This window comes from Manduca sexta, chromosome 11 (genome assembly GCF_014839805.1).
Source record: "Manduca sexta isolate Smith_Timp_Sample1 chromosome 11, JHU_Msex_v1.0, whole genome shotgun sequence".
In the NCBI taxonomy this organism is placed as follows: Eukaryota; Metazoa; Arthropoda; class Insecta; order Lepidoptera; family Sphingidae; genus Manduca; species Manduca sexta.
Genome location: NC_051125.1, coordinates 942119 through 1003066, shown reverse-complemented (window position 1 = coordinate 1003066; position 60948 = coordinate 942119). Strand labels below are relative to the sequence as shown.

At 34.7% G+C, this 60948-nt stretch overlaps 3 protein-coding genes across 6 annotated transcripts; all 3 read left to right on the top strand.

Annotated features, from left to right (window-relative positions):
• Nucleotides 1–396: 396 nt before the first annotated feature.
• On the top strand, nt 397–5016 carry LOC115447201. 2 transcript variants are annotated; one of them, XM_037437523.1, is made up of 5 exons: nt 397–498; nt 1882–1967; nt 2223–2408; nt 3511–3661; nt 4158–5016. In XM_037437523.1, the coding sequence occupies exons 2-5, from the start codon at nt 1887–1889 to the stop codon at nt 4241–4243; spliced, it is 504 nt and encodes a 167-aa protein (XP_037293420.1). In that variant the 5' UTR covers nt 397–498; nt 1882–1886; the 3' UTR covers nt 4244–5016. The 2 variants fall into 2 exon arrangements, with proteins under 2 accessions (XP_037293420.1, XP_030030045.2); XM_030174185.2 differs by having other exon boundaries at nt 399–498; nt 1887–1967.
• Nucleotides 5017–5965: 949 nt separating this feature from the next.
• On the top strand, nt 5966–22141 carry LOC115447202. 2 transcript variants are annotated; one of them, XM_030174189.2, is made up of 5 exons: nt 5966–6253; nt 15461–15563; nt 19948–20082; nt 20699–20840; nt 21692–22141. In XM_030174189.2, the coding sequence occupies exons 2-5, from the start codon at nt 15468–15470 to the stop codon at nt 21748–21750; spliced, it is 432 nt and encodes a 143-aa protein (XP_030030049.1). In that variant the 5' UTR covers nt 5966–6253; nt 15461–15467; the 3' UTR covers nt 21751–22141. The 2 variants fall into 2 exon arrangements, with proteins under 2 accessions (XP_030030049.1, XP_030030046.1); XM_030174186.2 differs by lacking the exon at nt 5966–6253 and adding an exon at nt 13265–13480.
• A 21915-nt stretch (nt 22142–44056) lies between these two features.
• LOC115447211 lies at nt 44057–56576 on the top strand. 2 transcript variants are annotated; one of them, XM_037437599.1, is made up of 5 exons: nt 44057–44733; nt 48630–48717; nt 53921–54073; nt 54787–54946; nt 55980–56576. In XM_037437599.1, the coding sequence occupies exons 1-5, from the start codon at nt 44726–44728 to the stop codon at nt 56063–56065; spliced, it is 495 nt and encodes a 164-aa protein (XP_037293496.1). In that variant the 5' UTR covers nt 44057–44725; the 3' UTR covers nt 56066–56576. The 2 variants fall into 2 exon arrangements, with proteins under 2 accessions (XP_037293496.1, XP_037293497.1); XM_037437600.1 differs by lacking the exon at nt 44057–44733 and adding an exon at nt 44742–44917.
• Nucleotides 56577–60948: the final 4372 nt, after the last annotated feature.

Sequence of the window (60948 nt, the reverse complement as noted above, 5' to 3'; positions counted from 1 at the left end):
CCAGTGTAACTACTAGATATAATGAAATTTAAAATGTCCTGTCTCAGGATCGTAAGCGCAGTGGAATACCAAGCAATACTTGATAATTCAAGGTGTTTCTATTATTTAAATGCGGTCGTATCGCTTACCATCAGGCGAACGGCAAGCTCATCTAATGATTCAAAACAACAACAAAAAAAATACATTCGTTATTATGTCATCCATATTACAGTTCATAACTTATATCAGGTATAAACACAGCCTTCGAAATCCCACGGTTCAAGATGTGAATATAACTCACAGCTTTTTTTATAACCCATTACTAAGACATATGATAAAATTGACTATACATTGTGCAACTCCTGGGCCTGTTATTTTAGATTTTAATATGGACGCGTAGTAGCGTAATTCCCAGAATAGGAGCCCCGATAAAGTTCACATGTTAACATGCGCCCGCGTCGATTATTTATCCAAATATCGCCTTCACAAGAAGTCCTCTTGCAGCGCTGAATATTAATTGTAAGTTATTTCTAGTTTGTTTTTGCCATTTAAAAAGTGATAAATTATATAAATATTATCGTAGTAGTGAAGTTAATTAAACAATATTTATTTATAGTTATAACAAATAATGTAAGTAGAAATATCTGAGACAAAAATAAGAGTGGTAAGTTTAATTAATTTTCGGAGTGAATTTTTAAACTTACGGGACTTTAAAAATATATTGTCCTTAAATTTAATAATTTATCAAATTAATCCAATTTCTTAACTGTCAACTGATAAGCGTCTGCCGGCAGCCCTTTGGGTGCACTTTAATAGACATAAAATAAAGTCTATATTTGTTAAGCAATTTCTAACAGCCGAACCATCAAAGGGGTATACTTAGTAACATTTAAAAAAAATATTTAAACCTTATTCGAATATTTTGTTTTTTTCTTTCATGTGTATAAAGGTACCTACTCACTATCAGTAATTATTAACTACAGGTCACTGTACAATTCTTGGGTGAAACTGATAATATTTTATCTAACTTCTTTCAATTTACATTGTTTATAATAAAACTAGGAATATAGGCCGTTTTTTATACGACGATAAATATTAAGTACTGTAAAGTATATCGTAAAAGAAACCACAGTTTTTTACATTACAATATTAATTATTAGCATAAGGAAAACAAATTCGCTTTGTATAACCTCAAAATGTATAAATCATTGTGGTTTTCCAACGATAACATAAATAGAATCAATAACAAATAAATGAAATTAAAAGCAATGAGAGTTTAAGATTAAAAGGAGGTAGTTTTGATATTGGTTTCGGCACGCATCTATAAGCCGAAGTTACATGACAATGCATTATATTACGATTATTTTAACCGACTTCAAAAAAAGGAGGAGGTTATCAATTCGACGTAAATTTTTTTATTGAATGTTTCTTAGAAATCAACGCAGAAACTGCTGAACGGATTCAGATGAAATTTGTCACCTGTATAGTCCAAGTCCTGGAGTAGCAAATAGCATTAGAATATATACCTATCTTGGCAATTCCTCCCGTAGGATTTTCTTTTCTGATCTTTTGAATACAAGGCACTTTTTTATTTTCTTTTTTTTAACATGATGTACGTTTGTAAGGCTGACAAGGGTCAGCTTATACAAACATACCGGACTTCCGAGTACTCACTCGGAAGTCCGGTATGTTGCCTGAAGCACTCGCTTCAGGCACTTGTAACCCTTGAACTTGGCACTGACGTATACATGACGCTGTGGATTTGTAGTGTTTTACGTACTTTTATAGAGGGAAAGACTCTACACGCAGAGGAAGCCGCGAGCAATACCTAGTTATGATTTTACCGCTTATTAGATGACCAACATGCTATGTTTGTGCTATATGAAGTTTTTTTTTTCAAAGATAAGATGTCAAAGTGCCTGTGTTCCCGTTGCTTCTTCTGCATTGGTCTTCGGGCCGGCTGTGCGATTATAGGAACTATTTTAGTGGTAAGTTAAATTTTCTCAGGACTGTTACTTAGCAGAAAAACCCAATATCACTGCCCGACCCGAGATTCGAATATCCCCAAATGGGGCATAAATCCCAGACTCTGGACTGATACTGAGCAGAAAAACTAAATATCACTGCCCGACCTGAGATTCGAACTCGTGACCTCAGAAGGCTGATCGTACTACCCACGCAATAAAACTCGGCTTCAGGCAGTCTCGCACCTCAACGTCTAACAATTTCATATTATTTTCCAGATATTTAAAATGGTGGAGTGCTTTTGTAGTACAATAGTTGCTATTGATTTGTACACGGCAGCTATGAAAGACAAGAGTCGGCATAACATTGAAGGTGGTGGGGAGAGGCTGGGAGCCTTTGCCGTCGCTGCCTTCCACTGGATCACCATGTTGGTCGTATGCGCCTTACTGGAGGGGTTGCGAAAGGTACGTTGCATTTTATAACCAACTGCGTATGATTTATGATTGAAATTTCACCGAACGACGGGGACTGATCCCCCCCGTGACCATGAAGGCTGCAAAGTCTTCGAAACGTCGGGAGAAAAGTAAAATATTAAAACCGCGATAAAATCTGTAAAATAGTTTAATTTAAATGTCTAACATTCGCGTAAACATAAGAAATCATTATGAAATTTCAAATAACACAGAAGTGGACAGACGACCTCTTAAAAGTCGCAAGGTCGCTGGATGCGGGCCGCTGACTATAGGTCGATCTGGACATATTGGGGGAGGCCCATGTTCAGCAGTGGACATCCAGCGGCTGATGATGACTTGACGATGAACACCTTATGTAAAGAGTTATACTTTTGTATACAATAAAGTATAACTCTTTACATACGGTGCATATTTCTAACCTTTTCAAGTTACGTACGGATAGTTTATCAGTGCGCTTTAACGAAAAAGGAAAACACCGTATGGAAACTTATATAACAAAACATTCTGCATAAAGATTTCGAGGGTATAGGAAGTCAGCAAACCAGCACTTGGCCAGCGTGGGGGATTAAGACCTAAACTCTCTAGTACAGTCTGCCCAGAAGGAAGAGAAGATTCAGTATAACAATAAAGTACTAGTAGGATAAGAAGTAATATAAAGATTTATATGAAAACTATTTTACGGATTTTATCGCGGCTATTTACATTATTATTTTATCTCAAAGACATTAAACAGTATCCCCCTTATTCAAAGACGTTATTTATCTAAGGACGGAGAATTGCTGTGATAACAAGGCTGTTTCTCAGTGCTGACGGCATGGCAGTCTTCACAGTGCGCAGACATAGAGCCGTTGTGATTGCCTAATATTGAGATACAACTTTAATCTAGTTGGCTGTCAGATAAACAAAGCTGAGAAACAGACTTGTTATCACAGCAATGCTCCGTCCTTAGATAAATAACGTCTATGAATAAGGGGGTATATGTATAATCTTAGAACTCTTCGTTTTATCTCGAAGTTTCGAAGACTGCAGCCTACTCCGCCCCTGAGTAATATAAAATAAGATTTATATCTAAATCATAGCATTAAATTTTCAGAGAGATTCAAAACGCGTGTTCGGCTTCAACATATGTTCAATAGTAGCTTATGCTTTGTACATACCAATCTTCATATTCGTGGTGGCTAAGAATGGTGGAGACTACACACAGCACGATTGGGTCATTACAGGCTTGAGAGTGGGAGTCATTGGTGAGTTTTTTTATTGCAATTAATGATGATATGAGTTTGCCGCTCGCCTGATGGTAAGCGATACGACCTCCCATAAACGGTTAGACATGGTCGCCATAAGCCATCGAGCGTAGGCAAATTGATCAAACTGCCGCCTAAACGTGCAGCAAGTTTTAACAAAACCACTGCATTCAGTATAATATAGACGAGTTTTATGAAGCTGTCCAAATTTTCTGCGTTGTCAATTTTATTATGTATATGTTAGTGATCACGAACGATTGCAAGTCGGGACAAGCGAAGTAACTAAGTGTAGTAGAGTACCAATATATAAGATCTACACGTGCTTGCAACATGGCTAACTAAGCAATCGGTAGCATGGACGACAAATATCTTGCCATGTTGGTATTGGCCTTTATTTGGCAATGCTCGGCCAACATGTATTGCCAGCTTGAAATGATAATAGATATACAATGTGTTATGCGACAATTGCTAAAAGATAATTTCTCCTTGTTTTCAGCCTGGTATGCCTACACAATACTTATAGCAAGAAGTTATCACCACGAGCTGACAAATAAAGGATCTAACAGAAATCCTCACGTTTAACTATGAAACATTTGAATAATCAAATTGCTATTAAAAGCAAAGAGGTCGCAACTCAATATACTTCTTGCACATTATAATTTAAATAGCTCGTAATGAAGCGCAACCTCGTTGATGGTTTCCACTAGGTGTTCAACATGATGTCCATTCCCCTCTCGAGGCCTGAGCTCTTACAAAATAATATACAATACATCGCATTACGAAGGTAATAATTAGCTCAATGGATGAAGACGCGAAGCATTCTGTGAACTTTACTCTTATTTATAAAGCATTGTTAGCAACGTTGAACGCAGAGGGAAGGTTTCGATCGTTCCGATAAGTCGTGGTCGTGGTCGGTCGTGTACCTAATTTTAATTATGTTTGGGACACAATCATCCAGTCCTGGATTTGTAAATAGGCCGTATAAGCCGCGGCCTATGGGCGGGAGCCTTTTAGGGGCGGCAGATTTCAGAAGACGTTCACTCGATTTAATTAATCATTCGTTTATTTAACTTTAGTTCTTCCATAATACATAATAAGTATTTTAGAAACCTACATAGATACATAAAGCTACCTACATTGAGCAGCGGAAATAAAGTGGCCTACTCTCATAAAATATATAAATCCGGCACTGCACTCATTATGCGCTCTTATTTATCGCGTTTCATTTCACTAATTTGTGACCATCCGATTAATTAAGGTTGTTTGCGTTCGACGTTAATTGTTGTATTCATTATAAGGATAAGTATTAGTAAGAATTTTGTAAGATCAAATAAAAGTTAATTTTATAAATTGTATTATTCGTTTCTATAAAATAGTGGAAATATGTGGTAAGGTTTCTTCGAACATTTTATCCAGATCGATTGTCTCATTGGGCAATTTACTAGATATTTGGGTAAAAATTAATGTATTATCAGCGCACGCAAAAGAAACAAGAGAGCTCATGTGGCCTTTGCATTCAAAGTATGTAGGTGAATATATAAAAGTTCCGCATTACCTTCCCCTCAGACCGCCCATTTATAATGTATTGTTGCGTATCTAGATACTCATATCAATCATATCAGAGAAATATATAGATATATTTCTATTATATGTGTATCCATTGCTCCTATTACATCAAGGGTCGAAATACGCACTGCAGAAAGTGCGTGCATCAGTTGCGCCTCTGCCTTCCTCTTCGAGGATAAAAAGCGTCACTGTGTAGGTGTGTATGTAGGTATATATATTATTTTTGCATATAACAATAACGAAGTGGCCATATAATACAATTCCTAATGACTTACTTTTGCAAACATCTCAAAATAGCTACAATGAATGTAAAACTCCCCCTGATTTCCCTCTGGATTTATCCACATTTGACGTACCTAAAAACCCGGCAAAATTAAGTTATTACAAAATAACCCGCCATTACAAAGAATATCTAATATTAGGTCGTGTTTAGACTAACAAATTCTCGGAGTAATATATTGCGCAAGAACTTCCAGACTTTGCACTTTCACTAGCGACATTATTTTGTTAAAAATACAAATGCAACGTGCATCAAGTCCTGCGAGCTTCAAAATTGGAAGAGGTCAGCTTGTCGCGATTTTTTACACGGTAAAAATTGCTTGAAGAAATTGACTTCTGTTAGTTTTTGCTAATATTAACAACGATTTACATTGAATTGATTCAGACTGCATCGAAGGTCAAGGCAGTAAGCATTACTGAGGGCAAAGACTTATCCCGTGGCTAACTTCACGTTTATATATAAACGTACGGGACAGCAGACGCCGCGCTAGCGTCGACATATCATAACAATCTTAGCATAAAAATTATTTCCACTGAGAAAACGTCCGTTCATTCAACCAACAAAAATACTTTCTGTTGTATTGAATTTTAAATTATTTACATGAACTGTGATTCGGAATTTTCTTATTGTGCCGAACTGAGTATCTTATTTTACATTCGCAACGAAGTTGGTTGTGGTGCGCTTATTGTTGGTTGTGGTCAACTCTAACGAGTTTTAAATGCAGTAAGAACGTGGTTTAAACATAGGTAAGCTGAATTATGCTATAAATATTCTATCTTTTTATGGCGATTTTTATTTTGCAAATATTGCACTATTGGACTCGCTTCCTGCAAAAGGAGTAAGAATTTTCTTCCTAGTCGGCCTAAAACGAATGATAACCTAGATTTTATGATGTATCTTCGTTTATGGAGAATGGTAAGTAAGTTTTCTCGCGACGTATTTTATTTTAAAAAACCGGTAAAGTAGAGAAAGTGTCATGACTTACCTATAGTAAGTATGAACAATATTCTATCAAGAAACATTGAAGTCCATTTCTATTCTCGCAAATCGTGTAAAGTAAGTATATAGAAACTTTATGGGAACATTGGTTCGACTATCGTAAAAATATCAGTAGGTACTTTCTCATAACAATAAATAAGTTCTATGACTTAAACTGAAAAATCAATGAAGCACAGAGAAAATGTGTGTTTTGCATGCAAAAACACCTTAACACGTTCACTGCGCTGTGAGGTCTTATTGACCCATGTTTAACTTACATCCCGTGCGGCGAATTAAATAGCTCTTGTTCACCTGGTGCGGAAGGCATAACTTTAAGAATTCTTATTGAAAGAAAAAGACAAATGGACTAAGCTATTTCTAACTTCAATAGGAACACTTTAGAATATTAAATACAATCATGGGTCAATATGACCTCTCCGCACCTAACGATAAATATTTCTCTCCAGTGCGGCGTGTGGTCAGTATGACCCCACCCTCTGCACCCCACACCCGCACTGGATGGTGCGCCCGCGCCATTAGTGATGCGCTGTGCAATGTAGGGGAGGCCGTCACGTCGCTCTCTAAACTAAGTGAAAAAAAAAACGTAAAAATATTGAAGCATTAGCTATGCTATGCTACGCTACTCTACATTATGAGTTTGAGTTTGACTATAATAATATTCACTACTGACCTTGGTTTTGCAGCTGAAACTAAAACCGTTTTATAGCATGTGCATGTGGGGCTATGTACTATGCATGTTCTGTTATTTACAGCTGTCAATAAAAAACGAGGTACGAACAATCACATCCATGAGAAAGACGACAAGAGAAGAAGATGTACTGGTTGTTACAATAATCTAAGATTAACGCTTTCTAGTATTGAAGCCGGTAAAAAGGTGAAGAAAGTTCCTACTATTTGCAGACAATACAACATACGTTTATGTTTACCGTGTTTTAATATAGAGCATAAAAATAATACCTTTTATAAAATACAGTTATTAATTGTAAATTAGTATTTTATTTCAATACCTACCGCAGAAGTATTTTAGTGTTTCCCATCACTAGTATTTCGATAGCTTCAGTGCGTTGTGGGGTCAATATGACACCACAAATTGTACCCTCTGTTTAGGACAAACTAAAGATGCGAGCTAAAGGCGCTGCTAGTTGTAAGTTGCCAGGATGTCGAACTAGCATTCCTGAATGCAAAAAACTCGGTACTGTGCACCTAACAGTAATAAAAAATATTTATATCCAGAAGTTTAGGAGAGGTTAATTTGACCTCACGACGCACTGAAAATAAGTCCTGTTTGGGTCAGAACTGCCCCATAACGCACTAGTTTAAAGTTTACATAAAATGTGTTCGCAGTGAACGTGTTAACTGCAAAACAATTTTTTATTTGGTCTACATACGTATAATATAATATACAAAGTCATTAAACAGTATAGTTTTATTTATTTATTTATATACCGGTCATCAGGACCAAATTTGTGCTCTAAAAATTATAACATATTGGTAATAAGTCGTTGGCTTATTAAAATGTCCGTAAGATGTCACAGCGTCCTTAGAAATTAATACAAAAATAATATGTTTACAGAAAATATACTAATATTCTCATTAAAAACATGCAAATTACGATTGGGGTTCTGGTATTTCAAGGTAGATTGAGTAACCATCCCATGAGCGCAAAATTTTTGTATGACAATCTTGTCAATGTACGCTCTATATAATCTTAGAACTATTGGGGAGGTATGATACAACGGCCGCTTCAAACACCTCTTTAAAATACATAATAAATTTAACATAAAATCACCATGTTTAGGCCTCCTTTCACAACTACTGAGTAGATGCTACTCATTACATACAAAAGTCGCTCTTTCTACAGACATAAACGTTAATAAATTGCGTATTATCTTTACCAGCTATTTAATATGATAATTTTCAAATAAATTTTACTTCACACTTATGGACAGATCCTTATTGTCATTTTATATAAGAAGAAGCTATACAAAAGATCAATACTTACCTATCAAAAAGCTGTGTATCCGTTCTTTATCTTTGTTGTCAATGCAATATTGTATTTATTATACAGTGTCATTTTGACATCGCGTTAATAAATGAAACCACATACTTATTTACTTGGAAATAACACTTTACAATAAGCTACTTGAGCAGTAAATGTTAAATAAATAGTTTGAGTTTCGAACAAAATAAATAATAATAAAAAAATAATTTTAATTTTACGCGCCCAATGCTACTACTAAGCTAAGAGAATCCGTCGCAGCGGCAACATCATACTTTCAGTCAGAAATATACTCTCGCACACGCCATATTTACACTACTAAATGATAAAAAAAATCAGAAAACTAAAACCATGATTTTTGGTAAAATATTAGTTATTAATGGATGATTTTTAGCCCAATGTTAGATAAGATGATGAGCATGTATTGCTGTCTCACTATATACAGATAGTATGTACATCAACAATTATTTTGCAAACATGTTTGGGTTTCCCCGCGTGTAACTGCCAATACATTTGTGTCAGTGATAAAGGCAAAGCTCTTGCACTAAGTACGTCATCTTTAAAAATAGATGTTGCTTTCATTTACCAATAATTTTCGGATTTTGTGAATTCATAAACAATAGCAATGGTATTTGTCCGTTTTGATTACAAATTGCTGCGTGGAAGTAATCAAATACATACTTACTAGGCATTTTGAGATTTATCTTCCAGTAATGACTGCCTCGGTGGCGTAGTTGTATTGCATGTCCGGTACAATAGCGCTCTGAGGTCCTGGCTTCGAACCCCGGGTCGGGCAAAGTGATATTTGGGTTTTTTCTGCTCAGCATTAGCCCGGAGTCTGGAATTTGTGCCCGATATGGCGATAGGCTCGCCCCCTATCACATCATGGGACGGAACATACTTGGCGAAAAGTGGGTGCCCTGGATGCGCCTCTGCGTACCCCTTCGGAGATAAATGCGTGAAGTTATGTATGTTATTATGTATGTATCTTCCAGTAATGACAATAGCATATCATATACTCGTACATACATTTTATTTCTGTACATCTCTATATCAATTTTAATTATGTTAAACTACCTGTGCCCGCGACTTCGCCCGCGTGGCAATCACTGTGTCACAAAGGTTATCCTGCGTAAATTCCGACCCACGTTTATTTACAATCACGCGACCTCTTCAACAGTTATCGTTATATTGCAGTCAATTTACATAAAATCGTTATGCACTATTAACCTAAACCTTCTTCAAGAAATGCACCATCTTTTAGTAAAAACCGTACAAAAATCAGTTCAGTAGCTTTTGAAAAAATCAAGCACATACAGACAGACAATTTTTGGGGACTTTGTTTTATATATAATAAATGTCAAAATGTGGTTTAAAAGAGGTACAACATTTTCTCTTCACGTAACAATATATATAATTTTAAGTTCCATTCGATTTGTGAATTTTGAGTGATAAACAGGAAATAGGGCGATGCCGATGTCAAATATGCGAACCTTGACAACTTCCGCTTGAAACAACTGGATAAGAATTTTGGTTCATAGTTTAAACCTCTGTGAAACCTAGTTCTGAGAATCAAAAATTCGACAAAGAATAAATTTAAATTTTTAGGACGAATATCATATGAATTAACTTAATATAGGCTACTAATTACCCTCGAAGAGTGTCTCCGTGAGTTTATTCTGCAAAGACTTACGCAAACGGAGCCACGAATAAGGCTAGTAATAATTCCAAATAACAGAACAAACTTTCAATAATAATAATATCAGCCCTGTATTAAGTATACTTGCCCACTGCTGAGCACGGGCCTCCTCTACTACTGAGAGGGATTAGGCCTTAGTCCACCGCGCTGGCCTAGTGCGGATTGGTAGACTTCACACACCTTCGAAATTCCTACAGAGAACTTCTCAGATGTGCAGGTTTCCTCACGATGTTTTCCTTCATCGTTAAAGCGAACGATAGATTCACAAAGAATACACACATGATTTTAGAAAAGTCAGAGGTGTGTGCCCTTGGGATTTGAACCTGCGGTCATTCGTCTCGGCAGTCCGTTCCACACCCAACTAGGCTATCGCCGCTAACAAACTTTAGGACTTGGCTATTCTAAAACTTGCTGTAATAAGTAATCAATTGTATCCCATTTGTAACACCTATCGATTTTAAATGGCCCCGCATGAGGAAAATCTTGAGTTAACTCATAAATCTGGTTTATAAGACGGAATTTAAATCGTTTTATTTATAAGCCCACGCGTATAATAAATGGTGAAGACAGACGTAGTATACTAAGTCTTAGTTCCCAAAATTTTGCCTGTCTTTCTGCGTATTCGGATACAGAATTTTATTCTATTTAAGGTGGAGAGTACTAGAAGTCCAAATATCTCGTCACCTTTCCAATCGTTGTTCCTTTTCTTGAACGCTGGCAACGCATCCCTGACTCTCTTAGTCTTGTATGTATTTATGGAATTACCTAATGTCTTGACATATTTAGTCGTATGCAGATGTATGCTATAATTTAATAATAACTCACCCGATATGCCTTAACTTTTACCTTCGTTCCTTTGCCTATATGTGCAAACTAGGGATAATTACATAAAATAACCATTAAACCTGTTAAAAAGAAGGAAAATTGTGGATTACTCTCATGAATTGTTGATGCGGTAAATCCATACAAATAAATCACCATCAATATTGCATGGGATTTTCACAAACGCATCCACTCGATATACTTTGTGAGTCTTAGTCGTTTATATGTTGGTTAAAAGTTTTATTTAAAGAATTATTCAAATATAAGAAATGTATAGAAAATAATTGCCAGAGATTTTCAAATAAGGTTGAGCCTTATTCAGAGTCATTTGGATATTGCATTACTAATTGAAACTACATACTTATCTTCTTGAAAATAACTCTTTATAAAGTCACTACCTCCGATAAAAGTGTAAGTTACGAACAAAATAAATCATTAAAAATATTATAATTTAACACGCCCTAATTCTAGTACTGTAAAAGATTTCTTTGCATCGAAAGCATGAGACTTTCAGTCACACTTATATTCACGCACACGTCATATTAGCGCTAAACTACAAAATGATAAAAAATCTGAAAAATAAAGGATTTATTGTAAAAATATTCATTATTCATGGATTATTTTTGAAAGAATGTTCGCAGAGGTAAAAACAAGTCGATTTTTTTTAATGCTGTTAATGACGAGACGAGCTTGCCGTCCTCCTGATTGTAAGCGATACGACCACCCATAAACAGTAGAAACACCATCCAACACCTTGAATTACAAACCATTGTTTGGTATTCCACTACGCTCGCCATCCTGAGACGTGAGATGTTAAGTTTCATTATGTCCAGTAGTTACACTGGCTACAATGTCCTTCAAACCGGAGCACAACAGTGACTACACACTGCTGCTTGGCGGTAGAAATAGAAATTGAGGTGGTACCTACCCAGGCGGACTCTCACATATGAGAGGTCTACCACCAGTTAGTGGTTTTATTTATTAATACGATCTGAAAAACGACCCCGTATAAAGTATATCACGCTAAGAAACAATAAATATTAATCGATACGCGAATAAATGGACTTGATGAATGTCACTGCATTTCTTTATAATCACAAAGTTACCAAACAAGTTCTCGTGAGTATTATTAGCAGTGATCTAATTTGTTATTACTTGGGTTTGCTTGTGGTGGGGTAACCAGGGTTCTCATATTTCAATCATTTATTTATCCGTGTCCTTTAGTTTGATGGAAATTGTGATGTTATTTAAAAAGATACTTTTAACGCGAAGTTTTATTTACGGTCTTCAATAATATAAAAAAATGCTTACCTAGCGTTTTTAATTACTCAACGACTCCAAAACTGGTTACCAATATACCAGTTACGTTTAATTATTTTTGGGTCTTTAGGGGTTTTTGAGGGCGGTTTAATTTTTTGTTTAAGTTTTTATGATGCATGCTTGGAGGTTGTGTTGACTCTGTATTAAAATATATAGTAATATATTGTGAAATAAATTATATTACATTGTTTAATTAGTAAAATTCCTGTGGTAAATTTTATACTCGAATTCCGTATGTGGAGTGTTTCTTTAACAAGAAAGTTGATATTCTGGTAACCCTAGTTCATACCCTAGACGTCCGAGCATTATCTCTAGGCCACCGTTAAAGGACTGGCAAAACCGGTGTTGCAAGCACAGAGAAATCTGTGGCATTGCTCTTGTGTTTTTAAGTAATAGACTAGCATATCTGCAGTTATATCACTATCTTAGAGACCTATCACTCTAGCGAATTGTGGGCGGTTACAGTCTGTCCAAAACTTATTGCGCGCCCGCAGTGTGTTCGCTACGCGCCGCTGCGCATCGCCTCACTTTAAATTCTCTGGCAATTCGCCAGTGTGATAAAAACCCTAGAATGAATGGGATAATATACAAACCAAGCAAAATACTTATAAATAAAAAGAAAGATAACGATTTTTAAGTCTATTCAATCAGGTTATATTTTATTTATAACTTTTATATGACGATTAAAAAATCGGCAACAGTTCAAAAGTCCTCCCACTATACAAACCTTACCTAGGTCATGTCAGGGGACATGTTCTAAGACAGTGTAAACTCGAAATACGGCCATGTTTTATCTTCGTCAAATTAGCATGGAATATTTATTCTGCATGCCAATTTCAATAAAACGCGATGCGGTGCGGTACTTGCTTATTACACAGTCGAAATTACGGAAAAGAGAAGCAGGCCCAGATTGTATTGTAAACATTGCTTTACCCTCACGTCTGGTCAAGTCTTTACACGCATAAACGATGGAAATCCCCGCAAGAAGGAAACACGCCGGCCATTCGGTGTTGTGAAACGGCGTGCTACAGACGCCATTCGTATCGCAACACGCGTAAATCATAATTTAAGTTATTTTCTTTGTGAGACAGTGACCATGTCGTCAAAAATTGAGCCTCAAAATAAAAGTACTAGGTGAGTTGAAAAGTTATTTATATCATCGTGCATAGAGATAAGCAATTACCAGTGTATGTTATCTTTGTGGATGAATTGGATTTAAGATGCATCGATATATATGTATGTACTACGTACTAGATTTGGCGTTCCGAACATTCACTGCGTTCAACTGAATTGTACTGCAATCCATTCAAACTGACTTTAGGATGGGTAATATTGACAGCTTGTGATTGTGTACGCTGGCGCTCATATTATAAGAACTCGATTCTAAGTGTAAACCTGGATGTGAATAAAAAATATTAGTCAAGTAAAATTATTTCTTGTTCAAGTAAATAAATAGGTTATAACAGCAACGGTTTCGTTGCCATTTTAATTCAGATTTTGAACAAATAGTTTATATGGACATTCGTGTCTATAGAATATACGTCAATGTAAATAAGAGTGTAGTGGCTAAAAGTAAAAAAAAGGATTCAGATACTTATTTTTACTATTTATATGTTGTGTATATTACATCTACTCGCCGTATTTCCAAAGGTGAGCCGGCCGGCATATTTATAGCCAACAATATAGAGACATTTTTGAATTAAGTTATATGCTTTAAATTCATGGTAAGGATGTTGTTTATCTACAGGTATGTATGCTGAATAGAATTGAATAAATAAATATTTTGTTCTTGAAATAGAGCACAATTATTGATATGATTTTTTAAATTTTTCTGCGTAAGAATCCCGAAGGTATATAAATGCGAATCCGTCCTTGTTTGTAGCGAAGGTTAGTGACCCGCACTTGGACAACATATAGTACAGATTTGGTATTATTATTAGTATAAATTACTCCATTGAATATTTTTCGAAACATCGATGTTCGAAATCTAAAATAAATCAAATACATTTCTATAAAAAAACAATTTCATCTCAATCAAGATCAATAGCATTTTTTTTTTCAAGTTCATAACAAGTGATGCAATCTTGTTTTAACTAAGTACAGCTTCATTACAATTACAATTAATTATAATTAATTGCAATATGCCGACTAACCCGCAAGCGGTTTGCGAGTGATAAGTTTAAAAATAGTATTCATCGCATGTGTGACGTCATCTAAAGCTCTTCATTATAGGGCTTATACGACCTAAAATCGCAAAACACGTTGTGATGTAAAAATGGTAATTCAAGATCGACTATTTCAAAGCCGGCCTTATTAATAAGTTTTATTGTCTCTGACAGTAGACGAGCTAACAGCCCACCTGATGATAAGTGGTTACCGTCGCCCATGTCCGCTGGTATCTACCGAAAAAAAATACTTTACATTGTCTTCCATCATTAGAATACAATAGATATTAGGCACAGGTACAACACAAGTACATCTAAAGTCATGTTTTAAACACTAGTAGAAATGTAAGTTTATATATAATCGACGCTTGAAAAGCAATTGTATCTAAGCGACAAATATACCGAAAATGGATTATATTTTGAATCGCTATATTTTTCTGCGTCATTTGGTCTAGATTTTGTAGGTCTAGGACAATTTTAATATCATTAGACTATATCTTTATAAAATAAATATTTTAACTTTTAGGAATTTTCATATTAAAACAAAACTTTAAAGCACTCTCCTCAAAAATTGACTGAATTTCGCTTAGATTTAATTGCCTTTCAAGCGTCGAATATATATTTATTTATCGATACAGCAATTTTATTATGACGTTGGTACACGGCGATCACTGCATTGCACTGACATTGAGCAGGAAATCTCAAATATCACTTTGCCATATCCGGGATTAGAACCCAGAAGCTCGGGGCGCTGCAGTACCGCGCATGCAATACAACTATGCCAGCGCGGCGGATTTAAAAAGACAAATTTTAACAGACATTCAAAAAAGAAAGATGTTCTCTGTCTGTTTGTTTGTATGGTTAATTTAATATTTATATAAATTCCACGCGGGCGAAATTAGAGTAAAATATGGGAACTTTTATAAAACTCCAGTGTTTTTTTCAACAGAATCAACATGGCGTGCGCCTCATTAGACCCCAGAAGTGGGTCGTCATGTGGCCAGTGTTTGGGCAGCAAAGTAACGAACTACGTCCTCGGATATTTACAAACGGTAGGTATTTTACGCTTTTCAGCAAAGAAAAGACTCACCCCTTATTCATAGAACAGTGGCGGAGCGTCCATACAAGCCGATTCCTACCGGATTACCTTTTGTAAATTAATTTAAAATCATAAATGAAAAACATAACTATATAACTAGAATAATAAAAGTATATTCAAACAAGTCATCCTATACTTATTCCATTAAATCAATACTTCAACGATTACGGTACATAGTTCATATTATTATTATCAATTCGTTAAATCGTAACTCGCGCGCAGTGCTCGCGCCTTATAGTGTTCGAAGTGAACCCGGCCGCGCATAGCTTCCCTCGCGATATTGTTGTCTCTTTCACACGCAGCGCGGTGTCTTTGTCTAATCTTTTGGAAGTGACCTAAAAGTACATGTGTGCGTGCGTGTATGTGTACTTCAGGGTAACCCGAGAATTTGCGGCTTAATGTTGGGCAATTGGCGCGAATTTTTTTAATAATTTAGAATGTATAATTAGTGTTTGTGTATAGTGTGGGTTATTAATTTTTGTTGGGCTCTTTTAGATAAGTACCTATGATCGAAATATGTGATTATTTGTTAAATTTAGAGTTTAGACATAATGTTTATGTTAGGAGGAAATTATTATTTATTATGATATTTTACTGATTTTAATTTATTGTGAACAGCGTATTACATGATAATTGTAGAAAAAAATATTTCCTCGGGTTACCTTTTGAAAATTTTCACCCTTCGCCACTGATAGAAGTTATTTATTTAAAGACGGAGTATTGTTGTGATAACAAGTCTGTTTCTCAGTATTGTTTATCTGACAGCTTGCTGTTTGTTCAGCTTTGTTTATCTGACAGCCAACTAGATTAAAGCTGTATCTCAATATTAGCCAATCACAACGGCCCTATGTCTACGCACTGCAAAGGCTGCCATACCGTCAGCACTAAGAAACAGACTTGTTATCACAGCAATACCGTCTATGGCTGGTGTAACGAAAACAGGATGTTTTTAAACATAAACAAATGTTTTGTTATTACTTTCACGAATAAGAGATACAAAACAACACACACCTATATGCTGCAAGGCCAAAGTCTCCAATCAAAAACTGTAGTGAGGGATCTCGGAGTTCTATTTGACCAGAAACTTACATTTCCTGATCATTACGCATATGTTATGAGGAAAGGATACCAATCTCTTGGATTCATAACTAGGAGTACAAAGGGTTTCAAAACATCAAAAAGCTTTCTCACTTTATATTTTAGTATTGTGTGTAGTGTGCTAGAGTATGCCGCTGTTATTTGGTCACCGTGTTACATTGTCCATTCTGAAAATATCGAAAGTGTCCAAAAGAAGTGTCTTAAGATTCTGAGCAACAAGAGTGGCTTTGGTCGAGAACTCATTAGTCACAGTGACAGATTAATAAAATTTTATGTAACCCCACTCGAAAATCGACGCAGGCAACAAGATCTATTACATCTATACAAATTACTTCACAATCAATTAGACTCATCATACTTATTAAGCTTATTAAATTTTAACACGAAGTATAATCCGCGTTTACCTATGAGGACGTTTAACTTACAAGTATACAAAAATAATACATCTTTCTATAATCCTCTTACAAGAATGGTCGCCTGTATAATGAACTATCTATAAAACATCCCGCACTTGATATTCACACTTCAAAATATTATACTTTCCGACGCTCAGTAAAACACATATTATCCACAGCACCCAAGCCAAATACAACTCCCACATCGTCTGCCTTACATTAGCCAACATATTTTATATTTATTATTATTATTTTGTAACTAAATTACATGTATGTGTCACCTAATTTGAATAAGTTGTATACACTTCTATTTGTATTCTGACTAGCCATTAGATCCACTGTAATGTAATTTAGATAATTATTGTCAGTAATCTGTTTAGTGTATCTTTATAAATAAATAAATAAATGCTCCGTCCTTAGATAAATAACGTCTATGAATAAGGGGATCAGTCGCACCAGCAAATTTGTACTATAGTGGCGAAGGGTGAATTTTTCTGAAAGGGAATCCGACATAACATAATATCGAATGTTGAAATGTGAATTGACTTAATCGACATTTTTTTCGAAATATTTTAAGTAGGTTAAAAAAAAGTGCTGATTTTAAATATGTATGAAATACTGTCGCAAAAAATGTCACTTAGGTCAGTTAGCCTTCCACCCGGCGATATAGTTACTATATAAATGCTATCTGCAAATCGTTCGAACTATAATTAGATTTTTCATAAAGTACGAGAGGGAATCTGGCAGGAATCGTGTCATATGGGCTCTTCGACACTGCTATACTAATCTATCTATAATATAAAAATGAATCGCTAAATGTGTTGGTAAGCGCATAACTCAAGAACGCCTGGACCAATTTGGCCAATTCTTTTTTTTTAATATTCGTCGAAGCTCAAGGATGGTTTTTACGGCGAGAAAATATCAAATAATTGCCGGAAAATCCCTAAAAACAGTCCTTTTCTTTATCCCATACAAACGTTTTCTAACTAATACGTAGAGTCAATTTGAGCTTTATTGCTATTGTATAAAGTTCACTGTTGTCTAAGCAATGTAGGTGTGTTCCTAACATCAAAGCAGTGTGCGTTGGAGCACAGAATATAATAATGTGATGTCGCGTTCTGAAACTCAACAAAAGTGATATCGCGGACCCGACTAAATTGAACAGTCACAAAATTTAATATATCATTAGTTATTTGGTTGGCTTCGCGATTTTATTTCTTTTGTTTTACTTTAAAATGCATGTTTTCCCGTCATTACATCAGACAAACACAACCGTTACCAAAAGTCCATGACTCCAAGTCATATCAAATTTAAAAAAAATTCGTTGTCGATTTGAAGTGTTGTTTTTCTTGGCTTTTCTGTTACGTACTCTACTTAGTTTGCTTTTGTCAACCACACGAAACAAGTTCGTATATCGTGTTTTGTGCAGATTGTTTAATTACCTATGATCACTAATTATTGCAAGTGGCATAATAATTAATAATATAGATATGCCTCCTGTAAGACAAGGAAATTTAGAAATTTCATGGTCAATTGTATGTTGCCTGTTCCCGTGTTGGAAAACCATCAGATTTATTTCTCTATGCGCCAGGGAATCAAACAAAAATATTGTATATCATAAAGCACTACAATGAAAATAAAACTGATTTTTGTTAATAATTATGATGATTACCAATAAAGCGATTACTTACTTTTAAATGCTTATATCTGTTTTATTTAATAATTATTTTTTATTCACAACGCCCTATCACCAGGGTGAAGGTTCTGTTTAGGAGAATTTTTGCCCCGACAATAAAATAGATAGGAAAAAAAAACTGTCATATTACAAATCTTTTTAACAGGACGAAGTCTGTCGGGTCCGCTAGTCTTTTATATATATATATATATAAAAGACTAGCGGACCCGACACACTATATATATATATATATATATATATATATATATATATATATATTATATATATATATATAAAAGAAAGTGGTGTTAGTTACACTATTTATAACTCAAGAACGGATGAACCGATTTGGCTAAAAATTGGTGGAGAGGTAGCTTAGAACCAGGAGACGGACATATTATACTTTTTATCCCGTTCCCACGGGAACGGGACGTGACATACGACGTGGTATAAGAGAGCAAAATTTGGTATGGAGATATTATAAGACCCTGGGGAGATTATAGGCTACTATCCCGGGAAAATATATAGTGAGACTTTTATCCCGGAAAACTCCTTCACGCGGGCGAAGCCGCGAGCAAAAGCTAGTATATTATAAAGCTGAAGAGCTTGTTTATTTGAAGGCGCTAATCTCAGAAACTACTAAACCTATTCTGCAATTTTGTTCACAAATAGAAAGCTATATTGCCCTGGGTGCTATAGGATTTTTATCCCGGAAATATCTTTATTCCGGAAAACTTAGTTACGCGGGCGGAGCCATAGGCAATTCCTAATAAAATGGTAACAAACTTGGTACTTATTATCTATTTGGTTTACCAATATTGTTTTCCTTAACATATTCATGTTATATCGAATATTATGTCTATATTTTGCGTGTACCAAAACAAAGCCTTAACCTAGTTGTTTTTATAATTGAAATTTTGGTCGTTATCCACATTGGTTTAAGCTTTTTTTTTAATCTGATGTTAAACACATATTCAGAATCTGTTTATTTTATGCGTGTTTAAGCCCGATTAAAATTTGGTAAAAATAGCCATACACGTAGGTGTATGGTATTGGTAACAATATACGTGCCTTTTGTATTTCCAGGGGTAGGCAGAGATGTTATCACTATACCCGCATGTCGCTTTATTTTTAATATCTTTTAACAAGTCTGTTCTCTCAAATTTCAGGTGCTGTGGTTCCTGTGTTTCATAGGGTTTGTATCTCAGACGGAGACAACGCAGTCGAAAGAGTTCGTGATGGGTGTCATCGCGGGCCTGCTGATGATCACATTCGCGATCATTTTTGTCGTCGGGTTACACAAAGTAATTATTCGCTTTATTTATCGCTTTGAATGATGAGACGAGGTTGCCGTTCGCCTGATTGTCAGTGATACGACCGCCCATAAACAGTGGAAACACCAACCAACACCATGAATTACAAAGTATTGTATTTCTTATGTTTACGCGAATGTAAGACATTTAAATTAAACTATTTTACGTATTTTATCGCGGTTTTAATATTTTACATTTCTCCGAATTCAATGATGTGTAGAATCTTGTGCGCTTAGTTTTCAAATTATCCAACCGGCGTATTTTGTAAACTAAGCATGCAAGATTCTGCACATCATTGAATTGGGAGAAAAGTAAAATATGAAAACCGCGACAAAATCCGTAAAATAGTTTAATTAAATTACCAAGTATTGTTTGTTATTCCACTGCGCTCGCCATCCTGAGACATGAGATGATAAGTCTTTTTTTTTTTTTAATCTTTATTTAAGGAGCTTGGTCGTTATTTCACGACTATGTCGCTCCGTACATCCACTTTTATCCATTCCTACTATTTTTTTATAAAATCAAAATATTTTTTTAATAAGCCTTTAGCCTCTTCCGATACTGGAATGGATGATAAGTCTTATTGTATGCGTTCTTTTTATTTCAGGACAGACGCTCGTACATCAAAGCATACCTGATATTTTGCGCCGTGATGACAATCTTCCTTATATTAGGTTTCTTTGTGAATCTCTTCACTCAGCCAGCTAGAATCGGCTTAAGAGGATTCATCGGCAATTTAGTTATGATAAGTAAGTAAATAATATAAATTTTCTCTGCTCCTGTCCTACTGTAATGTGTGATCCTCGCATACTTCTATACATATAAAACAAAGTCCCCTTTTCGTCTCTCTGTATGTTACCCATTTTCTCAAAAACTATTGAACAGATTTCAATGAAGTTACGTATGGAGATAGTTTAAAACCCTGGGAAGGTTATTGACTACTTTCTATTCTGAGAAAATATATAGCGGGACTTTTATCCGGGAAACTCCTCCACATTGGCGAAGCCACGAGCAATAGCTAGTTGCCATATAATATTATGTTTGTTTTGATAAGGCCGACCGCCTGCCGTCAAATCTCTTAGAAATATTATATGGTGCCTGGTTTTATGTGCCAAGTGAATGATCCGCCGAAATTATTTCGATTCAAAGATACGTATCCCGAATAACTAGGACTTGGAAAAAATGCCCTGGATTCCGTCGCAACCTACTTGGTTACTGACATCGGGTTTATGGACTGGGGAAATTATGTCGCTCGAGACGCTTGGTCCTAGGAAGGCTCGCGGTAAAGGGGAAGCTAAATTTTATTTAAGGGGTAGGTATCTAAGGTAATCCTGTGTTAAAAATCGGATTCTCCAGATAATTAAAAACCTTTAGGGTCCTACACTCACATTCACGTTGTTTAAGTAAACGCTAATCGACGAATATAAAATAAGGCGACCAACTTAAGAGTCGAACACCCAAATAAATCGAAGTGAAAGAATGCAATTCACTGTCTCTATTACCGGGCGGATAACGCTTACTTGAACATTGTAAAATAGCCCTAAGTGTAGAGCCGACCAGTCTGTGACCTGAAATAACATTTTTTATATTTCCATTTCAGCTTTGAACATAATTACGTTCATTGCGGTCCGAGCATTCAGCTTGACCGACCACTCGTGAGCTGGCGTCTTCACATCCAACAAATATTCAACGAGGACATTTATAAAAACAATTATAATATTCAATTGGACAAAGTATAATATTGAATTATTATCCGATTAAATGGTCTCACAAGTCCGTAGGGTGCTAAACATGCCCAGGCTTGTATTAATGATCGATTATATCAAGTTATGAGTATGGAAGTGCCTTCAATGTTTCGAAATATGATGAATGTGCTCGCGCTGATCAGGCGAAGTATATTGCTACTGTTCGTGTATTTAATTGATGGCTTACGAGAGGAATCTCGTGGTTCTTCTATTAATTTGTTACTTATACTCTTAGACGTATTGTAACTTGACGCGCAAGCCTTTCCCGAGCACGTGGATTTTTATTATTCGGATGCATTCTAATACAGCGCGTCTAATTAGAATGCGATTATTTGGGACTGCTCTACTCTCACAATTCCGGAGCTTAAAATTCTTATGATCGACCGTTAAAATACTTCAAATGCTATTGTTCAGGGATTTTATGCTAAGAATTACTTTCATTACGTTTTATAATCAAAGGCATTCTCTGGCATAATTTTCATTAGAATTAATCTCATTGAGATAAATCCTTGTTGGTATAATTTTTATAGTGTAGCTATAATAACTGACGTTTGATTTGTTTTGCATCTAATATTCAAGTTAATTTTTATACAGTCACGCCAAAGTAAACTCACTGCCCCTGAAGGTAAGTGGAGTGGGGTCCAATAGAATGTCGACTGACGAGAGATGATTACCCCTCGACAGTCGACACAATTATACCGGCCTGATGAAACCGGATATGCACAGGCTGATCCTGGAACGCGACACTTGCGTGGGCCACGATGGCGGGTTTTAACACTACATGCACGGTGGTCGCTATCCCGGCGGATATAAAATATCCTACCACCAGCGAAAAGCAATTTACCTATCATGGTAATATAGACAAAAATGTAAACAAAATAGAACACAATTCTATTATGTGTTTTTAAAGACGTAAGTCTATTACAAACGACTCATTTGATGATTGAATTTGTTAACAATAATACCTATACATAATTACAATAACCTTACGATCTATTGTGAGACTTAAATATTTTTTTGAACGAACTTTTAAGATGGGTGATATCATTAAACTAGCGTGGTGGACAAGAGGTACAAATTGTTTATTGAGTCATTGCCCAAAATGACAAAAAAATTAATTAAACATTGCTACTGTTTATTTTTTTTACCTTATTGGTATATAGAGAAACAAGACAATAATTATAATAGTTTTAAGATTTTAATAATTAATGACAGTTGAATTTTTCAACATCTACAATATATTTTATAAAATATTTATAAACATGATTGTTTTTTATAAAATTGTGAGTTTGATGTATGTGGTGTACTTATATATAAAAATAGAAAAGTGCCATTTTAATTTCTCGGGAAAAAATTGCCTACTACACTAAATCGCCTCCAGGGGCCGTAACCCTGATGCCTTTCCATAATCGTAAACACTAACCCCCTTATTTATAGACGTTTTTTATCTAAGGACGGAGCATTGCTGTGATAACAAGTCTAGCTGGCTGGCAGATAAACAAAGCTGAACAAACAGCAAGCCTTTAGATAAACAAAGCTAAACAAACAGCAAGCCTTCAGATAAACAAAGCTGAGAAACAGACGTGTTATCACAGCAATGCTCCGTCCTTAGCTGACATCTTAAATAGAGTATGACGTCATCTTAACGATATCTAATTAATACGATATGTCATCTCTATATTTTTCCTTTTCTCGATTGTAAAAAGGCACCTGCCTACGGCCCTCGATCTCTATGTCAAAATTCTTTAAAATGTTTCCAATTTAGCATTTAGTTTTAACAAACATTCAAAGGTATTCATCTACTATCGCATATATTATAAGATATGAATTTGAGTATTGTCCACGCACATCCATGCAGGGTCACGGGTCCTAAAATTGTGATCATATAGGAAGCCTAAAGCTTTTATGAATGGACCACAACTATCAAGGTACAATAATGTTTTGAAGTATATTATGCCTTATTTAAAATATAAGACATATTTTAGTTTAAAAATTTCTGCAATATTTTGATAGCCCAAGGTCGATGGACTGCACGGCTGTGTTTGACCAAAAAAGTGTTTATCCTCTCATTTTATTTCCCATTTATGCTTACCCACCTAATTATTTCATGTTTTTAATAACTTTATACTTGTATAATGGTGTACAGGGGTTGCCTAGTGGCGGATAGCGTAGCTATTTTAAGGACCTTACATAAATAAGTCAAGAAATATAATTTTCATATGTATTATTGAGTATAAGTCAATTACCGAAAGCTAGCACGGTGCCAGTACTTACACTGATAAGATTTTACACAGTATGTTAAAAAAAATGTTTCAAATTATTATAATTGGAGGGATTGGTAGACAGATGCAATACATCACGCTATATTTTTTGACTGTTGAAACGTTAACAATACATTGACAATTGTTTGTGTATTTTTAGATACTATACAATTTAGAATGTGTTGTATGCGCTAGCTTTCGGTAATCGAGCTATAATTTGATAATTAATAGCCCATTGGTTTCAATCGACAACAGAGAAACGCGGCGTGCGCGATAATTTGTAGTCACAACTTACGATGAAGATTGGGGGAGTTATCCCCAATGAAAATAATTTGTGTATGATATATCGATTCCCCCTTCACAATCAAATTCTAGAATTAGAGGAAAATGTAAAAACTTAATAAAAATTCTCGAACTTATTGATGTTAAATTTATGAGCATTTAAATATTTAACTTGTGCTAAAAGTTAGGGTTAAAAAATAAAGATTATTGATACTCGCATGACTGAATAATATCATGCCGTCCTTTATTCATATTTGTAAGTGTGTCTGTCAATATATTTCTTAAAAGATTAACTAGATGTGCGTCATATTTCGCGTACACTACTTATTACTTGAGTCTCATCTCTATGTTGACAACCACCGTAAAAAAATCACAGGGACGACGGACAAATAAATTTACCTTTGTCTCTCTTTTGTGTTAGAATTGTGATCTTTATGCGGAACGCAGACGTACGAATTTGCCTTAGAAATATTGTCTTCTGCGAAGAGAAGTCAATCATCGACGGTTGACCAATAAATTATGTATTAAAATCTGTACAAACCGATAAAATACCTTCATCTGCGTCCGTAAATACTTATTTGTGCCAGATTTCAATGTGAAATCATAGTCCTTTTTAGATTTGGTACCTATCTCAGGTACTGCATTTCCTAATGTTGCAGTTTGAATGTATTTTTTGTTATAAATATTTTTATTATTTCTAAGTCATTTTGTATTGTGACATTTTGAATAAATCGAATATATTTTTTTATTTATTTATTATTATAACGTTAACCTCAAGCTGTGTCATAAACTAAAGTCATGGTTTCTCTAGAGAGCTATAACTTTTACCACCCTTTTAGAGTTTAGAGTAACTAATAAAATAGGTATAGTATAGATCAGAGCTTCCCAAAGTTGACTGGACTAGACCATGACCCAAGTTAAAAATTCTGGGTACACCTCTTGGTACTCATGAAGTATTTATAATACATAGTAACATACGAGGTGTACTGTTTCAGTATTTTTTTTTGTGAATTTGCAGCGAATAGCCACGCAATAGGATTTAGCGTTCATTATATAGAAGAAGATCGATGTAAAAAGAAAACTTATTAGTTTTAGTACACACCACTATCAAAGACATTCAAGAATAATGAACTAAAAAAAAACTAAAAAAAAATCTCCGCATTGTGTTAATAATATAACTTTATATATAGTTAGCCGAACATTTTTATTGCCTGTGTGAGTGGCGGTATCTAGCAGCACGCCTGCTGGTAAGCCGTAACCATGGCCCATTGATTATTGCAATGCCATCGACACAGCAAATCTGCTTGTCGTGAATAATTTCATAATTCAATCAAAAAATATTTTTGGGATTCTATCGCGTTTTTATATATTACAATTTTCTCTTAGAAAAATATAATTAGAGAATAAAAATAATTTTAACAAAAAATTAAACCGCCTTCAAAAACCACTCAAAACCAAAAAATAATTTCACATAACAGTTATATATTGGATACCAATTTTGGAGTCGGTGCCTAATTAAAATTGCTAGTTAAGCTAGATAAGCAAAAAATAAAAATTATTTTTATTTTTTGCTTATTTGTGTTAGTAAAAAATAGACCGTCTCAATGGTATAGTTGTGTTTCGCTCGCAGTACGACTATCGCGCTGAAATGTTACACCTCTGCCTACCCCTGAAAAGGGGAAAAGGTGTGATGCTATATATATGTATGTAAGAAGTAGATTCAAGCAAACCTAACGCAAAAATACAACTGATATATTTCGATCATACTACAACTATCGCGCTGTGGTGTTACATCTCTGCCTACCCCTAAAAAGGGGAAAAGGTGTGATGCTGTATACATATATGTATGTAAGAAGTAGAGTCAATTAAACCCAACCCAAAAACACAACTCATATGTTTCACACACAGTACGACTATCGCGATGAAATGTTACGCCTCTGCCTACCCTTAACACGGGGAAAAGGTGTTATGCTATATGTATAAGTACGTGAGAAGTACAGTCAACCAAACTCAAAGCAAAAACATAACTAAATACGTCACAGGAAAGCTAAATTCGCGGTTTCGTTTTCTTGGACGACATAATTATTCTAGTTTTTTTAATTTTAAAACCAAACTACCGAAGCGATGTTGAAATAAAATTTATGGGACCAATCTGGAGAGAAATTCTTTCGAATAAAAAAAGAATTTTCCAAATCGGTTCATAAATGAGCGAGTTCTGAGGTAACAAACACACAAAAAAAAAAAAAATCACGTCGAATTGATAACCTCCTCCTTTTTTTTGAAGTCGGTTAAAAACATAATATGTAAAACTGCAATAAAATCCCAAAATAACTATATTTCAATGTCTAACATTCGTAAACATATAACATAAATAAATCCAAACACATAGTTCGACAACAACTTATGTTAATCATTTAATCTAAGTGCAAAATAGCAACATCCAGGTGTATTTTTTGTCGGCTTCCATGTACCTAGACGTCAGGCAGTTTATTGTTGGAATGATCAATATGTCGGATATTACACCACCAACTAGTTTTGATTGCATGTCTATACATTAATTGTCGATATTTGTTTTTACAACTGCATTACTGTAGTTCGTTAATTTAATGTGCGATATTTGATATTTGCAAACTTGTAAACCGAGAGTTCATAAAAATGTATACAATTTATTAAAACATTGAAAAAAATAGTTAAAGTGTTTCATTGTTAGATTATTAAAGAATAAAAAAAAATATATACATATAAAATACCTTTTTTTTATAGTTATAATTTAAGACAACGTTGACACTGTCAACTTGTTGCCGAGAAACACTACAACGAATATGTAGAAGCAACCGTGAGTTTCACCGTAGCGTAATGTCTTTCAGAAATTTGACAATCTACTAGACGTCTTAAAATAAACAACCCAAAATAATAACAATATTTGATTAGTAAAGAAAATATAACTAGTAAAGTTATGTATTAACTTAAAAATATATGGAAGTCTGGATTAATCAATTTGCTGTGTAAAAAAGCAGTGGCCCTTTAAATTTATTTGCAGGAAATTTTATTTAGTTTATTTATGAATTCTGGGTAATTCAATTTCTACTCAATTTTTCGATTGTGGCTCCACCGTTGGCAGACGATGATTTTGTATAGTTTAAGTAAGTATTTAACCCTTCTACTGTCAACTTGCTAGTGAGTTACACTAATTAGTGTAGTGTTTCTTGGTAACAAGTTTACAGTCCACACGACAGTTCGACGTAATAGCACATAATACCGGCATTGGTCGAATGGACTGCACTGTCTACACTTATTGTTTTAAACGGTGTCTATAATAAGACACATAACTCTTTCGTACTGGACGTGAAATAACGTTTTCATGTATCAATAACCACTGAAGTATGGACAGAATTACGTTCACCGTTAATGGTAACAAGTGCTCTGGTAAGTTTATTATAACAATAAATACTATTTCATGTAGAGGTAGCTTTTTTTTTGCATCATAAATAGAATCTACAAAATATAAAATATAGCATACATAGTGTGTCAGTGACGGTTCCGTAAAGCTATCTCAGTGCATCAAGATACCTCGAGGCCGTTGCATTTTCGCTGATGAAGGCCACTATGGGTTTTAGTTGGTATGCCGGTGTAGGGCATATACAGGGGTAGTAATGCCCGCTCGGATGATGATATAATCCCGAGTGTCGACATTGGGCTGTAAGACCGGTGAAACCAACATAACCGTTCCACTCAACCCCATGTAGAGGGAGCGATAACAGATTTTTAACCCGCGGGAAAAGTAATATCTAGTGTGTATCTTTGATGGTTTGAAATTATATTTCAATTCAATTTAATGAGATAATGCAGGTAGCTATTTTGATTTGAAATACAACGCTATCTATAACAGAAACGAGGCCCAAAAATTTAAAAGGCACTGAAAATCAAAATAATGCGCAAGCTACTTTTGTACAAAATCTTAAAAATAACCCTAAACCAAACATAATAGTGTATGAAACAGACACAGCAATGGTACTCAAACTCTAATCTAAATCAGCAATAAGTCAGACTCCTAAAGGATTACACATCAAGTCCTCGTATACTATATGAAGAGTACAAACTTTTGCTAAATCTTATGCGTGTTGAACATTAAACAATTGGCAACCTTTATAGACCTAATTTACATCTCGACAACCAACACCGTCTTAAAGAAAATTAAAATAGCTTCAAGTAGTTTGAAATATTATGATTTAATAAAATACGTTCATCTTATATATCCGTGTATATTATAATAGTAGTAGTAGTGTAGTAGTGTAGTGTCAGCCCAAACTTTTAGGTTCCTTAGATGCTTCACTTTGATATAAATTATGTTACATTAAAAGAAATGGCCGTAATAATTGAATAAGAGTTGTTTTCTATGATTGATTTTGTATTTGATTGATTTCCACTAAATTTCAAACCCTTATAACTTATAATATATGTATTATGAAGATGATCTTTCTATTCAGTTTTTAATGACATTTCTCTTATAACTTATATATTATTACGTGGATTTTGAAGATCATATTTCCGTTCTGTTTTTAATGACATAGGTACATTCTTGGTAAATGTATTTGAAATAAAGTAGTCAGCTATCCTTTTAAACAGCATATTCAAGTCATCTTTTCAGCTTAACCAAGTTACGTCTTATTAGAAATAGATAAAAAATTGCATTTGATGAAAAAGATGAACCAGAATAGGCTGAATTTATGACTATCTGAGCCAGTACATCTGGGATCTTAGACTATACTGATCCACTTAATTACAGTTGGTTCGGAAGTGGACTCCGATACTTCCCTAAACGACTACGTGAGGGAGAAGCTGAACCTGCGCGGCACGAAGTACATGTGCAAGGAAGGAGGGTGTGGCTCCTGCGTCGTCACAGTCACCGTAACCGAACAAGGACATCCAAGGACCTTTGCTGTTAACTCTGTAAGTTTCAAGAAGACTTCTAGTAGGTGGTGAAAGATAGTCTTTGAAGCAATAAACGTGGTAGTTATTAAAAAGAAATTTTTCGCCAATAAAGAGCATTCAACTAAATGGCCAATTCACATATTTATCGCTAAACATTGGCAACATATCGTCTGTAGAAAATATGTAAACGTTGCCTAGATGTAAGCGATTACCGCCTATCAAAACAGATTCAGACCAATACTATGTACTCCTTAGTGAAATTAACTCACATTACTTCATGAAATCTCGATAACTATAAAACGTCTAACCATAATAGGTAGGCCTTTTATGGGCAAGTACATGTTGAGGCAACTATCACTCTCATAGTAGGTAGTAGGTAGTATAGTGTTACTGCGCGATAGTTGATAGCGACAATGCGACGCCTTCTCCACTCCAACTAACTTTGTTGCTAAAAGGTTCTAACATCGGAAAACGATTGGGTTTAAATCACCACTTTCTATTTGTAAATATTGGGGCGTAACGCAGTATTGTACGAAATTAATCTGCAATTACAGCAATTATGGTATAGATAATTAATTCTAATTGTTACAGAATATTTCTTTGCAATCGGAAATCATCGTTAAAATTAAATTATACTTCATTTTAAAACTGACAGCTTTTATTACAGGCATATCATCTATATATATAAAAATGAATTGCTGTTCGTTAGTCTCGCTAAAACTCGAGAACGGCTGAACGGATTTATCTTATCTTGGTCTTGAATTATTCGTGGAGGTCTAGGGAAGGTTTAAAAGGTGAGAAAAATTCGAATAATTGCCGGGAAAATCCTCAAAACAGCATTTTTCTATTTCCCATACAAACGTTTTCTAAATAAAATGGAGAGTCAATTTGTAATTTATTACCGCTGCATAAAGTTCAAATTCGCGTGCGCGTTGGAGGATCTAATATCGCGTTCTGAAACTCAACAAAAGTGAAAGTGAATCGCGAACGCGACAAAATTGCATAGTCTCAAAATACATAGTACATAAATAGTGGTCGGCTTCGAGAAACTCAATTTTAGCTAACTTCAGTTGTTAATATAATATATAACTCAAAGGTGACTGACAGTGATATATCAAGGAACAGCCCAAACCATTGGACGGATCGGGCTAAGACTTTACATGCATAAAGCTACTATGACGTAGGCATCCCCTAAGAAAGGATTTTGATAAATTCTACCCTTAAGGGGATAAAATAGGGATGAAAGTTTGTATAAATGTTCTTAGATTTTCGACTGATTGAACTGAAATTACAGATTGGGGATAAAATTAGTTTGAACCTATAAGTACCGGGAAAATATGTAGCAAGACTTTTATCAAACAGTGGAATTTTATCCTGGAAAACACCTTCACGCGGGCGAAGCCGCGAGCAAAAGCTAGTAGCTTATAAATGTCGGTAATTTGCCAACTATCGACTGTCAAAAATAAAATCTTTAATCCTGGCTTTCTGAGGTGATCAAAGACGATTGTCGGGAAAAGTCATACAAGCTTTTCGGCATTAGTTTAACTCATCAAATAGGACCTACATAGCACAACATGTGAGAGATTCATTGAATATTAAATACTCTAGGTACGCTAACTACCCCTTCGGATTTTAGCAAGCCAGAATTAAATGAAAATGGGTATAATACAGAATTTGGTACAGAATTATCAATTATTAGATCTTTTAAGAAGAAGAATTCCGTCATACATGATTGTTACGTTGCTTTAACCGTTTATGCAGCGCACGCAACAGAAGCTCTCGAAAGAGATAATTTTTCCCCGTTTTTGCTTAATTTTTCATCGAAACTCCGCTTTATTAGTCATAGCGTGATGTTATATAGTTAATAGTCTTCCTCGATAAATAGGCTATCCAACTGTAACACCAACAATTCAATTAATCCAACTCTAAGAATTTTTAACGTCTAACCAGTAGTTACTTAGCGCGTTCAAACAAACAAACTCTTTTGCTTTGTATAATAGTATATAAGTATAGATTACAAGCCTAGTTAGATTGCATATTACGCAAAACATAAGTATTATTGTAATTAAGGTGTAAACGTTTCGTTGAAGTGTGAAATATAATTAGTATTTAGACAGGTAATAAATTACATAATTTGTCTGTTGGTAATATGTTATTATGTTGTAACTTCTTAATTGTTCGTCAGTTTAATAAATGCCTGTTTACTGGTGGCGGAAATCCTTCAAGATCTCTAAATGACTTCGAGATCATTCTATTGAGTATAGTTTCTAAAAAAATAATTATTTGTTTCAATTTATGCAGTACGTAAATGAGGAATTAATGCTAAAGGCATTCTCTACCATTCAACCTGGTGTCTATTAATATATTCTATATTTAGGTAGTATAGTAATACATTAAGTACCTGATTTCTGATTTCATCAACAGGTTTAATGGACTAAAAGTCGTAGACGATGACATTTGCATATGTCTTGCTTATCAATCTCTGCAATATAGCACTTTAATTCAATCAGACTTTGTTTCGCAAGGAAATTTTGTTTGAAATTCAGAGATCATAAGATTTGAGATTTATGTCCAATAAGGCAGTAATCAATAAGAATTTCGAAGATATGTGAAGTCTGCCAAACTTACACTAGGCTAACGTGAGCTAAGGCCCTCTCAGTAGTAGTGGAGGCATGCTTCCCCCTATGATTAGGTTGAAATAATTCTCAGCAATCACTTGGTTCACTTATACTCTGAGACATGTAAAGGAATTTGTCTATATACCCAAAATACTTTTTAAAATTCTGACATAGAGTAATAGTCAAAAACTTCTTTGGCACGGTGTCAGTTAGTTTGTAGAGCTAGAAGTTAAGAAACTCGTATTAAATTTAAGATCAAGATAACGATCGTATAATTACACTTTATTCACAGTGTTTAGTATCAGTTACATCATGTCAGGGGTGGGATGTGACTACTATAGAGGGTATCGGGAGCAGAGGGAAGGGATATCATCCCATACAAAAAACGTTAGCAGAGTACAACGGCACGCAGTGTGGCTACTGCAGTCCAGGCTTTCTCATGAATATGTATGGGTAAGTATCTATTCAAAAAAGGATTTCATGCATATATTCAAAATTACTATAAATCAAATTAACATAAACCAATAATCTTGAGAATCCATAATTATAGCTCTCCCAAGGTTCTAAAAGGTTTTTATGAAAACGTATTATATTTTTTTGACCAGTAATAAAATCCTTGTAACGATATATCTTCCAGTACCATGGGTAGACAATGGTGATCTCTCATCATCAGACGATTCACCTGTTACCAGCCCCTCGCTAAAACATCCTATTTACTAAAAGAGGTTTTTAACACACTTATGTTACAGATTACTGGAATCAAACCACTATAACCTAACTCAATATGAGATAGAAAACTCGTTCGGTAGCAACACTTGCAGGTGTACAGGTCATAGACCGATACTAGACGCGTTCAAAACCTTCGCCAAAGATGCACCAAAACCCCATCCTTCCATACCAGACATTGAAGACCTAAAACTCTGTAAGGAAGATTGCAAAAGACTTTGCGGAGAATGTAAAAATGCAGATCATTGGTTTTTTATTGACGATAATGATCATGGTGATCCTATAAAAAAAATCGTCCTGAAAGATGGTCATATATGGTACCGAGTTAATGAAATTGATGATATATTTACTATTTTGGATACAGAAGGACATGATTCTTATATGCTTGTTAATGGAAATACTGGTAGAGGTATGTGTGTATTTATAGTTTGTGCTATATGCTGTCATTTGAATATAACTAGCACTATGTCTCTACATATGTTCTGGGGCAGTAACTAACTATAAAACGTCCTGCCCCTTTTGGTGCATGTCAAGAGAAGGGAGAACCAGTTGTCTAATTACTTATCCTATTAAGAAATTTTGTAAATATCCTATTTACAAAATTTCTGTTTATTTTATTTTCAGGCGTTGCTCCAATCCTAGCCTTCCCAAAAGTCCTCATAGACATCAAGCCAATAGAACAGCTAAAGAAATTTTACGTAGACCAAAACCTAGTAGTCGGTGGAGGTACAACATTGACCGATCTGATGCAGCTGTTCAAAATAATATCGAAGGAACGCGAGGAGTTCTCTTACCTGCAGAAACTCTACGAGCATCTCGATTTGGTGGCTCATATACCAGTTAGAAACGTAAGAAACTTTGGAAATTATTAAGGACATCTTTTGGATTATTATCTATTCTTCCGAATGCAGATGAGCTCATCAAAAAGCATGAACAATTTGAATCAGTTTTCCTAGTAACAAATTTTCAAGGACATTTAAAAACAACATTATGGGTGTCCCCAATGATACTAACATTATGTACTTATATTTGTTTTGGCACTTGGTAATATTAAATAGAAGTCATATTTCATTGACTATGAGATTTCAAAACAATATTCAGCGTTAAGTAGAATTTGCGCAGCCCCAAACACCTCCTTCACCTCCCCTCATCCTATACTTTAAGTCAAGGCTGCGTACTTGGAATGAAAATTGATAGGGTCTGAGTTCTATTAGTTTAACATAGAAATAAGTGTTTTGTCATGTTTTTAATGCGTGGACATTTTAATTAATGAGAACTCATTACAACCCAGTGGGTTCTGGTGAACCAGTTTACTCCTTTTACTTAAAAAATTTTTTTGACCAGATTGGTACAATCGCTGGAAACTTGATGGTAAAGCACAGAGTATTGACATTCTCTTCTGACATATTCTTACTACTTGAGACCATTGGAGCCACGCTCGTCATAGGTATGTATTGCCTTTTACATTGTTTACGATTACAAACAGGAAATATATTTAAAACCAGAATGGCATTACCCATTTTAAGCCAATGTGTAAATACTAGATGCAAATATTATTTTCCAGTAAGCAAAACCAACACCGTGGAAGTAACACCAGAACACTTCTTAACATTAGATATGACGGGAAGAGTAATCCTTCAAGTAAAGATTCCACCACTGTCCAACGATTACAAATTCGTTTCATTCAAGGTAATCAATATTTATTATGATTTACACTTAAAGTATCTATTAAACTAAAAATACATAGTTTTGAAAACATTGATATACGTTCAATAGTCGCTATGAAAAAATATGCTTACTTAACCAAATCATTATTTCCTATCTTTTTTCAAACTATTAGACAGAAGAAAACAAGTATAAATGACATCAATATAGAAATAAATATCATTTATATTTCTCGCTAGCTCACATTTATTGGAAACACCGTATGTATTTATACAATTAACTTATATTTTAAATTGTAATAAAAATATTTAAATAATAAACGTATATTGTAATAAATCAAAATAATTAATTATAAATAAATATTTCTAGGTAATGCCACGGTCACAAAATGCTCACGCTCAAGTTAACGCAGGATTTCTTTACCAATTCGATCGTAACAATAATGAAGTTGTTATAGCAACTCGTATCGTAATTGGTGGATTGTCAGCTCACTTCGTACACGCTAGGGATACAGAGAAATACCTAGTTAATAAGAAAATATTCACTAACGAAGTATTACAAGAAGCCCTGCGTGTATTGGAACATGAATTAATAGTTGAAGAGATTGCTGCTGAGATGAAACCTGAGTATAGAAAAAAAACTGCTTTAGGATTGTTTTATAAAGTAAGTAAAAACTACTTATTACAAATTAAAAGATTTACTAAAAATGCAAATTACGGAGCTTTACACATTATAGAGTTACATTAAAGTAAATTTTGAAAAATACAGCTTTTCATCTAAGCAGCCAATTTCTAACCCTTGTGCTTGATTTACTTGGCAAACTTTGCTCTATTTTTAACAAGAACAAAATTTTTCCAAATCGGGAACGCGTGAGGAGCAAAGAGAACCGCGTAGAAAAGCGCAGGCCATCTATGTTTTTATAATAAACGTAAAGTGTACTAACTGCGTATTTTCCTCCAAGGGCTTATTAACATTAATACCAGAAGAGAGTCTAAACCCTCGGTACATCTCTGGAAAAAGAGACATAAGGAAAACGAGACCAATATCAAAAGGCACGGAGGTGTACGACACTAATCCAGTAATTTGGCCGGTTAATGAGCCAATGCCTAAACAAGATGCCCTGGTGCAATGTGCTGGTGAAGCTAAGTATGTTAACGATATGCCAACAGAACCTGCAGAAGTATACTGCGCATTTGTACCGGCTGATATTTGTAGAGGGGAAATTGTAGACATTGACCCTACACCAGCCCTGGTGAGTTATTTTATGATATAAGAAATCTAAGAATTAACACAATATTTCACTGCTTATTATGTTTATCCACTTAATTTTTTTATAATTTTCATATTACTTGCAAAATATAAATAATTAGCAAAATATTCCTAAGAATCTTTAATCACCACATAAGTCTAATCTCCGACCCTTGCATGGAAATAAGGTTGCTTATTGCTTGAGAACAGCCAAGTTTCTGCATTGCGTTTCTGATTTTAATCATGAAAACGAACAAAACTTCTATACTAACAGAAAATTCCTGGAGTTCTGGCGTTCTTCTCAGCAAAAGATATACCTGGCCGGAATTCTTTCTTGTCCCAAAAAGTTATATCTCAATTAATACCAGAAGAGATATTTGCTGAGAAAGAAATCAAGTACTATGATCATCCCATCGGCCTTATAGTGGCCGAAACAGAAAAACTGGCAAATAGAGCAGCATTGCTTGTACATGTCAAATATACTGTTAATAAAGAAGAGCCAATACTAACTGTAAACGATGCTAGAGAAAGAGATCCGAGTCGAATAACTCTATACCTTATATTCCCTGCAAGAGACAGGGGTTTGGATGTCCAAAGAGTCATTAAAGGATATGACACTATATTTTGGCAATACCATTTTACGATGGAAGCCCAGTCTTGCGTCACTAGGCCAAGTGAGGATGGACTAGACGTGTTTACTTCATCTCAGTGGACGGATTCAGTACACGTTGGAATTTCGGAGTGTTTGAACCTAGAGCAGAATAAGTAAGCTTGAACATGTTTGCGTAAATATCTATTGCTACAAGAGTATTTATACTATCACCTTCGCTTCGGTTTTCAGGATTAATGTTACGGTACCTCGTTGCGGTGGAGCCTACGGTTCTAAGATAACTCGTGCGACCCACGTGGCATGCGCCTGCGCACTGGTCACCCATCTCACTAGTAGACCCTGTCGCTTCGTCATGAGCATCCAGGCCAACATGAGAGTTATTGGCAAACGGTTTCCTTATACTCGTGACTTTGAGGTAAATGTAATCCTGTAACACACAATAATAACAAAAGTATAAAGTCCAGGAATTTTAGGGGTTTCACCTCGGAATGAGAGATAGTCAGCTATTATTCTTGTATAAATATTAATTTTGACAACCTAAAACTTGTGTCATAACCTACTTTTCGTAAGGTGTCCGCGATTACAAATATTCCAAGGTCAAAGGTTAAAAAAATGATTTTTGCACATTTATTGCAAATATCTCGTTTCCTATGAGTTTTATGCTGTTTGTATTTACTACAAATAATAAAGAAGATTAAATTGTCTAAAACTTTTATTTTATTTATTTTTTTATATTATCGTGAACTATTTTCGAGAGGGCAGAGCACGCGCAGTGTTTAACTACTCAGTGTCATTGAAGATCAACCTGTAGTCCCGAATAAAAACACGCCGTATAAAGTTTGTTAATTCTAAATAATTTTCATTTTTATTAAGTATTGCCTTTTAATTCATATTTTTTTCAATAATTCAATATCTATTCATTTAATAACACACCTTTGCCTTCTCCTTAGAGGATACAATACGTGAGTGAGTTTATGTGTATGTAAGATAATCTAATCTTACATTTGTTCTTTAGGTAGGCGTAAACAACTCAGGAGAGATCCAGTATCTGGAGTATCATGGTTACCATGACCATGGGCATGTCGCATCAGATGCCGTGACAATATTACTTCCCAGCGGAATCAAGAACTGCTACGACAACAGACGTTGGCAGTACAAGATCTTTAACGTGGTGACTGATACACCTTCAAACACTTTTGCTAGATCTCCTGGTACGTTTTCACATCAGTCTCTCGTGTGGAAAGATTAATAATTGTCCGCATTTGCCTAGTAGTATGCGAACACTATTGTAATTGGAAGAGCTTACTGTAATTAGGTTTAATAAGATTTTTGCAATATCGTAAAATCATTAAGAATCATGTACTTACACTAAGGCGAAAGGCTTGTATCGGAATTCAACTGTATTCAAAACTTTCGCTTAATCTCTATTATTCAAAATATTTCTTCTAGTTCTTTTTGCACTAACCTAACTTTCTTTATATCACTTAGGTACACTGGAGTCTATCGCAATGACAGAATACATGATGGAACAAATCGCTTATGAAATAGATAAAGATCCTATACAGGTTCGACTTGCAAATTTTGATCGCACATACACTGACGTGTTGGATGTAGTCCAAACGCTACTGAGAGATAGCGAATACGATAAGCGAAGACAGGAGGTCGATGAGTTCAATAGGCTTAATAGGTGGAAGAAACGAGGGCTAAGGGTAGCTATGATGAACTGGCCAGTAGCCACAGTGCTCGACTATCATGTAATGATGTCAGTGTATCATGGAGATGGCACGGTCGCTGTCAGACATGGCGGTATCGAAGTCGGCCAAGGCATCAACACTAAAGTTGCGCAAGCCATCGCTTATACTCTCAACATATCGGTTAACAAAGTCAGGTGTAAGCCAGTAGAAGTCAGTGCCATTCCTAACAACTTTACCACCGGAGGCAGTCGAACTACACAAACGATCACTTTCGGTGCTATCAAGTGCTGCCAACTACTGCTAGACCGACTGTCTGCTATTAGAGAAACTTTGAACAACCCGACGTGGGAAGTTTTGATAGAGGCTGCCTACCAAAGGGGTATTAACTTGCAAACCAGCTATAGGGTGACTTCGAATGATCAGGAACCGTACAGAGCTGGTGGCGCGGCTGTATCTGAAGTAGAAGTGGATATACTGACTGGCGAAACTGAGATTCGCCGAGTAGATATCGTTGAAGACGTCGGTGTCAGTGTTAACCCGGAACTGGATATAGGACAGGTACAACTACATTTTAAATAGATCGTTGTTAACTAGATTATTCCTATTGTGTTTCGCAGTTCCTTGCGGTCTCTAGTAATTTTATGTTCACCTCATGTCTACCTACGATCAATCTGTACATCACATACTTTGGGAGTGTAGTCTTTGGCAAATTGAACACAACATTATGTTAGATAGTATGCTAATAACATTTGGAGTTGTACACTGGATTGACATTGTAGAGACTAGGCAGAGATTCAGTGCATCCCGGCGTTTTTGCCATACATACTATTGGAATTGAATCTAACAGCTCAAATGATAGGACCTTTAACATTTTATCAGCAATGTTTTACATCTAGCTTTTCCAGTTGTAAATGTTTGTATAACTAAAGTGAACATACCTTTCGTAATTCATAATTTTGTTTCCCGCTTTGCTATGGAGGAAAGTGGAATATATTTCCAACTCCTCCCTATCCTTATATTTGATTAATGTCGTTGCGGATTAAGATTAATTAGTTACAGAAACTCGCCGAGCTCCACCGCTCGGTGTCACGAAATGCTTGCTACTGCTTGTGAGAGGGTGGACATAAGCGATAGTATATTTCATAGTCCAAAATGATGATTTAAAAAGATTTAGCTTTGTTCACAAAGATGTAAATAGAACCCTGTATACACCAAAAATAAAAGAATTACTGCAATATCGTGTTTCGTTCACAAGATCATAATAAATTCTCTATGTATATTTTATTAGTCAGTAAAAATTACAAGTTTTTTCATCCAAATAATTATTGTGAATTGGATAGATTGAAGGAGCCTTCATGTTCGGAGTGGGATATTGGACCACAGAGGAAATAAAATATGACGAAAAGACTGGAGAACTCCTAAGCGACCGCACTTGGTATTACAAAGTACCTCTAGCTAAGGACATACCCATCGACTTCCGAATACAACTAAGGAGAAATTCTTACAACCCTTTAGGAACATTGGGATCTAAAGGTACATTTTGAAGTATTTTTAATCCGCGGTCCATCGGACTGCTATTTTTGCTGAAGCGTGCAATCCGGCGCAGTGATTATATATTTATAAAAAGAAATATATATAAATAGCCCAGTTTTCTTTAAACGCGATAATCCGTAAATCTTCTGATTCTGCATTCTCTTTGCGATGAGACAAAATAACTTCTTATAAAACCAATTCAATCAAATATATATCATATTGAATTATGACAGAAAATAAAACCTGTTTTAATAAACATTACCCTTGAGATAATTTTAGCCTCCTCCAGTCCCATTGACATTCCATTAGTACACTTGACTCGAATATTTTTTAGCTGTATCTGAACCTCCCACGTGTTTGGCAGTCAGCGTTCCATTTGCGATAAGAGAAGCCATTGTCTCTTCACGCGAAGAGAGTGGTTACCCGAGAAACAAGTGGTTTAATATAGGTAAGATACCGTTTACAATTATGTTAGATGCTACACCTTTTTACCCAATTCTCGATTGGCTGTGTTGTTTAGTAGCAGCCTATACATAGACTGGAGAAACTTAGAGACAATTCTCAAACCGAGCAAAATTTTTTGAGGTTTTCAAATAGGATTGAACCTCCACAGAAGGGACGGGATTGGTTTGTTGTAAACCAGGTCCAATTGTTTTGTTGCATTTTTTAAAAAAATATCCATTAACATTACAATTTCATATGGACAGGATAATAATAAAGTTTGGTAGAATGGGCAATACTAGAGCTACTCGTAAATGTCATCACGCCCATCATGGTCTACTCTCTGGTCTGCCCAAATCAGGGCAAACAGATTCTTATTAGCAAAGCCCTGAACAAACCGAAATCAGTGTGAAAATACCTCACAGACTCCAAAAGTAATAGAGACTAAAATTGCAAATCTCTGCATCCATCGGTAACGAACGGTATTAAACCTTATTACTCAGAGCTTATTTTTAGTATAGAGACTTTATCTGATTATTAGGGTAAGAACAGTTTAGTTCAAACGTAACATCGAATACTTGATGGTAACGGATAGTGTCGGCCTGTACTACGTTGTGACTAAATTCAGCAGGCTCTTAACCAGCTTAAAAAAATCCTAAACCTAAACTTTTTATTTCTCTATTTTCAGATGGTCCGTACACATTGGAACCAATTGTTATCAAATCCGATGTCCATCTTAAAGAATTTTTATTTTATTAGCAAAATCGCTTTACATACGTTTGTAGTTTTAAGTATATTTATATGATCTATACCAGAAATGTAAACAAATATATATTCGTAATTGATTGCTAATGTCTTTGGAGTAATGCCAAAACTTATTTCATTCTATAATGTAACTACATAACAATTGTAACTACGTATTTGTATATAACGTATTTACGGTTAATTCGGCTGGACTGTGTTAAGTATAAATAATAGAATCATGACGCATATTATGATTAATAATATTATTTATATTTGTGGTTGTCTTAGAGGGTGTTATTGGCAGACCCTAAAAATAAATTATTTGAAAATAAGACAGCAATTTGTTTACATTTTTGGTTTATTCGGTCACTACTCTTTATAGTGTTTAGTTCCACTATATAGACCAATATTATTGTTCTTATAGGTATGTTGATATCATATGTTTATTATTAAGACCTCAAATGAATGGTGATTGGAGAACAATATTTTTATATTGATTATTGTTATCGGAACAATGATAAGTGTTTTTTTATATATTTACGATTATTGATTTTTTTATTATTATCAGAAGAAAGTAATTCATAGTTTAAGATACAAGATAAATAAATTCAGTTCTATAAATATAATACATACTTCACTTATTTTAATATTATTACTGATTTATTAATCAACAGATAAAATAAATGCTTTGTAAATCTTCATTGTACTTATTCCTGACGTAACTTGTGCGCCGTAAAGGTACGAACGAAGACTAAAAACCGTTTGCTCGGGAAATGGCCTCAATAACCCCAGTAATGTACACAATACTATTCTTGGGAGTTGTCTAATACTGCGAGGGCTTAGGCCTTAGTCCACCACGCTGGCCTAGTACGGATAGATAGACTTCACACACCCTCAAGATTCCTATAGTGAATTTCTAGGTATGCAGGTTTCCGCACGATGTTTTCCTTCACTGTTAAAGCCAACGATAATTCACAAAAAATAAACACAAAATTTTAGAAAAGTCAGAGGTGTGTGCATTTGGGTTTTGAATCTGCAGACATCCGTCTCGGCAGTCCGTACCATACTCAAATAGACTATCGTCGCTTTTTAAGGGATGTTTCGCGTGGAATGTTTTTATTAAAAATATTTTTTGTCAAATATGATTATTTCATTGATCTAGCCACTAGAGAGTAGCCTGAATCGTGAGATTTTGGTCAGCGAACCAAAAACAGTGCTTTTTAATGTACAGAAAAATGATCCTATTGCACCTTATCATAGTGGATTGGGGTCCAGAGAGTTGATTTACGAAAGATGGTTACTACTCGCCAGTTAACACAAACAGAACAGGGGCCTTATTCTCTATGCCGCACGTTATTTTGACAGTGCGTAACAAGCACGTAACACAACGCATCATGTTTAGGACTATAGAAATTTGGCTTACAGAATACCATTCCACGCACATTTCTCGAAGATAACATGACACGGCCCCGTTACGCGTTTACACTATCATACAGAATAAGGGCCCAGAAAACGGCTATTACACTATCTGTACGGTGGTTGCTATTTGGATGAAACAAGGGGCATAACGTTGTAAAGTCATATTTGCATTAGTAAGGAGATGTTTTATGTTACATTGTTCAGCAAGGAATAATTGCATAATAAAACTACTTCACTCTACTGACCTAACCACAAAGTTAAAAGGAAAACCTTGAATGTAGTTTATATCTTTTAAATTTCACACGAATGAATATCAGCGGCTGAGTGATGACCATGGGCCATGAACACCTAAAGGAATCAGAAGTTTGTCGCTGAAGTTAAATGGAACTAAAAAGATTGAAGTTTTCGGTTATTGAAGCATTAACTCTACAGCTTATGGTGAATAAAGAGTGCCTTCTTCTTTAACCGATTTATCCTTCCCAGGGCCTCAAATTATCTGCATACCAAAAATCGAAAATTGTTGGGTAGTATTTAAGTCAATCGCGTTCCGACAATCAGATGCGGCGGCGGACTTTGTTTTATAATAAATTATTTAGAACTTTTTAAGAGGAACCATTTTCAAGTTTGTTGGTAACTTTAAAAGGAAAAATGTAACCCGTTTTTGCGACATTTTTCATTGATACTCCGCTCCTATCGGTCATAGCGTGATGTCATATAGTCTATAGCCCTCTTAAACGGCCTTTCCAACACTGTACGAGTTTTGCAATTCGAACCAGTAGTTCCTGAGATTATCGCGTTTAAACAAAACTAACAAACTCCTCAGCTTTATATGTATAATAGTACAGATTTATGTACAAGAATAATAATTACTTCTGAATGGATCCAAGGTTAGCCACATTACAATATTTGTTCTATATATACAATTTACTACTGTTTATGGTGTTCGTATCGTACTTCCAATAAAATGACGAGACGAGCATCAGAAGAGAGGCTCGTCTCGTCATCAAATGAAATAAAATGCGACTGCCACGCAAAGGCTTTGGATTTGATCCGGGTAAGGAATATTGGATTTTCTCCTATCAACTCGGAATCTAGTATATGTCTGACACTAGATTCACTTTTGATTACGTCAACGAAATACGTATGGCGGGAATGAGTGCATTCATGAAAACAAAAAGTTTTTTTCTAATAATACTTGTATATACTCGGATATTTATAAAAAAATATCTTATAAGGAAAGAGGTTTTATATATAAATAGTATTTAGTTAATTATTTTATAACTTTTCATAAGGTAAACATGGTTGGCAATAGACCTTAAAACCGTAGACATTACGGTTTAAATTACTATATTTTAAGGGAAATTAATTGATAGATATTATTGTATTAAGAAGTTCTTATGAAGTTGGTAATAATAACAAATGTACTGACCGAATTAAATATAAATGTTAAAGAATTGTAGAATCTGGATTTCTTTTTTTCCCGCCATAAGAAAAAAATGCTGTTGTTTTATACCGGCAACTGTTGCGTGGGGCTACAACAAACGGATACTGAATTTGCGAATAATAATGTATGCTTACCAAATAAATAGTTAAAAAACATTTACAAACGACAATAATTAGTGGTCATCTTACTAGATGTAAATTATGATTAATTATGTTTAAAAAATAATGATGTACTTACCTACATAATTTCGAAATCTGTATGTACTTCAACGCAATGATTTGTCACTTCAGTTCCTATGAAAATTGCTTAGCACTTCTAAGTTCCATTCTTTTCTTGAGAGATCAACAACATTGCTTGTGTTAGAATATTCTTCTGATATAAAGGCGTTGTAATATGCATGGAAGTGGTCACTTAAATCCTTAAAACTTCAACTGGTCTAATGAAAATTTTCAATTAACAATAATGCACCTCTTATCGTAGGTATGACCCCTAAAAATTGATAAGCCAATCAAAAGTAATCAACTGCAAAATTAATTAATAAAATGAAGCACTGCAGCGCTCGTGTCTCCGCAGTCGCCAGTACAAGGCCATGGGCGTTCATCAGCAGACGCCAGCGGCCAGACGGATGTAGGAAGCGCCACAGCGCTAGTTGATCACGGAACGCCGCGCCAAATACGCCCGTCTAACACAAAATAAAAAGAAAACGAATTCGAAATTCAAATATTTTATTTTTATAAAGTGCCAGTGAGTTAATAACAGACGTTATTTTGTGAATAAAAATAATTATTAGTATTGTTTATATAAAACAATCATACAATTCAAGGTGAACTTTGTAATGATGGTGCAAAAAATGAAAACGCATGTGTCGAATTTACCCGATGTTTACTATTTTATGAATTGATATAAACACGATAACGAACATTCTGGTCGTACGTTTTGACTAAAAATAAACGTACAAACTACAATGCATCAATTTGATATAATTAAACCGTATGTAAATAGATCAGTGACCGAATGAGTGAACACTGGGAACGAATGGATACTCAAATGAACACTTGTACAAACATTAGGACGTGTTTATATTTTTAAATACTTACATTAGTTGTTGTTCCAAGTTTAAAATCGTGATTTCGTGAAATAGTGAATTCTTTTTAAATATTTCAAATGACCAGCAAATAAAATGGTTTATTAGAAGTGTCTTATTTTTTCGTGGAAATCATCGACCTAAATACCAAAGTTATTTTCAAAAACCGCTTCGTTCGTGTAATATAAATGAGAAGGTATGTCGTGTACGTCTGTAATGAATGGCCAATTAAGATAAAAATCTAGTCTGCCCTTGAACGAATACTTTTTCTACAGAACATAATATTGACAATACATACATAAATACATTGTTTACTATGTCGTGGGAAAAAATAACGAATTTGTAATGTTGGTATATTAGAAGAATAATATTTTTTTAAGGTTGGTATAGAGAACTTGTATATAATATATTGAAAGTATTAATTTTCATATTTTTTAAATTAGCTAGCCATTATTTCGAATTATAAATTGAATTCCATAGTGTTTTAAGAGCCTTACCCTAAGAAGATTATTAAAATCAACTAATTATGATGAAAATAATATTTTTCCCAAAGACAATTTGCAGTAATATTATTGGCTCTACAAAAACAAGATATCACTACATAGTATAAAACAAAGTCGCTTTCTCTGTCCCTTTGTATGCTTAAATCTTTAAAACTACGCCACGGATTTTGATGCGGTTTTTTTTAATAGATAGAGTGATTCAAGAGGAAGGTTTATATGTATAATAACATCCATTAAATAGTGGAGAAATACTGTTATTTTGTTATGTTATACCCGTGCGAAGCCAGAGCGGGCCGCTATGTTTTTATATACAACGTTCACAATTTTTCAGTAGTGTATTTAGTATCAGCATTGCACCCGTGCGAAGCCGGGGCGGGTCGCTAGTATTGTATAAGACATTTCTATACATATTTTTGCTATCCAATTTGCCAACTGATCGACTGTTTTATCTTTTTTTCTATGTGAGTTTTTCGTCGCACTAACTTGCATGACATTCTTAAGATTTTTGGGTCAATTCTTCGGGTTATAGATAACAGACCTAACTGGGACACAGCTATCTAATACGGTATTTGACTTCTTTTTATAACTTTTATAAAATTTTTACGTCGTGTAAATTCTAAAGAAATAATTGAAATCTGATGAACAATCCACAAGTTATAAGCCATTGAAATTTGGTAGTGGGGTGAGTGTCATAAAAACTGAAAAGAGACGAAATACTTAGATGTGACGTCAGCGGATATTATGATGCGTGCGAAAGAAAGAGATACAGCGATATCCCCACTCCACAACCACTCCTTCAATTGTTGCTACGTGCTCGCACATAGCAATATCTGAATTTTGAATTATTGCCGCATTTCTTATCGAATTTTAATACACAGAAGGATTTCTTTTTGTACTAATTACTGTTACATATAAAAAAATGCACGAAATCAAATATAATCAAACACCTTATTCGCAGGCAATATTAGGCCACGGAATTAGTTTAATAAAGCTACTTCAGGCCAAGCTTTTCAGAATGCATGAAGTATTGATAAGGTGATAATGCGGTGGTAAATAAACCTATACACGTTAGCCCATTAAATTGAATTGATAAGGGATATCTAGAAAGGTACCTACATTGATTTGCGTATCTAAAAATCAGTGGCGGTCTTAACCATCGCGAGGTTTAGGGCGTTGGATCTTTTCGATGCATTTTTTGGGTCTCTTGCCAGCGCGCACCCCGGCAAGAGCGTAAAAAAAATCCCCAGTTTTAACAATGTCGTCGGTAAGATGCTTACGATGTGTTGGTAAACTGGCTGAGGACTTAAAAATAAGGTTTAAAATCGCGCGAAGACCTTTGTCTAAGCGCGAGGCCCTCTAAACGCGAAGATCCGAGGATGATGCACTCTCTCGCCCGCCTCCCCCTTCAAGGCTGTAATTCTTAAGAACTGTACGCTTTTCGGATATAAAGGAGTTTAAGTTAATTTATTGTCTATTTAGATTCCAACTTCATAAACGATCGAAGCAAATAAAGAATCTACCAATCTTTAAAAAAAATCTACTGATCTCTGTATACGCACCAAGAAACTCAGATGTAGGTCCTATTATTTTTAGTTTTTTAGATTTTCATGTTAATTATAATCCATTCATCCATAGGAAGTGTTGCTAGTAGTTCTGCCCTTTATTCCATAAAAATCAGCTCGGGAAAAAACGTCTATAATATAACCTAGAAAATATCTTTATCAGCACGTTACAGTCCACTGCTGGACATAGGCCTAGGTACGCCACAGAACCCGGTCTGGTATTAAAATATATTTTATCTAAATTCCTAAAGAAAATCTTGACCGGCGAAATTTATATGTTAAAGTTGCGTATCCTACCAATGACCATGACCGGCTGAAACTATGGAAACAAATATATTAGGATAACATATCTTAATATATAGTCGTAAAATGAGTAGGGCAGTCGCCACGATTCTGCCGCGCGGCGCCAACGTAAAACACACCCTATAGAATTATTAATAAAGTCACAATTCCCGTAACACCATACTTTTCAATTGACACGAAAATGCGTGTAATATGAATATTTTGTGTCATAGCGTTATTCCACTTATATATACATCCCACGGCCGATGTCAACAGAAATAGACTGGAGATATAATTGTAAATCAACTGATGGAAGACCGTATGTTTTACTAAACACTTGATGAACAGTTTGGTGGAGAAGTAGATATAATATTAGTTCTGTATTGTACAGTCCCAGTGCTGGGTACCTATACTACTACGAGGGTTTGGTGGACCACGCTAACGTAACGCAGAAGCATTCACCTTCGAAATTTTTATGTAGAACTTTCATTTACGCTTGTCGTGTTTTCACAATTAAATATAAACGTAGAAAACAATGTTACAGAGCATTAGCGAGAGATCCATGTATCCTGATTCCTGTCGGCTTCCCTTTATATAGAATTGATGTATCTTATTATCATTAGAACGGTTTACAAACCACATTTAAGCATATTAGTACCTATATGTTGTGTCGGGTACGCTTTATAAAAATTGCACCTTTCACCACTGTAGTCTCGTCCTATCTTTCTGCTTTTAAGTAAGAGTCAAAATACAGGCCGGCATAATTATATCGACTGGCGAGGCATAGCCATCTCTCATCCATCAATGTTCTATCTGGACGGCATTCCACTTACTATCAGGTGCAGTGGATTCATGTTTCCATCCCCTTTAAAAAGGCATCCTTTCAATACATTCGTGGGGCGTTTAACGTATAGTGGGGTTGAACATTGGGTCGATCTATTACAATATCGTTTACCACATAATTGGGGCGACACGCTTCATTGCCTATCTCGAACGGATTAATGTATTTTTGAGTCATACGTTCATCTCTATGAGCGTAGACAGAAATGCAACGAGTCCATCTACTTCGCACCGAGTTTAGCTGCCCATATGCTAACTCTTGGCGTATTTTTCGCCAAGACAGATATTCAATTCAATCTTGTAAATATGTATGCTTTACGAATAATGAATTCATAAGATATCGACCTGAAGATCAGTTACATCGCCGATGTTATTACTACTTCTTTATGAGGCTATTTTGAATGATCTCAAACTTTGGCTATCCCATTGCTGGGCAACAGACCTCATCGTCATCAAATATTTAAGCGAAATAAGTCATTAATTTGCCTGTCTCGAAAACCTTATTTCATTATCTTTTTATTAATCAGTTCATGCTTATTCAGTGCATATTCTCTAGAAGTGTAACAAAGACATTTAATTATCATTAAGGTGTTTTATCCATTAGGTATTCCCCGCGAATTTTGCTTAAAATATGAGGTGGAAGAAATTCTGTCTGTAGGTTTACGTTCGAGGATCCGAAAACTGTTTAGATTGATGATGGAACCGACATGGGGTTTTAATTAGTAAAAAATCATTGATTTATAATTATTTAACGAATTTTATAATTTTTTCCCGACGTAAAACCGATATATTATGTCTAACTTGCACAAAAACGCGTACTTAAATATTAGTATCGATCAAGTAGTTTCCCCAAGAAAAAAAGCTATTGTGTTTTGTTAATAATATGTATATTTTTTTATTTCCAGCAAAGCCATGCCGTTGCCGTTGATGCGAAGATGCTGCGTGTGCCTCTCCCTGGAGTCTGGGTGTATCATATTATGCGTGTTGTCCACTGTGAGTATATCTAGAAAGTTACGCGAACCTAATTTTATTCCCACACCATGAGGAAGGAGAAAGATACTTTTAAAAACATATCTATTTACTCCTTTCACTCATCCTCATTCATAATATATAATCACCATTTTAAGTCATAATAAAATATTATAATTTGTTTACATTTCTTTTTTTTTATGATATCTTATTGTTATTCAATGTTGAATTTTTTAGCAAAGTATTTTTAGTTGCTCGACATTAAAAGTGGTCTAGAAACCAAAAAATAAATTTCGGTAAAGTATAATCAATTCTTACACCACTTCTTATTTAGAACACAGCACATTAATATTTCATGTCTATAATATTACAATATTTTCGAAAACATAATCCCGAAGGAAGAGATACTTATAATCAAATTACCTGAATACTAATATGATACGAAAACAGAATAATAAAGGCGTAAGTAATTTATATTCTGCTATAATTCTCCCCAAGTATCCGAAAAACTTTGTTTATTGTAACTAGGCAGTGCGGTGCGCCATTGGCATCAATAACTTAAGACAGGGACGGATTTTGAAGGACAATGTGTGGGAATAAACCCCAAAATATAACAAAGAAAGTTTGTAGGAGTGACTGTTTTACAACTTCTGAGCACCTAAATGTTATTCGTCATATAAATGTATAAGCCGATTAAATACAAAAGTCTAATCTATGCTCGAATAAATGGTAATAAAATGAGTACTATTTACATTAGCTGTTTAATACAATAACTTTTAAATCAAATTTACTTAAATCTTGTTAATTGTAATGATCATGAGACATTTTTTTTTATTTATTTATTTCTTCAGGAACAATTTGAAATTTATCAAAAGTACTCCTCAATTTCATTTTCATATATTAAATATCTGCATCTTGGTGGCATATTTGCATTACTATATGACCGTATTATATTTTTAAGAAAAAGGTAGCAGTATTTTTTTTTCAATCAATTATGAATAAAATGTATTTAATTCTCATTGCCGGTGGTACCATTTAATACAGCAGTCATTGAACTAATATAAGAATATCTTTTGATTTAGGGTAAAAGGAAGCAAAATTACTTTTCTTATCAAATGAAATTGTTCTGAAATGATGTTTCTTGATTTGAAATAAACCATTTATAATTACATCTCTGCTGCCATATCCGCTTCTGCCAACATTATCATAATATAATTGACATGGCGTCTTACCATTTCTACTTCTGTTATATTCATAACCAAATTCAGGGAAAGGATATATATTATGTAAGAATGCGTTAAATATTTCAAAATTTATTTAAATTAAACTTTTACGGAAGAAAAAACTTATAAAAGAATATATTTACGCTGTTTATTATTCTAATATGAAGAATGAAGTTACGTTATACATATATCATGTAAATATTGTATGAATATGTAATCAACTGCGATATTATGATGCCGCAAAATATAAGTCTAGAGCAATAAAATTAATTTCTCTATAATCACTCACTAACTGATACCACAATTTGAATAAATTGAATTAAATTTATATTTCGCATACAAACTATATATCGTAGATGAACACTATAAGGGAAATATTCAATTTTCTTTATCTAAGGTTGGTATTGGAAACATCTACCGGGCAGAACGGTTATTAAATCTAGCAATTATTATACAGTTCATAATGAAGGTAATTAATAACTTTATACTAGCACCAGGAAAACGCATGTTAATATTTTTAAATCTTAGTTCTACAATTATTTTGACGTCATTCGTTTATCCAATTATTACCAATTAGTTGGATTGTTTTTGTTATTTATTTTACCTTGTGCATGTTATTTATCTTGATATTATTTCGTAACACATGCATTTATGAATGGTGTATTTATCATTTAGTCACTCCTTACAGGTTTCATTCGTGTGTTAGTTATATGTGCGACAATACTATTGGTAAAGCCAGTGCCACTAGGCATTCGATGATAGCTTTATAGTTTAAACATAGTGATAATTATACAGGTACTAGTACACTGACTGTTGCTTAAACTTATTCCTTTAATAACTGTTGATAGTAACTAATTGACCAAACTGCCCGACATGAAACTGTTCATTAGTTTACAGTTACTAGAATATTGAATGAATTCATAATCACAGTTGTAGTATGAACCATATATCAGTATAATAAACGTACCCTTTGAATTATATCGAGCAAAATCACAACCATTCATTTAGAATAAACTTACTTTAGTTTGACATGTTGTTTTAAATGTGCCTATATTTTCCGATATGCAACTATATCAGTTATAGTTCGCCATAGTCCAGATGTTAGTGAAAAAGTTTAAAAAATTGTCTAAGAACCAAATACAATGCTTATGCATAGAATAGCGATTATGTATTGGCCGAAGTCTTTCTCTCACTAGAATATTAATATGAGGGTATAGCTCTATATGTGATTGAGTTGTCATTAATGTATATCATATCCACTAATTACAAGAAAACAATAAGACCCCCCGAGTGATAAACTGAATCCGTACCGAACCAACTACTTTGTAAGCATTCTCCACTTAATTCTGTAAGTAATCGACCCTAATCTTGCTTTTCTAACATAGCAATCATTTACCCAGTATATAAGTAATGTAACGAAGAGATATTTATTTATTTATTTATTTATTAAATATAATCTTACAGGAGTTACACCCAATGCGATTATATTTACATTGTCATATAGCCAATTCAGATACAAATAGTTATGCATAGTTATTTCATTATGGTCGATACATTATTGATTAGAGTTTCTATAGTTACCCTTATGAATTCCGCCAGTGTACAATTAAAGATATCTATGTTCCGCGCAACTTCATTAATTATGTTTATGGCTCTTAGCACTGGAGCGAATTGAGCAGTCTTAGTGCGAGTCGACGGGACTTCGAGCAGCTTCTCTCTTACTTTGATTCGCAACCTTGGGTTCGGGACAATCAGACGCAATGAAGCCAACACTGATGGATTATTTTGTGTACCTCGGAAAACCTCAAATACATATTTGGCTAGCGCTACGTTACGCCTAACTTCTAATTTGTAGTAGCCGACCATACCTAGGACAAATAGGGACGGATACATAAGCGGGTAAAAAGGATAGACTCCGTACTGTTTCATATACAGGTAACGGGTGAATTTGTTTTGTATCTTTTCCACCATGAGGCTATATTTAACCTCATGGGGTTCCAGATAATAGCACTTGTCTCCAGCTGGCTCCTGACCAACGTGTTATATAAGCCCTTCACAGCTGCTAAATTCTTAAAATCCCTGCTTTCTCGCATTATAAAGCCCAAGTTCCTATATGCTTTAGAGCACACCTGTAGAATGTGCTCTCGAAAGATTAAATCTTTAGTGACCCTTACACCTAGGTCTTTAACAGATGTAACACGAGGCATGGGTGTCCCGTCCATCTGATACTGGTAGTGCAAAGGCAAGGTCGCACGCGAACAAGACATAACATTGCATTTGGTGACATTAAAAAACAGCCTGTTCTTTTGACTCCATTCTGCCACCAAATCAATATCTTTCTGTAAACGGCCACAGTCACTCTTGTCATTGATACGCAGAAAAGTTTAAGGTCGTCAGCAAAGAGTAAGCAACCCGCGTTTTTATCACATCCGGTAGGTCGTTTATCATTATGATAAATTCTAATGGGCCAAGGTTGCTTCCCTGACTAACACCCGATCGAGTACGGTATAAGCGTGAGATGCAACCACCATATTCCACATATTGCATACGGCTCCTTAAATAACTTGCGAAAAACTGCAGTAGATCTGGGGTAAAGCCAATCATTGCAAGTTTAGATAGAAGAATGTCGTTGTTTACGCTATCGAAAGCCTTTTGAAAGTCAAAATAGGCGATGTCTAACTGTGCACCTTCTATGGAATCGAGCACTGGCGACGCGTGGTTCATTAAGCACATGAGGTTAGAATTTGTGCTGCGACCAACTCGAAATCCGTGCTGTGCATCACTAAGATGCGCGCTCACCTGTGGAGTTATGCATGCAGATAATGCCGATTCGAACACTTTAGCGAATGTAGATAATACCGCTACAGGTCTATATCCACTTACGTCCGAACTAGGAGTACCTTTAGGAACCGGGGTCACTCTGGTTATTTTCCAACCATCCGGGTATATACGCTCTTTAAGACAGAGGTTGAATAAGTGACAAAGAGGGTCAACCAGCGACATTCTGCAGTCTTTTACAACGTAGGGGGAAATTCCGTCTGGTCCCACCGAATGCTTTGGCTTAAGGCGCGCAAGTGCAGCGCGAACGTCTTTAGGCGAGAATTGCCCTACGTGTACACGCGCACCTCGCTCGGGACCCCCAAGCGCGGCAGTCTCTGCGTCCAACAAAGGGTCGTCTTGCCCATAAACGGAGCTAAAATAGTCTGCAAACTCCTGAGCACAATCATTTTCTGATAGGCACAAACCATTTTATATATATTGCTAGTAAACATGGCGGACTTTAACATCTTATGTACGGCGGTCGCTATCCGGGCGGATATGAAATATACCCTACCACCAGCAAATCTTGTAAAGAAATAAAGCTTTATAGTAATAAATAACACAGCTGTACAAAGGTGGTTGACCCAGTAATTCTATTGTTCCACATTTTCTCAGACGTGCGTAATTCTAATAAATTCAAATGGACGAAGACGTGACGCGCGTGCCGTCTGCAAAGCATGCACATTTAGCCGTATAAATATGCTTAATATGGGGAATATGGACATTATGAGACGCGCCTGTTCATATCGTAGGGAATGCTACTCCTCAAGTATAATCAGAGGATTGTGCTTAATATTAGACCGGCGCCAGTGTAAAATAACATACCTATTGCAACACAAATATAATGATAACCAATTATAATGACATTGAGGGGACCACCTCATCGTTACGACATATCCGATATTCGTTTTATACATGTATTTTTTATTACTTTGAATGACGAGACGAGCTTGTCGTGCGCCTGATGGTAAGCGATACGACCGCTTATAAACAGTAGAAACACCAACACCTTAAATTACACCGTATTGTTCGGTATTCCATTGCGCTCGCCATTCTGAGACATGAGATAAGTCTTATTATGTCCAGTAGTTACACTAGCTACAATGTATCTATAAAGATCTTGTAATTTAGTCCTTATAACCTGTTTTTAACGTAATAAAAATAAACATTATTTATAATTCCAGTTGGCATGCTTAGCGAACATAATAGCGGGGGCGTGGAACCTACCGCGCCACAGGGAGCGAGAGCCGGAAGACAATCTCATCTCCATGAGCATGGTGATGTTCTCATCGCTGTCCGCCATATGCAACGTTGTGGCGCTGGTTGGCATCTGTCTCGTGAGTGCCCTAATTATCATAAATCTACCTCGACGTCACTTATTACCAAAAGTATTGCTCTGAGCAAAAGTGTTAGCGTGGTGCAATTATCCCGCCATCTCTTTCTGACGAGCAGTCTTATGGCCGATGACACTCAGTGACGTCACAGTTTGCTTTTACTGTTATTTGACAATTACCTCTTTCGCCAAATGCCAAATATTTATAAGTTACTAGGAGTTGTCCAGTGGTCAAAATTTAACCGTAAAATTTATTATTTATTTTTGTGCACTCGTTCTCTATTATGAACCTTAACGGTACCAAATATCACACTCTTTTTTGCGCGCAATTTGCTTAAGAAGGTACTTATACAACGTTTTCTCTTCACGTATTAATATATAGATGTTTCACATTATGATTATATTTAACATTCAGTAAGACTAAAGACATTTAAGACTATAGATAATTAATCTCTCCTCAGTTTTTTTAATGCATATTGTATAAAGTTATAAACTTTCTGCACTCCTTCTCCATATAAACTTCAACAAAATTTAATACTTTGTCCGCGTAATCTTTGTAAAAAGGGGCATATTCTTTTGCTTCATGTATTAATATATAGATTTATTATTAAATGGCCTTATAAAATTCCTTCACCGCTACATTTTAGATGATATACATTCTTGATAATTGTATTTGATATAAAATCTACTACCCTATTATAGAATCTTTTTTTTCAGAAGCGGTCCAGCAAACTGCAGTTATCCATAGTGTTTAACTCGATGTTCATCCTGTGTATCTTCGTAGTGGCTATCGTGTCTTGCGTCTTCAGGATGGAAGAGTTCCTCAAAGTGCCGGGGAACATCGCCTTAGTTATTCTTGCTTTGGTGGCTGGTGCGCGTGAGTATCAATCTGTACAGAAATTTTATTTTAAATTAATTACTTGTTGGCAGTCTCAGTTATAGTTATAGTTAGTTTGATATTTTTATACCATACTGCACCCAATAGTAAATAGATTAGAGTCTAGATAGAATGTCACCGGAAAAGAGACGATAACCCGATATTTGTTCTTTTGGATTTTACTGAAGCTGTTCCTTCTACATTTCATGAAGAAACTTTCTTTTAAAGTTTATTATAATTTAGAAATCTAACTGCCTCTGTTGTATATAATAATATCAGCCCTGTATTATATACTTGCCCACTGCTGAACACGGGCCTCCTCTACTATTGAGAGGGATTAGGTCTTAGTCCCCCACGCTGGCCTAGTGCGGATTGGTAGACTTCACACACCTTCGAAATTCCTATAGAGAACTTCTCAGATGTGCAGGTTTCCTCACGATGTTTTCCTTCACCGTTAAAGCGAACGATAAATTCACAAAGAATACACACATGATTTTTAGAAAAGTCAAAGGTGTGTGCCCTTGGGTTTTGAACCTGCGGACATTGGTCTTGGCAGTCCGTTCCACACCCAACTAGGCTATCGCCGCTTTTATACTACAGTAGAACTACCAAGCTGACCTCACAGATTTGTTCTCCGGGTGAAATTGTTTTTTCTGCTTACCAGTCCGGCGTCTGAAATAATGCCCAATAATTGCAAAACCTCTCCCCCCAATTACCTGATACTTAAGTTAGCAAAATGTAGTTGTTACATTTAGCTAACTTAGGTTGCTTCTGCCCTTTCAAGAGTAGGTAGCAGTGGCGAAGCGTCCATACAACCCGATTCCTGCCGGCTTCCCTTTTACACCTAAAAGGGAAGCCGGTTTACGATTATCTATGTTTTTTTTTTCTGGTAATTGGTTGCGATATGTTAACTAAGGCACTTTTTTTTCATCGGGTTACCTTTTCAAAAACTAGACTCTTCGCCACTGGTAGGTAGAGGTATCTACTCTTAAAAGGGCAGAAGCGTGATGTTATTAAACTTATTTTGTTTCAGTGTACTCCCTGTATTACTTGACGATGATCAACAGCTTCTACAGGATTATGAAGATGACGTACGGAGAGAGCGCTATACCTATTTGAAATGCTGTATTTATTGTGGTTTTACGATGTATGGTAAAACCTATGTATTGATTAAACAGATTTTGATAAAGATTTGCGTAGAGTAGAGCAAGATAAAGATCGCAAGGTGATGGACATTTTTAAGACCGTTTTGTCCCAACCAGCCAATACAGGTATTTTTAGTTCGTTGTTAAAGGGCTATTCTTGGTCCCGGGCATTGATTCAATTTTTAAAACAGAATTTTTATAAAATCTAATTCATACATTCATTATGGTATTTTTACTATGCAGGTCACTACTTTGTTAATATTATGCTGAAAATTTATAAGTCAATTGCATCGGTAAAAAAAAATATGTAAAAAAAATATACTGCCAGTGTTCTTTCTGTTTCTTGCTTATATCGATCAAAAAGATATGAATAGACTGAGTTCTAAATTATTTATAAACATATTAATCAAATATTGGTGTGTTGCTTTTGTGAAGTGAAACATGCATTGTATACAATGTTGCCAATAAAAATTAAGTTATATTTAGTCTATGTTTTTATTATGAAGGGAAGCTTATGCAAAAATTCTTCTTCCTTTACATGATTCCAGAATTTTTATGTAGTACCTATATTTAAATATCTATTTTAATACCTGAATGAACGTGAACGTAATGTACCTGAATGAAATGAACGTTGTGTGTGTCAAGGACTCCTGATGATGAAGAAATTGTTAAACTGGAAACTACTCAACAGTATCAATCAACTATTGTTTAGTTTCGCAATTGAGTCGCAGCAAATGTCAGTTTCATAGAGAAATACAAAAAAGAATTACCGCCAATTTGCAGCCGCCATTTTGTTTCAATTTGACAACCACTGCTCATTAATTGAATCATCACTAGGCTCAGTATTTCTAACTAAGGGAATAAAAGAATTAAAAATGAAATCCAGTTTTGTCTATAACGTCATTTTATTATTTAAATAATGCGTTTAACAAAGCGTTGTACAACTGTCACAGACATCAAAATATTTCTATAAAATTAATGTCAATCGCCGTAAACAATCGTAACATTTAAAGCGTATATAATTGATCGATAGTTTGCACACAAAATGCAGATCCACTCACAAATTCACATATTGGACAAAATATTGCGTTATTTAATTATTCTACTAGCTTTACAACTTATAATAGCTTATATGTTTGCTACAGTTTTGCAAATGTTAGACATTAAAATAAAATCATTTTACAGATTCTATCACGGTTTATATAATCATTTTTTCCCAACGTTTCGAAGACTTTGCATCCTTCGTGGTCCGAGTCCGCCCCGCGACCATGAAGGCTGTAGTCTTCGAAAGGTCGGAAGAAAATTATATTATAAAAAAATGCTATAGAGTCCATAAAAAATGTAGTTTTGCGGTTAATAAACCTACAAACAAAACCTGTTCTAGTTTCATGTTTCAAACTTAAATAATATCAGACCTTTGATAGAACGCAAAGTTTATAATATAATAGTATATACCAGACGGATTTCACACAGAAATGCTGTTGAATAAAATCATATTACAATATTGTCATGTTCGTGTCTAATAGTAACTTTATACCAATTTTAAAGAACTCAATAAAGGACGGTAAATATTCCGAAGCCCATATATGGTTTCTAGGAATTGGACGTAAGCCATTAGGACGTTTATGAATTCCAGTTATTAGTCATGTATTCTATCAATATAAGACTCTGCCTTTAAAGGTTCTAAAAATTTTAATGAAAAATGAATTATGGATTAATATTCGTTGTTAAAGGACGTACGTCCATTGAAATATTAGCATTATTTACCTCCTACAATATATGCTGATTTCTTTTCTGGAGATTTGCTTAAAATATAAAGACTTGCGTCAAAATGTCAAAATAATGCGAGAAGAAATTAACACATTGTTTTACTATGTTTATTAATCAATATGAAGTTATGAGTGGATCTTGTATTCAAATACATAATATAAAACATATTACCTAATAAATATCTAATATAGGTACATTCGTATAGGGAAGGTAAAGATAAAGGTACAAATTTCAGTAAATAGAAAGATATATTACGAAAGACCTGTCCGGTCGATTCAAATGAGTAAATGGCAAGGGTCGATTGATATTTCGTAGAAGCGATCAGGGCGATTACAAAAATATAAAAAAAAATATGCTTCATCAAATTGGCAGTGGCGAGACAAAATCTTACAATTAAACAATAATTCTGTAAAATGATTAAATAATTCATTATAATAGTAATTCTTAAAAAATACAACAGAACGTAGCTAAAAATAATTATATTTATAAAGCAATAAAACAATTTCAATTAAGTTTTCAAGTTTGGTGAACCATTAGTCTTGGTGTTAACTTGTGACTTCGCGAATTAAAGACTAATATTTTCAATAATTTCAAATTAAACCGAGGCGAAGTAATTATTATTTAAGGGCAACTTCATCTGATACGCCCAACTGCGCATGCGTCAAAATATCAAAAACATATTTTAAAGTCTAGTATCACCTGCGTCTCGTCTCATGGTGACGTCAATACTCATTTAAAAATGGCTCACCATCCAAATAGAATAAACGACCTCATCGCTCCTAAAAAACTAGAAACAGATGGACAGTTGGACACATTGAACTATCAGCTAATTAAAGCAAAGGACGTCTTATTGTCGTTATTTATGTAGTACGTAATCTACACACATCTCAATACACATACTAAATTACATTCACAATAAACGTGGTATGACTTTGGTATAGTAGGTAGGTTTTATAATAGTTTTTTGTTTTTAAGCAAATCGATACATAAACCCTATATTAAATATGATAATATAACGAATGGACTTGGTGTAAGTATAACCAGCATAGCAGTTTTTTAAACCTCCACATAAGTTGCCAAGTTGCCTAACTCTGGCAAGTTCTTCAGAAACGGTAAAAAAACGACGGTTGGTTTTTCATTTTATTTTTTTGCTCCGTGTTAAAAACCTTAGTAAGATAAAGAAATCCTTGAGAGCCTATACATTTTTTTAATATTCACAAAATCGTTTAATGAAAAAATATTAAAAAAAATGATTCAATTGCAACATATCACTACATATTATTAAATGTAATAATAATAAAAATTACTTAAACCAAAAAATATGGTTGAATATTTTTCACTGCAACACAAAAACAAAAACATGGATGGCGGGCCTTGTTAGGGACCGGGCTATCTTCGCTCTCACAACCCTAAACTATTCCAAAGTCATGCCACGTTTGTAACTATGCTATTGCTGAATTACCATAAACGTTATTACATCTGAAATCTGAATATAATATCATAGAATATAGAAAAAATATTAACAAATAATATATTTTATATTACAAAATTTCGTAAATTATATTTTGTGACATATAAATTATTTATCGAGTTTGGTCATATTTATAATCAAAGAGGTACGAAATATATGAATAGTAAAGTTTCCGTAAATATTGTGTTAGGATATACGTGGATATAAATACAATGATATGCACGTACGTCTATCACAAGCAATATAAATATTCAAGCTCTTGGAAGTTACTAGAAAATATTAACCTTTTCATAACAGATGAATTATTAAGTGTGTTTACTGGGATTCAAACAGACCAGCATAATTGTGATAACTTACCTGGCATAATCAACTCTCATAGGCTAACGACCTATTGCAACTCGACAGTTGCAGTTCGGTCACTTTGCTGTGCCCAAAATATGGCTACATATCTATTAAGGAATTCCAAGTTATAACCCAGTAATAAACAAGAACGATCTCCATATTTGAAAAGGTTTATATTTTCACGAGTATGAAATAGTTGTATTCTACATTTAGCCCTGTTTAACCAGCAAACCTAAATCGATTGAATTGAAGCTCAGTAGATAGGTAGGATCACAATTTCAAAATGTAGAACGTCAATTAGTGGAACATATATCAACTGATTCCAGTCTAAAAACAGGAATCAAAGATCTGCAGAACTAAGTGAATAGCCGACATGCCTGAGATTCATATCTGGGATGAACAGTAAGCTATCTAAGGCCCTTCCTCCCAGATAAACGGCGCTAACCTAATTATTCGATTTCGAAACTATATAGAGAATAATTTAAACTGATTTTGAAAAGAGCAACACTAGAGTGTCTTTCCGTTCTTCTTTGGTAAGAACTGCTTTCCGAACTGATGGTAGAGTTAATATTGCCGGAATCTAAATAATGTATAACATTTTACGGGTTCAAATAAATTGTTTCATTTCATTTTAAGATATCATACTTCTACAATGCGTTATCTCTACTTGTTTAAGATTTTTATAATTTGGATATTGTGTAATTTTTATAATGAAAATGCCACGAAAATTGTTGATCGTATGCATCTCCTAAAATTCACATCATTTAAATTTGAAACCAACACTATTAGACAGACAAATTTGTAAGAAATATTTTGGTAATTTAAAATTTTTAAAAATATCTAAAGCTGATTGAAAATCGCATATATTTGTGTATTCCCGCCGTAAGGGTATGAAACGAATGCTCAAGGCCGTTTACTGGAGGAGGGCCTTAAAACTTAATTCATATTGTACAATTTCCTTGTATCGTCATTAGAGCATAACAAGTTTTTTATAACATTCCCCCGTGACAAACACACAAATTAATGAAAAATATACACTAAGGCCATCACATTACAAGAAAATAATGATGTTCACTTATTATAACTAATGGAAGACAAATTTTAACCGTTAAATCATTTGGAACAACTGAATATACAGCTTATGAGTTTGTTTTGCGTTTTCATTCCTAGAAGTTAAAAGTTTCCTAACTACAAAATATTCCTGAATTTACAACTATAAAATAGTTTCTTTTATTGCATGCGTATTAAAAACTACAATCGTTGGCCTAATTTAT

Excerpts from the sequence above, each read along its gene's own strand:
- LOC115447201 (XM_037437523.1), top strand. The coding sequence starts at position 1,887 with ATGTCAAAGTGCCTGTGTTCCCGTTGCTTCTTCTGCATTGGTCTTCGG. Across the intron at positions 1,968-2,222 it reads TTATAGGAACTATTTTAGTG|ATATTTAAAATGGTGGAGTG; the intron begins GTAAGTTAAATT and ends ATTATTTTCCAG. Across the intron at positions 3,662-4,157 it reads CTTGAGAGTGGGAGTCATTG|CCTGGTATGCCTACACAATA; the intron begins GTGAGTTTTTTT and ends CCTTGTTTTCAG.
- LOC115447211 (XM_037437599.1), top strand. Across the intron at positions 48,718-53,920 it reads TATTATGCGTGTTGTCCACT|TTGGCATGCTTAGCGAACAT; the intron begins GTGAGTATATCT and ends TTATAATTCCAG. Across the intron at positions 54,074-54,786 it reads CGCTGGTTGGCATCTGTCTC|AAGCGGTCCAGCAAACTGCA; the intron begins GTGAGTGCCCTA and ends CTTTTTTTTCAG.
- LOC115447202 (XM_030174186.2), top strand. The coding sequence starts at position 13,443 with ATGTCGTCAAAAATTGAGCCTCAAAATAAAAGTACTAG. Across the intron at positions 13,481-15,460 it reads CCTCAAAATAAAAGTACTAG|AATCAACATGGCGTGCGCCT; the intron begins GTGAGTTGAAAA and ends TTTTTTCAACAG. Across the intron at positions 20,841-21,691 it reads CGGCAATTTAGTTATGATAA|CTTTGAACATAATTACGTTC; the intron begins GTAAGTAAATAA and ends TTTCCATTTCAG.